At 37.5% G+C, this 72,089-nt stretch overlaps 3 protein-coding genes and 1 long non-coding RNA gene across 4 annotated transcripts; all 4 read left to right on the top strand.

Moving 5' to 3' along the window:
* Positions 1–5,148: 5,148 nt before the first annotated feature.
* On the top strand, positions 5,149–16,519 carry LOC140144520 (uncharacterized). The gene is made up of 8 exons (XM_072166345.1): positions 5,149–5,163; positions 7,163–7,274; positions 9,894–10,041; positions 10,777–10,966; positions 13,228–13,329; positions 14,531–14,737; positions 14,856–15,543; positions 16,386–16,519. Exons 1-8 carry the CDS (start codon positions 5,161–5,163, stop codon positions 16,517–16,519), a joined length of 1,584 nt encoding a protein of 527 aa, XP_072022446.1. The 5' UTR covers positions 5,149–5,160.
* A 2,448-nt stretch (positions 16,520–18,967) lies between these two features.
* Positions 18,968–20,246, top strand: LOC140144529 (uncharacterized). Its single transcript, XR_011857897.1, has 3 exons — positions 18,968–19,040; positions 19,641–19,708; positions 20,166–20,246. It is a non-coding gene; the product is annotated as an uncharacterized lncRNA (long non-coding RNA).
* A 4,383-nt stretch (positions 20,247–24,629) lies between these two features.
* LOC140144516 (uncharacterized) lies at positions 24,630–42,663 on the top strand. The gene is made up of 10 exons (XM_072166342.1): positions 24,630–26,468; positions 29,898–29,984; positions 30,901–30,988; positions 31,976–32,056; positions 33,913–34,092; positions 34,269–34,409; positions 35,543–35,667; positions 37,394–37,519; positions 39,244–39,339; positions 41,908–42,663. The coding sequence occupies exons 1-10, from the start codon at positions 24,660–24,662 to the stop codon at positions 42,661–42,663; spliced, it is 3,489 nt and encodes a 1,162-aa protein (XP_072022443.1). The 5' UTR covers positions 24,630–24,659.
* A 16-nt stretch (positions 42,664–42,679) lies between these two features.
* Positions 42,680–60,308, top strand: LOC140144517 (uncharacterized). Its single transcript, XM_072166343.1, has 9 exons — positions 42,680–43,239; positions 50,247–50,421; positions 51,046–51,138; positions 52,615–52,810; positions 53,001–53,102; positions 54,732–54,806; positions 56,800–56,880; positions 58,575–58,610; positions 59,627–60,308. Exons 1-9 carry the CDS (start codon positions 42,680–42,682, stop codon positions 59,824–59,826), a joined length of 1,518 nt encoding a protein of 505 aa, XP_072022444.1. The 3' UTR covers positions 59,827–60,308.
* Positions 60,309–72,089: the final 11,781 nt, after the last annotated feature.

The raw sequence follows: 72,089 nt of genomic DNA, 5'->3' as shown, positions 1-72,089 counted from the left end.
CAAAATATAGCTCAACATTGAAAATAGAAGCATTTTAACTGGTTCGTTTTTTGATAGTTGTGGAGCACCAAGTTCATGAAGTCATAAAAGAAATCAGGGACCACTTGTTCCCATTTTACATATCAACATTATTTCCATAATGTGTTAGCAACACATATCCAAAATGTTAACGAAATCCGTTGATAGTAAGCTTTCCAAAATGAAGTGAATTTAAAACATCAGTGATGTACCACCTTTTGGCTTATATCATTAGAAGCATGTACGCTTCATTGATACTGATGCCACCAATTGAACGAGAAGATTTGCCCCTTCATTTTGCATACCACTTTGTCCAATTTCTTTTTCACATTTCTTCACAAAATGCAAAAAAATTCAAAAAAAAAATGCAATGGGTGTAGTACCCCCTTAAAACAGAGAAGATGCAAAATGTATGAGGTCATTAAGTGACCATTTGTCACCCAATATTGAGTTTTGCCCTCCTAAGTTCAAACTATTTTTGGCAATAAAAACAAGGAATATTATCAACAAACAGTTTGAAATGCATCCATATATAGCTATAGGGGAGATTGGGGTTAGTTGGAACGCGGGGTAAGTTGAAACATTGTATTTTTTTCTGACACAAAAAATTAATTTGGTAAAATACTGGCACCTAGTAATAGGTATTAGTAATGGTCATCCACCAAATTAGCAACAGCACTGATGCCCCACCAGTGTTGGCTTGGGAAAGGAATATCTGTTTTTTGACTTACTGACTAATTTTTATACCCCTCAGAAAAGATGCGTTATCTCCATGTTGTTTGAAGATTCAGGGGATTATTTTTTGAGTATCATAAGCACTAGTAGTAAGTCCCAGAATAATGCTAAATAAAAGTTTTATTGTATTTCTTATTTTGTGTAATGAACTTTGAAATGTAAAAATAGGCATCGGGGTTAGTTGAAACTTTTGAGGTGGGGTTAGTTGACACGTGAAAATCGCATAGAAAAATATGGTTAAAAATTTGACTTTTTAAAAATTTGTAACATGTTTACCATTTCTTCAATATTGCTTTAATATGGTTAAAAAGCAATAATACAAGCAAAAAGTGCACACAGAAAGTACATTTTATAATATTTTAGGCTTCTCATATTTTGGTCCATGGTGACACTTGTCACCTTGTGTCCAAAGTATTGACCCGCACTGACACATATTTATTTATTCATTTTTTCACACTGATTGTATGTTAAAGGGTGCCTTCAAGGGAAGTATAACCCTAACAACACAATAATAATTATTTTGAAATTTTACAAGCCGTGTTTCAACTAACCCCACCGTATGTTTCAACTTACCCCAGGGGTGGGGTTAGTTGAAACACTTTTTTTCATATTTTTTGGATTATATGAATAATCATAAGCAGGTCCAGTAAAGTTTAAGGCTGTATTTGTAGCATGTATATGTTTATACTGATATGGTTAGTGTTTCTTGAAAGTAATCGGTTTGCGTTAAAAAGACGATTTTGTGAAAAATGTTTCATATAACCCCAATCTCCCCTACCCTCAAAGTATATTCCTCATGATGCTTGAAGCAAGATGGCTGTGAGGTCAAGTTTTTCCTAAGTAGACATGGTCTTGATCCCAGTCCAAGGTCCATTAATTAGTGAATTGAGTGCTACAACAAAACTGCAAGTAAATATTTAACTATTTCTTAATGAATGAATGAATGAATGGTCATAAATTTAATCATAAATCCTACCCAGATCATTAACCAGGTTCCATAAAAACTGTCCATCAACAGGTGTGACTTGCGTTCAGTGATGTTGGCCATTAACCTGAATATACTGCGGCTACATTGTACACTCATAAAAATGTTCCAAATTTGGTTGATAATTTGCTTTACCCTGATATGTATTCTTTACTTTGTTTTCCAGATTCCGAAATTCCATCCTTTTTTGTAATTGTAACATATCTAGGTAAGTATGCTGTAGGCCTACTATTTTGTCCCATGTCTTCTGGGATCTGCTGCTTTTTGTCTGAAAATGAAATGTGATAAAAAGGGAAACATTTTATCTTAAAATTGAAAAATAACTGAAAATGGATAATTCCGAATGTGGTTAAATTTATTAGTGTTACAATGTTCTACCTCACTCTAGGACTTGACACCAGCTACAATGTAGATCAATGTGTAAACAGATATCTTGAAACCCATGTTGACTTGTTTGGAGTATCTTAACCTGTGGACGTGTGATATTAGAACTTAATGAAACTGCAGTGGGTAGGGTGGACTATTACAACTCATGCAAATTACTGTCAAATATAATGCAAGTAGTAAGTATGAGGATTCTGTAACCGGAAGTGACATCAAGACTCGAGAAGTGACGTTATCGAGCAGGATGTGACCTTTGACCCTGAAGTGATATCATCAAGCCTGGAGTGACGTCATCTGACCCGGAAACATGAAATGACGTCATCATGCGTCGTACACACGTCGTCATGCATCATACTTCGCATTTGCCAGACATTTCCCAGGAAATTCCGTCGTACTGTATATTTGTCAGAGTCTGTTACGTCATTCCTTGTTCGTATTTATCTCGGCAAATTAACCACGCCTATAGCATGACGTCCCCCCTCATGAATATTCATTTATGTGAATTAGCCACGCCCCTACAAGAATTAGCCCCTACCAGAATCCTCGCCCTTATTTGTGACATCATCGTTTTTGGGATAAAACATCACTTCTGGAGCGCCATGCATACGTCGATTCCCACACAATGACGTCATTTCCTGTCGGAAGTGATCAAGTGATCCCAGTTGACCTTTGACCGACGTCATCGTTTTTGGGTTAAAACATAATTTTCGGGTCAGATGATGTCGCTCTAGGCTCTGACGTCACTACCGGGTCATGTTCAAATCTCTATGTCTAGTGTAAACCTACTACATGTAGATGTAGAAGGATACAAATTAATTACACTTCCTATAATTTGAGATTCAGAAGTGGCTCATACATGTAACCTGCATCTTTTCTCTTTTTCCCTGAACCTTTCATTTCAGGATATTTGTTTTCTTCTACAAGCCAAGCCATTTATATAATTTTGTCTCTCTTGGTTATTATTATTTTCTTATTTTTCAAAAACAAATTTCATGCAAAGATGCCAAGTACACCAATAGAGTATTTTTGGAGACGTTTAGAAATAAGTTGCTTTCTCTTTTTGTTTTTTTATTTGCTTGTTCTTACTATTATTTTTGTGTTCTACTGCTGCAAGTGTACCTGATGGATAGTGTTATGTGAGTTGGATTATTAATTGGTGCTTTAAGATGGTACTCGTACACCCCTTAATAAATTTGTGACTAATTTTGCATTTTTCTGAAAAAATGGATAGCGTTATGTGAGTTGGATTATTAATTGGTGCTTTAAGGTGGTACTCTACACCCCTTGATAAATCTGTGACTAATTTTGCATTTCTCAAAAAATAACTACACACTGGTAACAAAAGTTAGGTATATTATAGGGGCAAGGAATCCAGTTACTACAATGGAATTTGGTTGGTTAGGGCCAGAGTACCATTAAAGATCCTCACAAGTCTAATTTAATTTGAACATTTAGTTTTAAGGTAGCAGGTCAAAATCAGGTCCAGAATATGTATCCGCTCTGGTACAACATTTGCATGCAAAATTCCAGGTCAATTGGAGACTTATTGGCCAACTTTTATGGTGTCCTCAATTGGTTAGGGCCAGAGTACCATTACAGATCCTCACAAGTCTTATTTAATTTGAACATTTAGTTTTAAGGTAGCAGGTCAAAATCAGGTCCAGAATATGTATCCGCTCTGGTACAACATTTGCATAAAAAATTGCAGGTCAATTTTGGACTTAATGGCCAACTTTTATGGGGTCCTCAGTTGAATAGGGCCAGAGTACCATTAAAGATCCTCACAAGTCTAATTTAATTTGAACATTTAGTTTTAAGGTAGCAGGTCAAAATCAGGTCCAGAATATATGTATCAGCTCTGGTACAACATTTGCATAAAAAATTGCAGGTCAATTGGGAACTTATTGGCCAACTTTTATGGGGTCCTCAGTTGGTTAGGGCCAGAGTACCATTAAAGATCCTCACAAGTCTAATTTAATTTGAACATTTAGTTTTAGGTAGCAGGTCAGATGGGGACATTGGGACAAATTTGGTGAGATTCCCAGTTGTTCAGGTCCAGAATATGTATCAGCTCTTGTACAACATTTGCATAAATATTGCAGATCAATTGGGGACTTATTGGCCAACTTTTATGGGGTCCTCGGTTGGTAAGGGCCAGAGTACCATATTAAAGATCCTCACTAGTCCAATTTAATTTGTGTTTAGTTTAAAAGTGAAGGTCATCCTGTGTATCGACTCTTTTACAACATTTGAATTTGCAGGCCAGGTCAAATAGGGACTTATTAGCAAACATTGATCAGGTCCTCAGTTTGCTAGGGCCAGACAACCATTACGGATCCTCATGAATTCATGAGTCTAATTTTATGTGCATTTTGTTTTAAGTGAACAGGTGAAATGGGGACATATGGACAAATTTGGTGACCTAAGCTTCCCAGTTGATCAGGTCCAGGAATCATTATAATTATGTATCAGCTCTTGTACAACATTTAATTGTGATTACAAATTTGCAGCTCAAATGGGGACTTATTGGCCAACTTTGATCAGGTCCTCAGTTGGTTAGGTAGAGGACCAGGAAGCATCCTCAAGTGTACCGTGTATGTTTGAGTTCAGTTATATTTTCCTGTTATGCAACTACCACAGACATTTCTCTGGTAAATCGTCCGTGTAAAGCTTCGTGTTAGTAAACACGATACTTGTTCCGACAGGCGCTAACACAAAGCTACCTCAGAGGTAGCTTTGTGTTAGCTTAACACAAACTTACCTATAAACACGGCTAATACATAAATGTATGTGTTACCGCATCTTTGAAGTGAGGTGTTTGACAAAATACATTCAAAATGCCTGACCATAGTGTTCGGGAGACTGGAGTGTGTCTTAAGTGCTAACTTTTCTTTGATGTTCTTTTAAGTTCTTTTATACCAAATGAAAGGAATGGAAAAGGTATTCTATAAAAATCACCACACATGTTATTGTTATTTAATTGAATCCAAGGTAATGTATATTTTCTATTTTCTTGTTGCAGATACTTGTCCGAAATCATGGTAAGTTTGTTTTTGTATACATGTATCATCATTTGTCCGAATTACCCTATTGAAAAATAGTTTGTAGGGACATGCTATAACTCATGGTAAATGCAATGTACAACCATGGGGTTAGAGATCGATACTTTAAGGCAGCATGTACAAATGTATGATAAATGGGTTTTTTACTCTGCATGTTTTGAATTTTAAGGCCAAAAGTGATTTCCGCAAAATTTGTCATTGCATATATCATTCTAGACCATGAAAATATTTTTGAATTACACTTGTAATGCTCTACCCTATTGGTCATTCAGTCGCAAAAACTGATTAGCATGGGCTTAAGTATGAAGGTTTAATAACAACTAAGGGGTGGTGCAATAATTATGTGTACCCCAGGGGTGAATTCTCAAAATGGTCTGCCAAAAATCGCACCCCCCCTTTGGCCGTGCAAAAACCTTTGCTCCCCCCCCTTTGACGTGCCAAAAATCTTTGCCCCCCCTTACACAGCAAGATTTTGGGGAACCCGAATTTAAAACCTCAAATTGTCTTAACATATAATGCGAGCGAAGCGAGCAGGAAATTTTGCATATTTGAACATGTTAAGTAACGTTTTCCCACGCCTTTTAGGGCGTAATATAGAAACAGTGCCCAAAATATCTGTGCCAAAAATTGCTTGCCCCCCCTTCGACCTGCCAAAAATCGCTTGACCCCCCCCCCTTTCGACCTGCCAAAAATGCTTGCCCCCCCTTTGGCCTGCCAAAAATCTTTGCCCCCCTATAATTCACCCCGGGTACACATAATTATTGCACCACCCGTAAGTGTACATGTATTCCTTTTGTATAGAATGCATACCATGCGCTTCAAACATCTGCTTTATTAGTTTAGGTACTGAACTGCTTAGAGCATTTCATGACTGACCAACATTTTTAATGCTTTTCACTTTGTAATTCAAGAACCAAATGACTTGCAATTTACGTATACATTTTGTAACTGTAATATTTCGATTTGTTGTCACCCGCTTTAACTCTCTCAGAGAAAGTTTCACTGGAACTTATTACTGTTAGACTTTGTTATATACTTTGGGTAGTGTGTTACCTTAAGCTTTCAGTTTATTTGATAAACTTAATCTACTGACAGGTGATGAAACATTCATTGCCATTTTGATCTCCTGAGCTCTGTACGGTACTTAAGTTACATGCAGGGTTGTAACTAGACTGAATTTAGTGCGGGCTAAATTTCCCTCATGGGTCACTTTCCAGCTGTTTTTTAGGGTAAAAAGTACAATTTCTCTACTTTAGTGCCGGTTGGCAAGTCCTCATATTCCCTTGAGTGCCGGTTGGTCTGCCTGAGTGCTGGTTACTACCGACCGGCACCGACCAGTGTAGTGACAACCCTGGTTACATGGACATTGTATTTCTGAGAAATTGCCCTCAAAAAGCCGATTTATGATTCAATTCCACTAAAGTTCTGCTGTCCCATCACTTATGATAGTACCACTTACCAGTACGGACCGATTGGTGTATTCACCAGTCAGTGAATACACCAGTGCAATCAAAATTTTGCTTCAGCACACAAAATTCACGAATGCTAATGAAAGCACACAAAAAGGATTGTCCTAGGTATACTTATAATATATACATGTATGCTAACATTTTACAGTTGCAAAAACAATTCTACCATTGCTTTTTTCTGCTTTGCTTTTTTCTGCTTCATAAATGTGAAGCTATTATTAATTGCCAAAATGACTGGCATCAAAGACTAATCTCATCCAAAATCTAATTTCTAGCATATGAAACATCATTTTCAAAGTAAAAAAAGGAAAAAAACTATGAATTTAAACAGTAAAATGGCTTATTTCAAATTTTAAAATGAAACTTGTTTACTCAACATCAGTGTATTCATCGATCCAATCTGCCTGTACTGTTACTAAATACTATACCTGTTGGTCTGTGTTCAAACATAACAAAATTACTCATTGAATTAATTCCTCATCAAATCATTGACTTGCATGTTAATACAGGAACAATCAAGATCAAGAAAACGGATATCCCCAGAGCAAGTGGCAAGGAAGTGGTGTCAATTATCACAGGATCAGCCAGGGTTTGAGGAAAAATACATCAACCAATACATTGGTATGTAGTGTTTCTCATTGTTTGGTACCACTTAGAGTCAATTGTTAGGTACTTAGGACTGAGTAGAATGCATGTTGCCAAAAGTTAACATGCATTGCACACAAAAAAACATTTACCCCTCTTCTGGTGAAATGCCAATAATTAATGCTTAAAATGTGTGTCTAAACAGTTAAAAAACCATGCATTTAAGACAAGGACATAACAAAGACCAAATATGGGATTATTGTACTCCTTCTTGCAACATGTTTTATGTCTAATGTCTATAGCAAAAAACAAAAAAGACAACACTTTTTAGGTCATACTGACTGACCCCATTATATTTTTTGGATCAGCGTGGATAAAGTTGGGTGTTTGAAATGACCTGAAACAACTATGACCTAAATATGACCCTCTATGCTATAGCCCACCTGAAAGTATTACGAATATAAGGTTAACAAGGATAATTCAGCTTAGGGCCCATACCTAAGAAAAGCTAGGCGGTAGGCTGGCAAAGCAGCTTTTTGCAGCATGTCCATATAATGTTAACCCCATTTTGACCCCCAAAGTGCACATAATTTGTGACCCGGCAGCACAAATGAGCCGTAAATTCCCTAAATTGTATTCTGAGTTATGGTGTAAAATGTGTACGAAGGTCATATTAATCGGTAACTTAAGCTGGCCCGACATCCGTCTCATTTCGATAGTCAAAAACTAATCAATAATTCTATTGTTGAAGTGGATAATAAGCTTGTACCTTAGATGGCTATAGAACTTTTAATAGCTCATCTGGTCTTTGTTTGCTTATATTGCTGAATCCTGTTCAAGTGGTGGGTTACCAGGCATATTGTATTTTGTACAGGTATGCATAACCAACAATTAACAATGAGAGAACTTTCTTAAACCTCGTTGACTTGGGGATGATTTGAAATGACCGCCAATTATGACTGTTTGATATTTATTGCCAACAATGTGGAAAAAGAGACACATGTAAAAACGTAAAAAGCTATAATTTTGTTGAAGGAGTTAAGTTTAACAAACCATAACCCCGCTTCTGGATATCGTTTGAAGTCAAATGATATACCATTTTTAAGTTTATGATGTTTATTTTTAAACACGAAATAAAACAAAATTGACCGGAGGAGGAATTTACGGCTCATTCGCCGTGGACGGTCACATTTGCAATTTTTGTTAGATTTGATCATAGGGAAAGGCTAACTTTCAGACCCTTTTGTTCTTCCAGCGTTTTCCTCCATATGTATCGTGTTTGTATATTTTTTGATGTAATGTAATGATTTTATGGAAATAAAATATGAAATTTAACAATGAAAATGAACACACTCAACGGAAGATATTTATATAGTTTGTGAATATTTGCTATTTAAAAAAATATATATTATTGGGGCTGCAAAAAGTGCACATAAGGGGGTCAAGTCAATAAGCTGCTATATGTTAGTTGGTAGTGTCTAGTTCTATAAGGGGGTTAAGTCACTTTGGCTGCCATGTATCAGTATATTATCAAATAAAAATGTTAGATCAATACAAAAAAAACCCTGTATAATCGCAATGTGTTTCGACATCATGAACTATATACCGGTAACAAATGTCTTTGCATTATTTTTCTCTCGGCTAGTTTGCACTCCCTTTGCACTCAGATGTTCCCGAGTCTTCAATTATGTGTATACGAAAGTAACACATGGCAGCCCAATAATGACTTAACCCCCTTATAGAACCAGACACTTCATTTATAAACTGACACAGCAGCCTCTTGGCCTCCTTATAGCATGAGCCCTTCAATTGGCTCACCACTTTGGAAAATTGGTCCAACAGAGATTGTGAAAATTTGTATAAAAAAAATGTGCCTTTTCTTGTTAATTCAACCAATTTTCAGCTTAAATCAATGATTTTGGCACAAGAGCTTCCACAGTTTGTACTTGATTTTGGTAGAATTGGTGCAAGCAAGCTCAAAAACCTTCAAGGGATATACAGCACATGGGTATACACATTAGCGAGTCCTGCGGGCCAGCCTTTTTGACACCCCAACCCCGTAAGACCCCTGCCCAATTTGCTTTTCCCTGGACCGGACCGACCCAATCCCAATATAGGTCCCGCTCCCGAACCGGACCGATGTGATACATCATCAACCCGGCCGGATTTTAGCATTTCAGCTATATTTATGCAATATACCAAGTTGCAGACGATGAAAGAAGCAAAATATCAAAGGTTCCTTGCAACAATTATGCAAATTGCTAGCAGAACAAGCAAATTTTAAAAACAACAAAGGATGTCAAAATTTCTAGTGTATGCCCTTAAATTTAAGACAATAACAACTTAAACCTGACCCGAAACAATTTGCCCCGCCCCTCCCCTTCCTGACCCAAAACAATACGTCCTGCCCTGACCCAAAACAATACGTCCTGCCCTGACCCAACCCCGAATTATTGCTAAAAATGTGACCCAACCCTGTTCGCGGCCGTTTGGTCCAGTCCGGGAAAATCGGGGCACCCCACACATCAAATAGTACGGTATACAAAGGACAAAAGAGAATGAAATGTCATTACCTAAATAACCAGTGTCTGCTCTGGCCCAATCCACCTAAAGATTTTTAATTTAATTAGGATTCATGTGTTGTCTTCTGCACAGGTTATGGTCTCTTCGCAACCAGAAATTTCTCGAAAGGCGATTTCTTATTGGAATATAGAGGAGTACATAGACCTGATACCGCTGCTGAAACAGATGATGTTGATAACACTTATGTGTTTGAGTACAGACACAATGGAGAAGATATGCTGTAAGTTTTTAAACTAATTTATTTAAAGTAATTTTTTTTATTTTATTATAGCCAGATGTTGATTCAACTTAATTCCAGTATTGGGAGCTGCCAAAAAGCCAATTTCAACAATGGTTTGCATTGAAATGTGTAGGCAAATATGGATTGAATACAAATGAATTTAATGAGTTATGACTGTCCACTTTTGAATAAAAAACAAATTGAATGTTGTTTTGCAATGCAATGAGTTGCAGTTAAAAATCACCAGTGAAGTGGCATTCTGCATCCTCACAATTTTTATTGATTGGAAAAACATCACAAATTCATTTGCATATAGTGCATTATAATAACTATTGGTTAATTACTGGTTCAAGTTTGGTTCAAGCAACTGTTTGAATAATGGTATGCCTAAGTTTTGTGTTGCGATTGATGCGGTCAAGACCAGGTTAGCGTAAGTCAGTTGACCAGCAATAACACCTTTTGTAATGCGTACTTCGCCAACAAATAGCAAGAAATACTAAGGCAGACTTGCAAGACTGTGTTTATTTTGACAGAACAACACTGTGCGGAGTTATTTTAACATGATAACCTATAATGATCCAGTGTTTTTACACAGTTTAAGTTTAGTTAACTTACAAATGCTACATGTGATCAATGTTCTAAATATAAGAGCATGTTAATCTGTGAATACCCCTTTAACTGATTTTAAGAAAATATATGAAAATTTTCTGTCTTTCCTTATGTTTTTGTGAAAAGGATTGACGCCACAGATCCTAACTCGTGTCTGGCACGATACATAAACGACAGCCACAAATACAATAACGCCATAATGAAAAAGAAAACCTTCTCTGGAAATATACACCTCTGCTTGTACGCATTATGTGATATCAAAATTGGAGTAGAAATCAGGTATGACTATGGGATCCCAGATTTGCCATGGCGACAGGTATGTACCATATTTCTCTCTAATTTGTATCTGTGATTCTTGGACTGATGTATGAAGACTTAAAATGAATGTCTCGTACAAGTGAAACTGTAGTATCTACAAATACCTAAAGTACTACCGTATCACTTGGATGCCACACATTCCCATACCATCAGTTTACTCCACCGAGAGATTATGTTAATAAACAAATTAGTGTGTTTGAGACCCCAATTTTGCTCCTCTCCAGCAGACCCATTTTCACTCCCAAATGACAAAAATGTGTAAAACTCTTTGCTAGATTCAGTTCAGTTCAGCCTCAGTAACAGCAGCTATAGGCCCTTCCCATCCATGGTGCACCTGCTTTGCTTTCCATTTTCTGTAATAACAGATAATCGCAGCGTGAATTACTCAATCTATATACAAATGTTGCATTTCAGCGTATGAATCATGCTTATAGTATTTTGTAAGTTTGTTGACACCCAATATCATTCGATTGGGTGCTTTTTTATCACATTCTTTAAGGGGGTACTACACCCATGAGGTAAATTTGTGTCTATTTTTGCATTTTTCTCAAAAACTAATAACACAGCGGTAACAAAAGTTATGTATATTATAGGGGCAAGGAATCCAATTACTACACTGGAATTTCAGTGACCCAAGACAAGCGGTTTGTTATTTATGGTCAGAAATAAGGTACCGTTACGATGTACCTCGTTTCCCATCATATATGCTGAACCGCTTGTCTTGAGTCACTGAAATTTCAGTGAAGTAATTGGATTCCTTGCCCCAATAATATACATAACTTTTGTTACCAGTGTGTAATTATTTTTGAGAAAAATGCAAAAATAGTCACAAATTTACCTCATGGGTGTAGCACCCCCTTAAAGCTGTTGAGCACTAAGAATATAAAATGAGTAGACAGAGTACAAAAATAATGCTACCCTCTACCATCTGACATAGACTGCAGTCACTGCACCCCTTATTGAGAGAGCCAGGATTTGTCAACTAAAATTCATAGGCATACACTCCGCTTGTCTGATGAAGAACCTGTTAAAGAGTTTGCACTGCATGTACCAACTCGATGGCAGCAACAGGCACTGTTTTTTCAAATATGTCCATATAATATGTGACCAGCTCTAACAAAACCCGGAACAAGTCACCAGGCATGTTTTTGAGTTATAGGCCTTTAAAGATGACATTCCCATAAAAATATCAAATTTTGGAATTCTTATTTTCATGGTTTTTGACCTTGAGACTGAGTGGACTTTCAAGTCCGTGAAAGTACTTATTAAAAAGAGGTTTATTTAATCAATAATTGACAGTTGAACTATGATAATTAGCCAATATCTCAGAATACCAGTCAGCAAAAATATCAAGGTATCAGTTACAAAATTATCCATATGTCTTTTATTAAAGCCCTATTTTAAGAATATGCATGAAAATTTCTTAGAGATCGATTACATAATATGGTAGGTTATGTTGTTTTGCACACATTTCCTATGGGTGCTCTGCACCTTGGTAGCTCAAAGTCCAATGGGCCCTGTGCTCAATGGGCTTCTGATCTGCTGTTAGCTGCATTATGGCTAAAATTCAGTACTCAAATAAAGATATACAGGGTTTTGCCGCTCCTACATGTTTCCCATTATCTACAAAAGATCCTCATGAAAACAGCATCAAAATGTGATTTAAAGCTATTTAAAAACCCTGAATTGGAAAAGTTTGTATATTTTTGTAGAAATATCCTTAGAAATGGGCAACCCTTTCTGATAAAGTGACCCTTATAAATACAGATGGGTATGGGTTTTGATTATCTTGCAGGACACTATCTAAATCAAATTTGAGTGTCCTCTGCCTCGCCCCTGAAATTCAGTTCATTAGGCAAATCTTCAGTTCCCTAAGACCTCCATTTTGGGTTCCTTCAGTTTGTTAATCCATGATTTTGACGCTTTGTGCCACACATTCATACCAACGTGAATGTTGAGTTCCACTTCAGGCCCATGTTCTGGTGTTGTTTACTCAGGTGTAAAAATTGAACCAGCTTGAAATTCCATTGCACAAGGAACTAACTGCTTAATTGTCTTGGCTACCAGTATAATAATGGGGAAGCTGGTCCTGGCTGTAAATTTCAGTTGCAATTCTGCCAGGTTTCAAACTTTGGTTACAGTTTTCTTTAGGTGATTGAATGCTTAACATATTTGGAGATTCATAAATAATATTGGGATATATAATGTTAATTCTTATGTCTGATGGGTTGTATTTTTCCTTTCTTTAATTGCAACCAGGTTGTAGCATGTCATCCTACTTCTGAGCTACTGCGGCTAGGGATCGGGACTATTCCACAAGAGGATTTAAATCATGGAGTATATTTTCTTCAAAAAGTCCAGGTAATTTCAGAATTATGTTATTCAAGAAATAAAACCCTGCCAATCAACTTAATACCAAAATATGAGGAATATTCTGCAAAATGTGTTTGTTACAAAAATCTTGTATATGTGTCGACTCGATCGTTATTATGTTTTGACCCATTTCATATTTCTATTGTTGAGCAGGGATGTCAGTTTTCAGGCAATTGCCTGATTTCAGGCCTTTTGCTACTCCAAATTTCCGCATTTTATTTATTTTCAGCCTGTTTTGAGGCTTTATAGCCCAAGTTTACGCGCTTTTTCAGGCTTTTCCTGCCAAGTCACTTCAGGCCACTTTCATCCCTGGTTGAGATCTTCACTTTAAAAATATTAACTAATATCATTACCCTGACCTGCTTAGCATGTTTCCATTGTTGACTGAAAATATTTGCACTCCTTTTCCTTTCGCTAGAATGGAAGAACCCAAAATAGCTTTATTACCCATATAATAAAAAGTAGTACAGGCCTATATGACCTCAGGTCACAAACCATGACCCTTGAACTGATAACACGTAGGTTCTATGAGTTCTGTGTCTTGCCAAATACAAGAAAAGTGATAGTGTTTTCATATTGACTGGGAAGTACCGTAGACCTTTTCCAGATAGTTTGGATAATTTTTTGTAGTGATTTTTATGACAAGTTGGATTCTAGTGTCCATGTTTCCCGGGCCAATAACCTAGCTTGGTTTCCTTACAATTGAAACAAGGTTAAAGTAAAGAATTCAAATTTGAGACTCAATGATTAATATAAGACTTTTTCACTTCTCAGTGAATGTTGACTCCCTCTCCGTGGCCGCCCCACAGCATAATAATTTGTATGTTCTTATGCAGGGCCAAAACAAAGTGGGAAGAATGAAGGGTCATGGTTCTTGATCTACTTCTTATTATAGGGTAATAAAGGTATTTTGGGACCTTCTATTCTTGTGAAAGGAATGCAAATGTTTTCAGTCAACATATTGGAAAGGTAAGCAGGCTTCAGTTCATGATCTAACAAACATCACATGTAGTTAGGACTTGGTTAATCATTTACCAGTCTGTCCATCAACAGTTTTTGTCCATTCATCAACAAAAGCACCTTGTGAAACATTTTAAATTCTTGGGTAATTTACTTCATAGAAAGGGAGCATTTTTTGCACATCAGGTAACCTGTTAAAATGTCTCAATTCCTTTATTTTCTTACAAAGCTCCGATATCATGACCAACCAGAAATCTACCAGAAGTTTGTTCAGATCCTGTATGCCTATCAGGAGGAACAACACAATGCAAAGAAATCTGTGGACACATCAATGCCAGTGCAATCCATGACCCAGCTGTGCGAGCAAGTGACTGATTTGTTCAAGAACCAGGAAGACCTCTTGGAGGGGTTTAATGAGTTTTTGTCCCTTAGCACTGTAAGTCTGTGGCAGTTGAGTAATGAAGCTAAAATGATAATTTAAATTCAATTGACAAAGAAAAAAAAACCACATAAGCTCTCTCTATTTAGGTTTTTCCCTTTTATCTTATATATAGGTGCAAAGTTTCTCAAGAAATGGTGCTCCTGGAGATATGGAGAGTGCATCATGTGAGGTTACCTTTGAAGACAATGTCCCTGGAGATGCCCAAGGTGTTTCAAAAGACCAAGGTGTGCAAAGTTTCTCAGGAAATGGTGCCCCTAGAGATATGGAGAGTGCATCATGTGAGGTTACCTCTGAAGACAATGTCCCTGGAGATGCCCAAGGTGCTTCAAAAGACCAAGGTGTGCAAAGTTTCTCAAGAAATGGTGCCCCTGGAGATATGGAGAGTGCATCATGTGTGGTTACCTTTGAAGACAATGTCCCTGGAGATGCCCAAGGTGCTTCAAAAGACCAAGGTGTGCAAAGTTTCTCAAGAAATGGTGCCCTTGGAGATATGGAGAGTGCATCATGTGAGGTTACCTCTGAAGACAATGTCCCTGGAGATGCCCAAGGTGCTTCAAAAGACCAAGGTGACGGTGTGCAAAGTTTCTCAAGAAATGGGGCCCCTAGAGATATGGAGAGTGCATCATGTGTGGTTACCTCTGAAGACAATGTCCTTGGAGATGCCCAAGGTGCTTCAAAAGACCAAGATGTGCAAAGTTTCTCAAGAAATGGTGCCCTTGGAGATATGAAGAGTGCATCATGTGAGGTTACCTCTGAAGACAATGTCCCTGGAGATGCCCAAGGTGCTTCAAAAGACCAAGGTGACGGTGTGCAAAGTTTCTCAACAAATATAGTTGATATAGCTACTGAAACATGTTAAAAAACAAGTATGCTAGAATCACAAAATGCTCCTTTAATTGTTAAATTAAGTAATGAAGATAAACCTGGATGAAAGCAGTAGAGGATAGGTGGCAGTGGAGTATATTATATGTTTGAATTTTAAGCTTTTAACCATGCATGTTTAGCAATTTCTCTGGAGCAAGCTAGCTATGGATCGATGGTAGCCTGGTACTGCTTGCTACCTGCAGTATATAATGTTGCAAGCACATGTGCGCGCAGGGGCACACTGCACCTTCATTCTATTACAACATGGTGCATTCTCTTTGTCTTGAATAATAATTTTTTAAAGTTCTTTAATCTTAATTTAACAATCTTCACAAGTAACTTTCTCTATTTATATTCAAATGTACAAATCATTGATTGTGCTTTAAAGGTGGATGACCTGATCCACAGCCTCATCTCCCCCACCTTTTTCCATCAAAGTTGAGATTTTGATATATCAGAAGAATTAAGCCCCTAATTTTCTCATTACCTCTGTAAACATTTGTAGGACTGTACGTTTCGGATGTTTCATTAGAGGCTATGAGAAAAAAGTAGTGATTTAGCCAAAAATTAGGTTACCAAATTCAAGTTTGTGTTTATATGTTGTATGGTTTATATGTTATATATTTCTTAACAACTGGTTCTCTTAATATAAGTTGCAAGGTTTCAATTTCCCGCCAAAATATAAGTGTAAACTAATATGACAGCAAAATTAATTTGTACTCTTCTGAGAGACAGTGTAACAGAAAAGATTGAATTAATATGTCTCTCATTGTTATAGGTGCTGGTGACAAGATGGATCAAGTAACTCGACGTTCTATACGCCAAAAGTTGAAGGCACGTATATATGCTTCTATCTATAGACATAGAGAAACCAATTTTCTTTCTGAAGGAAAGAGTAATATTTCATTTTAAACACAAACTCATTTCCAAAGTCATTGTTTACTGTACCATGTGTGCATGACCTTTGTATGCCTTGTTACCTCAGAGAACAGATTTTTAAGTGTATTTGGAATTGCCTCATCCATAATAGGCCTATGTATTATGTAATGTTCACAACGTACTGATTAGCCATATGAACAGTTAAGCTGAATTGAATACTAGTGACAATTTTGTTTTGACCAAGAACTATATATATAGCAACCAAGGCTGAATATCATTAGGCAATCAAGTTTACCTGAGGTTCCACCGGTGTTATAGTCCTCTAAAAAGTAGACCCACAGACAGATCTCTGTATGTATTGTTTTGTCCCTAATGTATTCTAGGATTGGTTTAACAACACTATGACTTGACAGTTGAATGAACTTAGTTAATCTGTCTAATTAATATTTCTATATCCATACATGGTGGTCTATTAAAGACACTAGCAATGATTTGAAAATCAGAAAATATGAAGAATCATCAAAAATCTGGGTTTTTCCTTTCATTTTTGTAAAGGTCCTCATGTAGGTGTACTAATTTACTCTGCAAGTGATAGGTTTAATTAATTACATGTCAAATTATATTTTTTTGGAGCAATAACCTGTCTGATTAATAAATGTCAGAGCAAAAACCTGTTGGATTAATAAACTTTGGAATATCGAACTGTCCCCAGAAATTCAGTCATACAAAAATTCCTAAAAAGTCAAAGTATGGTGTAATTTTATTTTGAACATGCATATTATTCTAAGTTGAAAGATTTCATGCATGCTGTAGCATTTTCAAATTATGTTTTTATTTGTTCATTTTATTTACAAATGTTTTTTTATAATTAACAACATTCTACGGAAAGTTTTTTTTTAATTTTTTTTTTATTTCAAGACATATCAAGGCATTAACAGCTGTTATCGTTGCAATAAAGCTGACGGTTTGGCGCCTAGTTAGCTATTAACCTCCTTTTTGAAGCTGTTCCTTTTCGCAATTCCAGGAATGTGAGGCGGGAGTGCATTCCATGTGCGGGTTGTAGATGGAATGAAAGACCGCTCATGACTAACAAGGTTAGATCTTGGAATTTGAACTGCAAGGTCGTGAGATCTAACTGAGCGGCTAAGGCGAGGTCAGTCTGGAGCTGGTCCGAAGTAGTTGGCATAGTAATTCAGGGCATTCCATAGAAAATTCGATGGAACATAGTGGTGGCACCTACTGTTCTCACGGTGAGCCAAAGGCTGAATTTGAAGAGAGGAAAGTTCTTCTCCAGGGAGATCGATGATGCGAGCAGCACGCCTCTGGACTGCATCTAGTTTTGACAGTGATGTAGGAGTTTGAGAATGAAACATTGAGGCATTATGAAAATGCTGTTGCTGCTGCTGCTGTGACGGATGGACTTGATATTGTTGAGGGGCTCTTGGGTCAAAGTAGGCACCTTGTGATATCGGCCTTTGACGTGGTGAATACTCTGGCCCATTCCACCTCTGTACAGGGTAATCCCCAACATTGGTATACCAGTCCATTTGAGTCCTTTGCCCCGAATGTGGAGGGGTATATGTACGGCTACGATCATGAGGCGGAGGGGTACTTCTACCACCATGATTGCTTCTTTCTGCACGATACCTAGAGTCAGGGGACATGTGTCTATATCTTCTATCTACTGGTTCAGGACCAGGTGTTGGAGTCAAACTAAAATCTGTTGGAAAGTCATCATCGATACTGAAGGCACCACTAGGCTGGGACTGGGAGTGGGATGGTGATGAAAACTGAGGCCTCGGCATATCTCTTGTGGGCGTAGACGAGGGCGTCCTATTTGGTGTACCACTAGACGATGCACTATTTGTTCCATTATTTAATTGTTCGTCTTGATTTGAACCACTTGACGGCCTACTGGATGGCCGGCTTGGTGGTCTGTCCATAGTCACACGTAATTGAGATAAAAAATCCGGAGGTACAATAACTGTGCTCCATATGTGACAACCAATATGGCCGCCGCCCCATAGCGTTAACACACGGGTCATAAAGAGTCCAGATTCCCCTTTTAAATTTCCTTGGCAGGAACTTATTTATTTAGCCTTGAACAAATGCATAAAGATTGCATAGTACACTGTACAAAATGTATATGGGGTTAAACTCTGTAGAAGTAATTCATCAGGACATATGTTTTTTTTCGCCATGCATACGATCAACTAATTGCATTCTAGTCTTATTTCAGAACCAATGCAAAAACAAATCACCAGCAAAATTGTGCAGTTTTGAGCATTTGAAATAGTATTTTTTCTAATAGTATTCAAAATTCATCAGTTTGTTAATTTTGCTGTTTGAAGCTTAAAAGCATTTGAATGTCAATAAACATGACGTTTCTGATATTTCAAAGTATATTATAGTGCGGTGCATCGAGAGAGTATACTCTCACATGACATTAACTTATATGTAACTTTTCTACTGTTTTGATGCAGAGTGGAGAAGATGATACAAACCAACTTGCATCATCAACTGGGCATATGCCCTTGCAGCTCCCAGATCAAAGGTGAGATCATGTATATCATTTTTCTACTAACTTCCCTGATTAAAACCCTTTATAATTGTGTGGTTCTTTTAAAATTTCACTTCACTCCTTTTGCATGATTTAGATGACTGTCAAAGCATATTGGTCAATTCAAGCTTTTCACCTCGGATCGCTCTCTGTATAAAACGAGACCTGTGTTTTCTTGCATGTAATTTGTTAGTGGTACATTAAGAGACAAATATGCACAAAATTATAAGGTACTTTTAAGTTAAAACAAGTGAAAGACATTTACATGTAAGAGCAGTAGTGCAGTTAGGTTTACAATATTGGAGGGCGATGTTTGAAGTGACCCAACAAAAGCTGACAAAACCTGACAGATTGAGACTTATTATCCAACAAATTCACAATTATTGGTGGGGGAGTTCCCCGTTTCCCCTCTGACTGCGTCTATGCAGCTAGGTTGGATGAGCTTTCAACAGGACTGTTTTTTCTTGATTAGGGTAGCATCAGTTTGCCGCCATCGTTTTGTGTCACAAATGTCCACTGATTTTAAATTATTAGTACATATGTCTCCAAATGTTTTCATTTTTTCCCCACATATTTCTGAAATCATGCCAGCAGTACTGGATCATATTCAAGTGAGAGTGGGTATGCTAGTGACATGACTGCATCTGTTAGTAGTTATACGGGTGAGTAAAAGCTGTACAACGGTATGATTTAACTGCAGTGTAACCAATTCATCTACCAGAAAATCAGTTAATCTTCTCACATTGCTGTTTGGTATTTGTATTTGTAGAATATGTAATGCTAAAGTTTGGATTAAGTTTTGATTGCATGGACTTTTATTTAGAGCTATATGTAATTCAATAAATACTTTTGGTGAATAAGTTGACAAATTATGAATATTTGTGAATAGTTACATGCATGTTCATGAGAGAGGAATATAAACATGATGAAAGTTAATAAACAAAGTAATTAAATTACACCCACAACTTTTACAAATAATACACAGTCAAATATAGAAGAAAGAAATTTGATGTTCATAACTCCACGGCATATCACTTACTTGATTTGAATACACTGCAAAATGCAAATTTCTTATCTTGATACATATCTATTCTGTATAACATCTTTGATTTAAAACAGGGGAAACTCTTCCTGAGAAGGTGGATATGGTGATACTACAAGCCCTATATGTTGCTTTAGGACAATCACTGTTTGATAAAGTAAGTAAAAGCAATTAAAATATCAGAACTAAATAAATACATCAAAACATACCCAGGGTGCATTGACGCGTGCTTGATGGTTGCGAAAATGCCGTAGGTCACACACAGGGGTCGTTGTACAGAGTCATTGTACGCTGATAATGACCGCGCATGAAGCATTACTTATGAAGCTATTTGCTAAAAGAATATCAATCTTTTAACATTTAACAGGAGCATGACAAAGCAATATCAATAATGGACAATATTGTATGTTCCGTGGCTCCAAGTGCAATGATTCAAAGTATTGAATTTATGGAAACCATGAAGAAGGTAAGAGAGTACTATCAGTAAAATAGGTCCACTGCAATATATGAATTGATGACTGCAAATTAATGTACATGTATGTACATATTATGCATCCAAATTTTACTTTCAGTGGTATGAGGTATAAACCATACTATACCCATCTTTCCCTAATGAATTTTTCATGTCAAAAGAAACTTAAAGGAGCATTTCGTAATCCACAGCCTCGTCCCCCACTTTTATCAAAAAAAGTTCAGATTTTTACACCACAAGAAGTGTCTGGCTACACTATGTCTGTATGCAAAATATTTCTTGCAGATCATAATTCAGTTGCATGGTAAAAATATTGACAGATTTGTAATTACCTTTCTGTTGACAGACAGGTAATTGCAACACTGGCCTATGGAGCATTGTAATACAAATAATTATGAATAACTAGCAAACGAAAAAAATCTAAATCAACTGGAATTTTGGGCATAGGCTTTAAATTTGTTCGTGGATATCTACTGAAAAATGTTATAAAAAGAGTATGCTAGAATCACAAAATACTCCTTTAATCACACCTGGTAAATATTGTCACTTTGGCACCAAATGAAAAATAATTTCCAATTTACATGAATCAGTATTCGGTACTAATCGATAGGGAACAGATGTTCCTAACGTGAAACACGGAGTAACACGAAAATGCAGTAGTGAACTACATTTTGTTATAGGACAGTATATATATTTAGCATTTAGTGGGCATGTTGCCTTATATACAAAATCATAGCTCTAATTTTTAAATAAGACTGTTGCGATCACATACTTGTATTAGAATCAGCAAGCTGTATGTGGAATAAATTGGGATCTCCCAACTAAGAAATACACTTAAGAAGCAGAAGGGGGAAATAAACAATATTGAATATATTAAGTTTTTCATTGATTTTAGCGTAATGCTAAAATGATAAGACCTACCTCTGAGCCTTCTGATGTACGTTTTTTTGTAAGGAGTTAACTCTCATGAAAGATATTGAGAAATAAAAATAATGGATACTATTCCAATGTGGCTCCTTCAAGTAGACTGATATGATTTTGGAGAGATATCACACTTTTGCAAAATATTTTTACTTCAGCTCATCTACAAAATATGAACTTTGCCATTAATTGATTATTTGGTTATCGGTGCAGTCTCTGAAGTTTTTCTATTTGTTATTCATTATGACCAAATTCACCCATGAAAGGATGAAAAGGATATAAAGTTTTTAGAAGCAATTAAAAGATTAATGTGCTATGTATTTTTGTGGTAATAAAACAAACTCGAGGCCTGGTTTTTTTTTTCATATCATAATTAACTTAAACCTTTAATTCACCAACATGATAAGACAAATTAGCTTTCACTGATATCAAAATATTGAATAATTGAACTGTTTCTTTGCAGCTGTCATGTGGATATATCGTTGCAGATGTACAACAAAAAGCGAAATCAATTTATGATGCAGTAATTGCAAGTACAATCCAGGTAGGTATATTGATTGTTCTGAAAGTCTACAAGTGTGGAAATGTAGGTCTGCCTTTACCGAAACCATTGAAAGCGAGGACAACTGAAAGTTTCCCACATTAAAAGTGAGGACATTTTGACATAAATGAAGACAAAATCACAGTCCTCACTTTGTGATATAGGTGCATTAGATGTAAACACTCTTCCTGTAGGGCTCTAGGGGAGGTATGGGCTATGAGCTATTTCCTCCCTTTGCTTAATTGTGCTAGCCCTATACATATCATCACTTTAAATGTGACAGTGGCCAAGTTTAATGTAATTTCATTGAATGCTGGGATAGACACACTTGAACACGCTGATATATCATGCGTGCCGTGGGGGGCTTTGAAGCGGGCCCCGGTCAAAATCGGGGAGGGCCAAAAGCGAAGGGGCGGAAAGAGAAGAAGGGCGAAAGGAGGGCGGCAATTGACGAATAAGCGTTAAAATAGACAATGTAGTGCGTAACAGTGATCGTGCGCCTTGAAACCCTTTTTTTTTTTTTGCTTGTCAGTTTTTCAAAAAACCGTAAAAAAATTTGGGGGCTACCTTTTGACATTGCTGAAGAGGGGCGGCATCTTGAGCTGTTTTTTCCGCCCCCTGGCTGGGCGCGGCCAGGGCACACGCATGGATATACACAGTGTCCTCTTTTGAATGTCCGGACTTGTAGGGGTGAATGTCTGTGTGTCTTGTTTTGGGTCGTCCGTTGAATCAGAAAAGACCTTATATGGCAGCCTGATTTGGTGTGTGTTTTGTCAGTAAGTCAGTGTGTCAAACATTTAGTATACACTTTTAGTATGCAAACATTTTGTATTGATACTTTCAGTCCACTCTAACTTGCAGTTCATAAGACAGATTTTGATGAAAATTGGTGAGGGAGAGTGCATGTATCTACGTTCCACAGACTTGAAAAGAGTTTCGGCTGAAGATATGCTAATTAAGCACCTCATTTGCATAATTAATGGATGTCTCTTTAACATTTCACTATACCCCTTTTGGTTGACACTTTTTCAGTCTGCTCTACTCTAACCTTCAAAAATCCAGAATTATTATTTTAATAATGTCCATGTATCAATATTGACCATGTAGTTTATGATATAAGGTCAGGAGAGCTATTTTAAGAATGTCTTTTATGTACAAAAGTATAAAGTTGGAAAACCTCTAAATAGGTTGGAGAATATATTTACATTTTTCTGAATGAAAGATGATTGTCAAAAAGCCATAGAGCATTAATGGCTCATAATCCTGCAAGCCAAAAACCAAAAAACTCCATTGGACGACCTATTTGGGACAGCTGTTCCTATTTTGTAAATTTAGGTTAAACAAATTTACCGTCGGACAAGTTTGAAACTGTCAAGCTTTTGTCAGGTAAAGTTCTGACCAATAGCTTGCTTGCTTGCTTAAGGGAGATACCCAATAAGAAATTGGGAAGAAATTAAAATATAAGAAAATAAAATAATATCATAGCAACAATCTGTGGACCCAAAGCTATTGTTTGACCAAAATAGGACATTCCGTTCCAAGATATGGTCAATCAAAGTTAGGCATACAGTTACCTCAATGTCTACAGAACCATGAAGTTGGATTTTGTTGTTCGTTTTTCAAATTTGAATTATGACGCAAAATAAAAATAACTATGATGCAACCGTTTCAAAAATCCGGCTTCATGGTTTCGTAGATAATGATTTGCTTATAACTTGACTGTACGATACAGACTGTATGAAAATGTTTGTGCTTCATCAGTTTTGATGCTTACTTTGGTTTTTCATGGCGGGGAGTGATAAGCCCGGGGTGAAAAGTGCGTAACACAATCAGGGTATCAAAAACAAGAAAATAAGATATATCAAAATAGACTTCAGAATGTTGACCATCTCTATACCTGTTCAGTGCAAAAATACACCCGATTACTATACCTTGCTTGTATCAAATATCCAACCCATCTCTTTACCATTTGTACTAAAATGGCGACCTGTCATTATAGACTTTTCATAATAGTCATCAATATACCAAATAGGTCATCAATATACCAAATAGGGCCTAAGTTAAAACAATCCATTGGTATACCAATAACAAGATTAAAATGCACCGTACCCGTATACCATTTTTAGGGAAAACACCCCCCCCCCCCGGAATAAGGGCCCTTTTCACAATACGCAACGTCAGTCAATGAAGTGTGTAATTAGCATGGTCTTTTCATGGTTGGGTTTGATATGGGCGTAACATGTTTGGGGTATAGAAACCACCAGGGAATATGTGCTTAGAATACAGTAAACTTACTCAATTGCATGGGTACTTGATTTTGCGAATTTCAAATTGTCCATGTTTTAGCATCCACTTAATTTTTAAAATCTGGACATTTTACTGTTAGTTTTCATGCAAAGTGTAAAATTTCCCGGGTATTTAATTTTGCGAATCCACACCCCTTGCAAAATATGCGATAGGTTTACAGTATTTTTTCAGATGAAAAAACCTTGTTTAGGGTACTTTTCAAAAGTGGCTGAGTGTGCATGATATACAATACAAGTGGCCCCCTGGGGAGAAAACTACAATTCGTGTGTGTCTTTTCAACCACAGGTTCAGGATGCAGCCCTGATACAACAAGGCAGCCATCAGGATGGAATGGCCCTGGTACAAGCCAACTGTCAGGATGGAGAACCCTCGGTACAACAAGGCAACCATCAAGATGAAGAAGCCCTGGTACAAGAGGGCAACCATCCGGATGAAGCAACATTAATACAACAAGGCAACCATCAGGATAAAGCAGCCCCGGTACAACAAGGCAACCATCAGGATGAAGCAGTCCTGGTTCCATCTCTGGTACAACAAGGTAACCATCAAGATGAATCAGCCCTGGTACAACAAGAAAACCGTCAGAATGAAGCAGCCCCAATTCAACAAGGCAACCATCAGGATGAAGCAGCCCCATTACAGCAAGGCAACCATCAGGATGAAGCAGTCCCGGTACAACAAGGCAACCATCAGGATGAAGCAGTCCTGGTTCCATCTCCGGTACAACGAGGCAACCGTCAGGAGGAAGCAGCCCTGGTACAACAAGACAACTGTCAGAATGAAGCAGCCCTGTTACAACAAGGCAACCATCAAGATGGAACATCCCTGGTACAACAAGACAACCATCAGGATGAAGCAGCCCCAGTACATAAAGGCAACCATCAGGATGAAGCAGCCCTGGTACAAGAGGGCAACCATCAGGATGAAGCAGCCCAGTTACAACAAGGCAACCATCAGGAGGAAGCAGCCCTGGTACAACAAGACAACTGTCAGAGTGAAGCAGCCCTGTTACAACAAGGCAATCGTCAAGATGGAACATCCCTGGTACAACAAGACAACCATCAGGATGAAGCAGCCCTGGTACAAGAGGGCAATCTTCAGGATGAAGCAGTCCTGGTACAGGAGGGCAGCCATCAGGATGGAGTAGGCCCGGTACAACAAGGCAACCATGAGGATGAAGCCGCCCTGGTACAACAAGGCAACCATGATGATGAAGCAGCCCTGGTACAACAAGGCAACCATCAGGATGAAGCAGCCCTGATACAACGAGGCAACCATCAGGATGAATCAGCCCTGGTACAACAAGAAAACCGTCAGAATGAAGCAGCCCCAATTCAACAAGGCAACCATCAGGATGAAGCAGCCCCATTACAGCAAGGCAACCATCAGGATGAAGCAGTCCCGGTACAACAAGGCAACCATCAGGATGAAGCAGTCCTGGTTCCATCTCCGGTACAACGAGGCAACCGTCAGGAGGAAGCAGCCCTGGTACAACAAGACAACTGTCAGAATGAAGCAGCCCTGTTACAACAAGGCAACCATCAAGATGGAACATCCCTGGTACAACAAGACAACCATCAGGATGAAGCAGCCCCAGTACATAAAGGCAACCATCAGGATGAAGCAGCCCTGGTACAAGAGGGCAACCATCAGGATGAAGCAGCCCAGTTACAACAAGGCAACCGTCAGGATGAAGCAGTCCTGGTTCCATCTCTGGTACAACGAGGCAACCATCAGGAGGAAGCAGCCCTGGTACAACAAGACAACTGTCAGAATGAAGCAGCCCTGTTACAACAAGGCAATCGTCAAGATGGAACATCCCTGGTACAAGACAACCATCAGGATGAAGCAGCCCTGGTACAAGAGGGCAATCTTCAGGATGAAGCAGTCCTGGTACAGGAGGGCAGCCATCAGGATGGAGTAGGCCCGGTACAACAAGGCAACCATGAGGATGAAGCCGCCCTGGTACAACGAGGCAACCATGATGATGAAGCAGCCCTGGTACAACAAGGCAACCATCAGGATGAAGCAGCCCTGATACAACGAGGCAACCATCAGGATGAAGCAGCCCTGGTACAACAAGGCAACCATCAGGATGAAGCAGCCCTGGTACAACAAGGCAACAAATTCACAGAAAAGGTAGACACTCTATAATAAATACTATAGGGTGTGTCGAAAAACACACCCTAAAACAACCTTTTTTTCTAGGATCGACTTGAGAGTTGTGGAAAAAAATTGTGGATATGTACTACTAACATCCTACAATATCAGTAAGATCGGAGCATGTTTCACCAATATCAGAAACATAGTCACTCAGCTGCCATCATAGATATTGTTAGACATTTTGAATAGATGGATTGGATCCTCTAGGACACCATCAGGTAGTAAATAGCCTCAAATTGGTTTCCATTACCTGATTGCAACAGGGAATTGTGAAGGCAAATATCTATACATTAGAAATGCTAAATTAAGGGGTAGGGGTAGTACTATGCCAGTTTTCAAAATTTCAAATTTGACAGTTTTTATCTTTTTGAATAGAAATTAATTGCAGCAATATATAAAATGAATTATATTTTATTTTCAGGCTGTTTTATCTGCACCAGATGTCAATAGTTACATGGTCTTGAAAAACTCCCCAAAATTAGTTGTCACGTGACAGTTCAACCTCTGCTCGGGACAGCTTATATCTCATTTGTTTGCTGTATTGCTGCAGTTAATAGCTATGCAATAAAACCAAAGCTGTGAAAATTGTCCAGGAAAAAATGACAAAATGCTTCACGCTACCCCTACATGTATACCCCCTAATTTAGCCACTCTAATACCATACAAATTTACTGATAAATACCTTTCAGTAGCAAAATATTTGTAACCAGTTTAAGACTTCTTACTACTTAGTGATGTTCTAGAACATCCAGATAAACTAACCGATGTGTTAAACATTACATGTCAGCTGAATTTTTATGATGTTGCTCCTACGTATACTGATTTCTGTATGTAGGGTTCTTTGGTAAAAATGGGCTTATAATTGGGGATTTTGTGAAATCTACTGCCTGGGTGAAACATGCTCGGATCTTAATGATATTTTAGGATGTAAGTAGTATATACCCACATACATTTTTCCAGAAGTCTCAGTCGATCCGAGAAAAAACATGTTTTTCGACACATCCTAGTAAATAGTTGAAAGTTGGTTGCTTCAAAACATGTAATTTAGCCTCTTTTTCCCAATAATGAGCATCTCGACACACTAAGGTAGCACATAATGTGCAATATATATGCACATTGCAAGCATTATATATACTGCGCTAATAATTTTAATTATTAAAATAAGCAAGTTGGATGTTCAGCAGGACAGCAATATTTGTTGGCTGGGATGCAAACTTGGGACCACTGGCAAGCTGTATGGAGTTTTGCCTGTGACTAAATATAAATAAATATAGGACTCTCCCAAAATCATTGCAGGATGAAAAAGACTAAATCACTACAAGCCATCAATTTATGAACAAAAAGTGAATGTTCGTATCAAAATACAATTTATTTCAAAAACACTACAATTCAAATCTGCACAAAATGCAAATAGAAGAGTAATTTAAAAACATTTAATGTCTTTTTTTGCCCTCAACAGCCTTGCTCAGTACCCTCTGAAGTACATTCAAGCTTCAAGGCATGGGACCTAGTGGCTTGGTTTTCTCAGTTGGCTGTGAGGATTAATCTAGATCATAATAAAGTGTTTTCCCCAATGCTCTATTATGAAAACTTGATTTTCAGGCAAACAACAACATCTTAAGCTTAATGATTTCAGTTGGTGATTAGTATGGTGGTAAGCACTTTATTCATGCAAAAATCAGGATTTCTAGGAAAATTGAGGGTGCAAGTTTCAGCAAATCTCTGCATGCCACTTTAAAACATCTGTGGTATAGGGCGGGTGTGTTTGTAGGTTTTGGGCTTATATAAATGTGTGTCTTGTAAGTGTGTGTTAATTTAAAGTACAATCATGTATTATAAGGTAAAGGAGAAATATATGTGGTTGTGGGGACTCAGTGTTTTACAGCAGGGACGGATTTAAGCAGTGGCCCGGTGGCCCGGGGCCAGTGGATTTTGCGTCGGGCCAGTAAACTTCCAACAATGCTGGCCGGTGGGCCACTAGATTTTGAGCCTGATATAACACATTTGAGACAAGATATAATCAGTGATGGACATATTTACAGTTTCTGCTCCGCCTGTCACCTGTAATTTATATCTTGATTTAATGATTTTTCGTATATATTTATATTCTTATTCTTACATTGCTTGGAAATATACGGCCGCTTTTTACGGCTAGCGGCCTACGTACTACTTCCAAGCTCTTTCGTGCTATATCTGATGAATATAGTGATGATGATACTGCATATATTTGAACCTTTGTGAACATTTATAACTAAAAAAGGCAGGACTACTGACTGAACTTGTGTATACTCTCTACATTCAGTACAAAAGAAATTAAAATGCTTGACTTAAAGGGCTCGGAGAGCGACATTTCCACATATTTTTTGTGGGACCTGAGAGCACATCAGACTTATCAAATTGCATTTTGAAAACGCCGAATGTCCTTCTAATATCAAATAATTTTGAATTTTTGAAATAATTCGCGATATACACATTTTATGACAAATGATTAAAAATTGATATAGATTTTTTCCCCATGCAAAACACCAACAAAAATATTAGGGTTTTTTTTTTTGCAGTAGAACATTATTGAAAAAGCTGGGCCAGTAAATTTACAGGGCCACTAGATTTGCAATTTCACTGGCCCGGGGGGCCAGCAGAAAACTAAAACCTAAGTCTGCCCCTGTTTTACAGTATTTGCATAATGTGTATATTGTGGGACCTCTTTGAGTATGTGTTAGAGGATTTGAATGTAAACATGGTTATGGGGAGGGGTGGGATGGGGTGTGTGTGGGGGGTGTTTCTGTTCTACAGGTCACTTTGATCACTTACAGTACATGCAGTTTAATGGGTGTCTTCTAACCTTTCCTTCCCTCCTTTGAGGTTAATCATGGGGATGATGATGTTATCACCACAATGACCTTTTAAATGTTTCTTAATTAAACGCTACACGGAGCGAAGCATGCACATTCACTAATACTGGCTCATTAAAAGCTCAGTTCCAATCAGCTCAAGAAGCGAACCCTTCTGATTCAATTCATTAGGTTCATTGATGGACAGTCCCCAGATATCTCTTGGTGGGACTTCAGTTTCCCTCACCACTGAGGGACATACTTGGGACAATGGATGTGTTGCTAACTTGTAAGTTGGGCAGTGCAACACCAGTTTCTCGAGTTCAAGGCCAGATTGGGGATTGCAAGATCATGGTTCAGCCAGATGACAAGTAGGGAAACCAAGATTTGCCAGCCTGTGTGTGCACACCCTGCAATTCCAATGTCAGCTTCAATATCCTTATACCTAGATAGTATATAGACCCGTAACTCTTTTTGGAAGTGTCCACACGTTTTTACTTCAAATTTTTGGCATGTATTTTAGCATTATGATGCTTTAAATTAATGAATTTCAATTTGTATTGCATGATTTTAGCATGAAGAAAAAGCTGCAGATGGTGTAGATGAGAAGAGCTCTAGTTGCTTTGAATTCATAGTTACTGGACTTGATAAGGCTGAGAAGGTAAGGAGAAGATGATGTGTCAACATAGCATGATAAAATACATAGTTTCAATTAACTTAGACATGAGGTTATGAGAGTATTATAATATCTTTATATATAAAGGAACTGAGAAAGTCATGAAAGAAAAGTTTCAAATCAACTTGGCACCAAACGGGATTGATAGTTTCAAACTTCAAAAGTTACAATTTCAAGGTCAGTTCTAATCAATTTTGACCAATTAAATGGTCTACGGCGGAGGCAAAGTGGAACCAGCAAGCAAAACACAATATCACAGTGGAATCATCCATTATCATCATAAGAAATATATACCTGTAGATTGCACGTGCAATTCGATTATCCTTACTAGAATTTGCGAAATTTTGTATGTGGGTTTGTATGTTAATAAAAGGCTCTCTCAGTTTTGATGGAAATATCGTCACATTCACACTGGAGATAGAAGAAAACACGGGCCAGGTTATAAATTATATTCGGGCGCAATTGGTAAAGTATTTGGCTCCAAAAATTGTCAAAAACGGTGTGTTATCATGGATTGCTAATGAAAATAAACAAACTGGCCTGCAGCTTGATCGCGTATTGTGATGAGCATGTATAATGAGTGGAGCATGTTGACCCGACTTGAAGGTATAGTGTACTTTGGTACATGAACACCCAAGTCATGGGAACAGCCAATACCTGTTTCGTGTTCATGCTTGGAACAGCAAAAATCTCAGAAGAATATTAACTCAGACTGAAATGAATGCCTTCCATAATAAACACCCCTTACATGTACAGTATAAAGCATGTTATGTGCCTTTTGCTCCCCCTTTTTTACTCCCCCCTCCTTGAGTTAATTATTTTGAGAACACCCCGACACAGATATCATGGATGCAAGAAATACATGTATTAATAAATCTTGCATATTTTTACCTTGTTTCAGAGGAAGGTATATGAACTTACAAACAAGACAGGTTGTCAAGTTACGCAAACATTCCAACAATCTACAACACATGTGATAGTCAAAACGGGTGAGTTCTTTGGATCAGTATAAGTTTCAGACCCAAATGTAAATCTGTGAATGTTAACTCTCATTTTGCTGCCACTTTTCCACAAATATAAATTTAAAAGATAACCCTTACACGACTAGACCATACAAAACCATTCAGTGATTCAGGAGAAAATGAGGAGAAATAAAACTAAGTCCCATGACATCACGGCTGTAGGCCTCTAATACTCATGGAATCGCTGTGATTCCGGCACCTTCCTCCGTGGCTTGCATCACCAAGCATGTGGTTGGCACCCAAGAGGTCCCGGGCTCAAGACCCAGTTGAGTAATGTGACTTTCTTCTTTCCCTTCCTTCTTCCTTAACGCCTTCCTTCCGCGGCACAAAATGGAGTAGTGGGAGTTAGGGTTAGTTAAGCACTTTTTTTTGCGTGTATATAGGCCTCTTAATTAATATCCATAACAAAGAAATTGTAGATTAAACTCACCTTCCCACACATAACTACATTGAAAGCTTAATGTGTTCACTAAAAGTGAACAAAAGTGCCCTGATTTATGTGCAGTATTAAAATAAAGATTGTATACAGACATGTTACATGCATCGCTGGTGCCAGAAATGTCCTGTATTGGCAAAATTGTCTTGTTTTTAATCCTCATACTGAATGGAGAATTAAGTAAACTATTCTTTAACCGAAATAACTATTTAGGTTCAATTTAGGACAATCAATATGAAATAAATACAATTACAACAGGGGACTCAAGGATGCACATGAAGTGAAGTGGATGGTTGTCCAGGTTATTTTGGAGTGGTTTGTCTGGGTGTCATTGTATTTTGAGTTTGTTTTGAAGTGGTGTTGTCCACAGTTTTCCTTATATTTTGAAGAGAAACACTATAATTCTTTATTCATAATGTAACTTAAATTTAAGACATTTAAATTGTCAAATCAAGAGAATGTTTCCTACAACGCAATGTTTTGTTGTCATAAGTTTATTGTTCTTGCTTTTTATACAGATGAAAATCTGGTATGCACTGGGAGGACATTTAAATATTTCCAAGGAATAGCAAGGGGAGTGTGGCTTGTGAGCTTTTCTTGTACGTGGTTTGTAAAATTAATTAAGTGTTATACATTATAATAGTGACATTTTACAAAACTAACTAAACAAGTGAGTAAATAGAGAAAATGTATATAACATTTTTAGGTATCAAAAGCAGAATATACAAATGAAACCAGGTAATAATAAATGCAGAGCATTTTGCAGCACTTATGGCACCCTACAAATTGACAAGAAGTAAAATACACTTGGCACAAAAAGAAACTCGGCACTTTTTAAAACCAATGTTGTTCAAAATACCGATAACTGTGAGTAATTCTGAGATACGCAGTTTGTTGCGGGGCCTTGCCCTTTTATTTGACACCCCTTGTGTAAAAATCGAGCAGGAAATGACCAATATTCAGGGACCGAAACACGCAAAACCCGTGAATCAGAAATGGCACTTTTGAAGAATTCTAATGGGCACTGCACTGTACCAAGACTAACACGTGGTCAATAATCAATAATGCAGGCATTCATTCAGTCACTGTGGACTCCACTTTGAATTACGACACAGGAGGTTTTTTACATCATGTGAGATTTGACTGTTTTTCTCTCTAAGCACAGGAAACATAAAAATGCAATAAATAACAATTTTTTTATTCATATTGGTTAAATTAATTGATATTATCAATAAGTTAAAATAAATTCTAAAACTTTTCTTGGTTAGAACGTGTCAATGGAGATGTAGTCATCAATTTTCTCGTTGTTTTACGCCTGCGTTTTACTACCAAAGTTACGACAATTCCCCTATCATGTCGTTCTAAGGAAGGCATTTAGTACTTCTTGTCCAATGCAAGACTGATTTAATTTTGAACTTACCGCTTATTCTAGTCGAATTATTGCCTTTCTTTACAATATAGCGCTCCGGGATAGCGCTATTGTTATTCAGATTATCGCGATCAATACGAACACTGTCAGTTTACACTTCAAAGAGTGCATCGTTATAAATCCCGTATTGCGCTGTGTTTTTCGGAGTAAAGTGCCCATTGAACATAAGTGTCATTTCTGATTCACGTCTTGTGCGTGTTTCGGTCCCAAGATCTTAGTCATTTCTTGCTCGATTTTTACGCACGAGGTGTGAAATAAAAGGGCAAGGCCCTCGCAACAAAATGCGTATCTCAGAAGTACTCACAATTATCGGTTTTTTGAACGACGCTGCTTTTAAAAAGTGCCGAGTTTCTTTTTGTGCCAAGTGTACTATAGCCAAAATGGCTGTATTCTAGTATACAATAAACTGAGAAGTTGCAATTAGATTCAACAGACCTGGTTCAAATTTGAGCTACTTCCTAGTGCACAGCAGAAGGAAGTAGACCCAATCATTTAGCACCAAGGGGTTGTTGTTTTCAACACTTCAATGAATTAGCAATCCCAGCCCTCATTTTGTCTTGTTTACTTTTGTCTTATTTACTGCAAGAAAACATTACAACAGCATTTTGATGTACTTTCCCCATGACCACAGATCACAGTCTGTAAACTTACATTAAAAAGTCTGAAGACACATTGGGTCATGATACAGGGAAGTAGTAAAAGGTTGTGGTAGTTAGTATAATAGCCAATTAAATCTTGTATGTATAATCACTGTTACCTTAACCCTAACAGGATAGAAGCCTTATAAATGCAGCATTTCTTGAATTTCCAAAATGATACAATCAGATTAGAGGCTGAATTACCGCTGCTAAAGTAATTAATATACTTTAGAGTATTACTGAGCAATTGATAGTATTCAAATTAAACCTGACAGGGTTACAGCAACTTAGCAAGTGACAATATAAAGTTAGCAACTCATATACAATTGTTACTGGTTCTGTATTAATGCAACAATTTTGTTTTGAAATATTCTCCTTTTTAATAAAGGGATTGAAGCTTGTTTATTGGCTGGTCAACTACTATTAGAGGATGGCTATGAGGTGCAGGGTGATATTGACTTTGGTAAATCCCATGGTGGACCAGAGCGAGCAAGAAGTGGGAATGTGCTAACATTGCTGTCCAACTATGAATTAACCCATTTAAAACCTTTCAAGTATTATACAGAAGGTAAGTGTATTAAATTGTTGTTGATGTTTGCTGCATGGTAAAGTAAAAATGCAAACTCATGGTTAAATATTAAATTTAGGAATTTTTATAGTGCATGGAATTGATATTGCTGTTCACTCTGTGTAAGTGATATGTAGTCACAAAACTAATGGAGATATATGTTTTCTCTCTCGCAGCTGAGTTAGAATCAATGATATTTGACTGTGGAGGAAAGTATGTCTCAAAGCCGGAATTATTTAATGGCCAAAACACCAACTTGACTCAATACATACTGCATGATCATACAGAGAACCCCTTATCACAGGAGGAATATGATGGTAAGTTTGTTTTCAACATCAACATGTGCCATCCTAAATAGTTATAATTGAACCAACACAAAGGACAAAGTCCTTGGAGGGGGAGAGGGTGTGGGATGGGTACTCATATATGAAAGTGCAGTGTGCAAGTGCTACCAGGCACCTCAAACCCCTTGGTATGGTTGACTTAAGATGGAGCACGTCCAGAAGTATTTGAGACAGGCTACCGCTCAAGAAAGAGAATGTTTACCATTTCCGTCAATGCTCAGGGACCAGTTGCCATGCATTGACACAATGCCTAAACAAGCTACAATCACTACCACATATGACACTACTTCAGCTTTGCCAAAAGGCTTAAGTATATCCAGTCAACAGCTCCAGGATGGTCTCAAATTCAGCTGTACCATGATGATGCCGCACCTCACAGAGCTCACCTAACTCAGACTGATCTTTAAGAAAATGGTATCCATTTGATGGAATGTCTATACCATGCTGACCTGACCTAGCTCCATGTGCAAATTCTATGTATTTTCTAGACTCTGATATCAGCTTGCTGGAAATCTTTTTCAAAGCTGTACCTTCAGAGGTGCATGCCTGCCATATCTATTTCAGAGTACTGTCAAAGCTTTGATAAGTGGAGGATGAGGATGCAATGGTACTGGAAAGTAAACAAAAAGAAACAAAAAAGCTGCTTTGATAGAATTAATTTAACTATAAGTTTGAAACCGATCTTTGGAAATTATGAACCAAGTGACAACTTTTTGATCTGCCCTCCTACAGAATGGGCATCTGTTCCAGTGTATTGTGATGTAGCTACGCAACATTTAATTCCATGAAGCAGGCAAAAGGAAAGTCATTATTTTGTTGTGATCTGACTAACTGTTCAAACCTGCCAAATATTTTTCCTGCAAAGACAAAAACTTCACAAGAACCAGTTCCACCAAGAACAGTTCTTTGACAAAAATTGCTGAACCTTATATTGGGGAAAACTTCATGCTTTCACAACGTATGCTCCTGAAATGTCTTGTTTCATTTTATATTTATGATACAAGGAAAATAGCATTTTTAAGAAAATAATTAAGTAGAACAATGATTAAGGACAAAGAACATTTTCCCTCACCTTCCCTATTCCAATTTTTCCCATCATTTTACAGAGTTGCACAAGAAATTTGGGCAAAAAGTGGTGAAAAGGGAGTGGCTGTTTGATTCAATATCCACATGCACTATTCAACCAATCAGCAGCTACCAGCTCTACTCTACTATGAATAAAGATGCCACAGTAAGTTGAAGCAAGTTTGTTGCTCCAGTCAGTGTATTGAGTCATCTCTGTATCATTAACATGTATTAGCTACAATTTGTTTGTGTGGAAGTTTTTTAGTTTGTGAAACAAAAGTGGAACAATATTAAAGGAAATGGAAAACACTATTACTGTGGTTTCAATTAACTTAGACACAAGGTTTTGAGAGAATATCTCTTTAAACATAAAGGAAATGAAAAAGTCATGAAATGAAGTTCCAAATCAACCCGATACCGAACAGGATTTATAGTCTTAAAATTTCAAAAGTTACAATTTAAAGGTCAAATCTTTTCAATTTTGATCAATTACTGGGTCTATGGCAGAGGTAAATTGGAACCACCTAGCAGAACACATCGTCATAGTGGAATCATCCATTATCTTCACCAGGAATACCTACCTGTAGATCGCGTGTGCAATTCCTATCAATTACTTGTATACTTATTAAAACCACACCGATGGAACTACATTCATTTGCATTGCATCATTTAATGGCCAGCCCTCTTGGTCTAAATAAATCGATCCAAAACATCTTAAAAGTTTTAGGTTCCATATGTTAATTCAGAAGATATTCTTTCAAAACCTTGTGTCTAAGTTAATTGAAACCACAGTAGTGTTGTTTGGTGTACAATCATGGTGTCAGCATTGAGCTATCATATTATAGTTCCATGGTGTCAGGTATCCTTATGCACCAGATATATTATTAATTTTATACTCATACTCTGGATACAAAATGAATTTAAAGTTAGTTTGTTAAGTGCTATTTATCATGAACTTTTGAAATCTTATATAATTTCATAAGGTAAATATATGTGTAAATTAAAATAAGTGTTTCCTAATTGTCCAGATTTTTTACAAATTTGGGGAGGGAGGCCCATTTTTATTTTTGTATTTTGTTTGTTTAATTGGTTTTTTAAAATTATTTTGGTGGTGTTTGTTTATTTTTAATTTTTATTTTTTTCATAATTTCATTTTTAATTTTGAGTGTTAAATGGTAATTGCAAGGGTTTTATTGATAAAGATAAAATTGAGGAGGCCCTTTTGTTATTTCCTCATAACCCTACCTTTTAGCTTGAAGAAAGTGTGTTTAATGCATTTATTTATAAGTGACATATTAACACTTTTGAATGCCTCTTTTTTCACAACAATTTCAAAACAAATGGAGCAACATTAAAGAAATAGCAAAAATATTTTGAAAGTCTCAGAAAATCAGGGAGGGCGGGGAAAAGAAACACAAAATTTTTGTTACTTGGCTTAATGCAGAAATGTATGATGGGAAAATCCCTCTGGGTGCTGTCATTTTTTATGAAAAAGTAACCCACATCTTCGTATTTAAGGGCTTTGAACTTACAATGGCAAACAGGATTGTAAAAGCATTGCTCTACCAAAAATGAGTTTCCAACATTTAATATAATCTTGAAACTGCATTTAATCATTTTATGAAGTTAATGCAAACGAAAAAACATATTTTCTATACCATGTTGGTGGCACACCACAAAAGGCCTTCCCACGTAACTTACATGTGTACTGTAAAAAAAACAAAAAAACAGTTTGGTGAATGGTATTTTTGGTTAAAGATGAGAGTCAGATGAAGGCATCCTCTTCAGAAAAAACTAATGGAGTCTACTATAAAATAATAGGCTCACACTCTCTAGTTAGAGTAATATAAAACCACAAAAGGAGTCATCTGTTGTTCTCAATTACTGTACAGGATACTGATGATGATGGAAACAGTTCACCTACATTCATATGTGGTAACAGGGATAGTAGAGAGAAGAAAAGAACACCACACACACAAAGAAAAAGAAGACAAGAAGGAAATTCTGCTGATAGAAGGGTATGTATAAATGCCAGTGAAGTACTCTGTTAGAAACAGGGTTATAGAAGATCATGAGGATATTGGTGATCAATGTATTCAGTAATGTCAGTGGAGTGCTTTGAGGAATTGGGGAAATCGTTTGTGAGGACAACATGTATAGATGTCAGTTGAGAGCACTCTTTTAATCAGGGATATATACATGATTGTGAGGACATTGATTATGATATTACCCCTGTGTGTGAAGAAGTATGTATGATGAACTAAGTTTGAGTATGTATTTACTACATCTTTAACCTATCTGTAGCCATAATATGCGATGATTTGATGAAATAGATTTTGAGATATAAAAGGAAATGAAAACACTACTTTCACCATGTTTACGCGACTGCCATAGCAATGGATGTCATCACTCATCATGCTATTGTGTTCGTACCAGCTTTTTTGGGACACACGGCACAGTTGCCGATTGCCATTTTGATGAAAATATTTGACGTGCTCCCACAAAATGAGCGTAAAGTCTCCAGTATGTGTATAGAGATATAACCTGTTAAACATGGCTAAAAACAATAGAAAACAAAGAAAAATCTGCAGTAGTTTTTAACAAGTTCACATGCATGCATTGCTACAGTAAATTCAAAACTTAGGCACAAACTGGGCTGAAGCGCAGTTGTCTGGAGTGTCCCAGTGATTCTCACAGTAAAAGTATAGGAGTGTCACGAGCCTGGCCACAGCAAAACCCAGTATCTCAGAACTCGCATGATGTGTGTGACCACACAATTTACCATATATAATGTTCCCACAACCATATACCCCACTCCATCGGTAGAGCCTCAGCAAAATGTTTTGTCGGGTGCATCACATACCGGCGTATCTCTCAAAAAATCTAGAAAAACACAATCGAAAATCCTTTTAACTTCATGGGCATCAAGCCACTTGATAGTGTTAGAAATATTCCTTTTAAAGAAGCAAGAGAAAACCTAACATATTTTGTTATTAATCGTATGAGATAGATGATTCTAAAACTCTGTAGTCTAAAAATTAAAATGTTAAACATCATGTTAAAGGTTGCAAGAGATGATGTCCCCAAAATGAATGGTTTATCCAGTACCTTCAAACTCTCATATTGATGTCCACACATTTTGGCATATATACATGTATATCGCCAACTTTCCACAAATGAATATGTACTGTATTTGTTCCAATAGCTTTCAAACATAGGTATAACCTTCACATTATGATAGAATAAAGATCAAATTTTAACAAAGTGGAAACTATGACACTGAGTCAATTTAAAGCACAAATCTGCAAAATTGCCTTATGTGGAACAGCTTCTTATGTTTTTCTTATTAAAGATTGTATTTTTCATGAAATTTTTTGTAATATTTGATTTGTAAACATATCATGTAATATTACCTGTAATAATTATGTAATATAATTGTATGCAAATGTATGAGGGCCTGCATGGAAAGCAGTGCTTGTCACTGAAATGGTATACCCTCAATAAAGAAAGCTCAAACAAACAAACAGTCCCTTGACCTCTAAATCTGTCAAAGTAGTGACATATATAGTATGTGGACATAATTTGTGTGGACATCCATTATGACAGTTTGAACAAGATTTATTACAAAGCAAGAACTTTTGAAAGTTTTGTATTTATGCCAGACTCTATAGATTGTGGAGCATATCGATGCATACTTTGCAATGTGATCAAGTGATGTAAAAAAAACACCTTTTTTTTTCAGGAATCTGTGTCCAGATCTGTCGCACAGAGAGGGCGGAAAAGGACAAAAAGTGAAAGTAAAAGTGGAAGTAGAGACTCTAATTCTGTGGATAGAAGGGTATGTATTTGATTCAAGTGTCTATAAAATAGTAGGGCATTCTAGGTGACAATTTTCCACCAACAATTGCTGTAGTTTCCAAAAAATCAGTGAATATTACTCCTTTATTAAGATTGTATTGATTTACTGCAGATTCCATCAATGAAACTGTTTCTATTTATTGCATACTTTGCAATGTGATTAAGTGATTTCCAAAAAACCCCCATTTTTTCAGGAATCTGTGTCCATTTAGACCATCATATTTGATAGGGGAGGGGGTAGCAAGTCCCAATGATGTCCCCACAATACACAGTCCTGCTATCTTTGCAGACTTATGAAAGTACATGTGACCCGAGCATGTGTGTTGCCTGCTAGGGTGCATCAAGCACCCCCTATATCAACTATTTTTTTCACTCCTAGTCTTAAAGTGTGCCATTTGTCAAAAAATAACCTCCACAAAATTAAAATTCATCCGGTAGTCGGCAAATGGGTCCACCCCGAGCTTAAGGTTAGGGCCCAATATCCAAAGAAAATAATTATGGCAATTACAAATAAGGCAGCTATTTCATTTTCCATTACTTACTACACATTATAATGGCTGCATATAAATGTTTGCATTACATGTACATTGTACACTAATAGCTGTAAGGTACCATCTACTAGTTCCAAAACATTAAAAATACAAGACGGGTTTTTGGTGGCTATATATTCTTTAAAATGAATAGCTGCCATATGTACCAAACTGGTTAATTACATTGATATACTGCTGTTTTGGCATGATTACCTTTTAACATGATGTTTGACAAATTTGAAGCATGAAGACTTTGTCTTTGGAAACATGAGCAGTGCAAAAAATAGTATTTACCTTACCATTGCTAAAAGTAACTTAGTCACTATGTGAAAAGTATCCATTCCATTTGTCTCAAGAAGTAGCCAGCATGTTTGCAGCTAGCCAAAAGTTGGAGCTGGCTAAAATGCTACAAATTTTAATCAGATTACTTCATTTTCCTCCCAAAAAGCTGTAAAATACTACCAAAATAAACATTTAAGCAATTTTGTACTAGTCAGGAAACCTCAAAATTGGGCTGAGTGCTAGCTATTTTACCTGAGTGCCGGATACTCCTGGCCAGTGCTGACCAGCATAGCTACAACCCTGGTAGCCAGTTGTGAATACTGTTCTGTTATTCAGTTTACGCTTTTGCAGATTTGGCATCCTTTTTCTATCCTGCTCCACAACCTGTAGGACATTTTGAATGTTTCTTCAGGGCTGTGATTGACTGTTAGAAAAAAAAAATCCAGAAACGCTAATAAAAAATCCTGAAAATCCTCAATTTCCTATATTTTTGTACAGGGGAGGAAAGGAAAACAAATCCAGAAATCTGGATAAATCTTGACAAATCACAGCCCTGGTTTCTTAGTGTGGGCTGCTGCCATACCACGTTCTACCAAATCATTCACCACATTAACTGGGTTTTCACTGGAATGTAATATATAGATTACAATTTTAAAAGATTAATATAGTCTATAATGGCTAAAGCATTTCACAAGCAGTAGTGGTGTCTATGATGTAGTGTATAACCGATCGACTAAATATCTGTGATACCGATAACAGATTACTAAATTCTAAAATCGGCAACAAGTTTCCGATTTTCTTCCATGCATTTTTACTGCATGATTAGCTGTTTTAAGTGCCAGAAAGTGCTGTGTTTTTGTCTTTCTATCGGTATGGAAGGCGCCATATTTGTTTTCTGGGTGGTTCTGTATTCACAACATGCACCATTAGTATCGTCATGTACGATGTGTAATGTAAAAGCGACGGGTATCAGCGTGTATCTGAGAATTTGTTTTGCGCCATCTCTTGGTTAGGAATTTTTTCTGACGGTAAATTTGGTGACCGAGAGCTGCAAACAGGATTTGAGAATCATCAGGAAGACAATAGTTGTAACATAAGGCAAAAAAAAAAAAAGGTTTGTCTCAGGAGCTTTTGGCAACAAAGATATGTGCTGTGCTTTTTTTAAGCTATGTCCTATGCGGTCTTTGTTTTTTTTAAATAATAATTTGCACAACAAATACAAATATGTGCCACTTCTTTAACATATTTCACAGTAAAAAGAACCAAACAACAAAGTTCACGTGGGTAAATTGTTCGTAGATGGAAGATTAATTCTGCCTAAAAGTAAACATTTCATGATTAGCAAAAACATGGTTCCATTTGAACGAACTAGTATGCCGAATTCTGCAATCTGCATAGCCACATAGCGCGTAGCGCTATATATCTCATTTTAAAAGCAGTGCGTGCGAGCTCCTGAGACAAACCTTTTTTTTTTTGGCCTAACTGCTAAATTTTGCACCAATCTGAAATCGGTAAATTGTGGTTATTTTGCTGGTACCGATCAGATACAGATAATTAAGCCTATAATCGGCCCGATTATGAAAATGCAGATCTTATCCGTTATACACTACTATGATGCTGTTTTGCTGTACATAATTAAAATTGACATTGTCATCATATGCTAGCCCCTGCATCTACCCAGTCTTATCTGACATGCATTATTCATATGTTATCAAATATCTGTGTATTCATTCCAGCAGCACAAAGCAGTCCATGTTGAGGTTGATCAGGATCTGTATCCAGAAATTAAATTGCCACCATATCAGAAGAAAGACGGTGGGGAGCGTCGATACGATAGCATACAATCATGTTTGTATTGCGCCAGAGAATACTGTGGTAAAATGAAAAGACACCTAGCAATGCAGCATAGTGAAATTCCTGAAGTAGCCCAGGCATTAGCAAAAAAAAACAAAGAACAGGAGCTAGAGTTTGAAAGGTTACGACGGTTAGGGAACTATCATCACAACTTGCGTGTCTACGACAGAAAAGAAGGCACTCTTATAGTGTTACGAAGGTCAGTTTTGGCAAAGAAGGCAGAGGAATACCTTCCCTGTTTTCATTGCTGTGGGTTTGTAGCAGAAGCGGGTCTTTGGCACCATGTAAAAACATGCCAGTATAGGCCTCTTGTCAATCAGCTAGAAGATGAAGAAAACACTTTTTCGATAATATCAAGATGTCGCATGTTACTAGATGGAAGCCGCACCTTATACAAAGTGGATCACTCCAATTATAAGAATTTGAAGGAAAAAGTAGTTAGCAAGATGAAAGATGTGGGTGACGGTGTATTAAGTATTATACATGATGATGACCTAATCCTGAATTTTGGCGCAGTCAGGTTGGATCGGTCCGGAGAAAGAAGACGTTACCATATCGCAGCCCAAATGAAACAGCTGGGGCGCTTAGTGAACAAGGTACATGAGCTACAAGGAGAACGAGTAAGTAAGTCTGATTGAGTGTATCAAACCGCAGATGTTTGATGTAATCGTCAAAGCTACGAAGAGCCTGTCGGGCAAAGTGAAACAGAAAACCAAGAACGGCATCCAAATGTCAAAATCACCATCATATGGACTGCAAGTAGGCCATTCTATCAGAAAATGTGTGATGTTAAAGATTGGAAGAGCGATCAGGCTTAGAGATAAGGAAATGAAGTTAGAAGCACAAGAGTTTGATCTCTTGTATTCGAATGAGTGGACGGACAAAGTGTCCTCACCAGCTCTCCAAACACTCCTGGAACGCAAGTACTACAAGGAAGAAGAGATCCCAGATTCATCGGATCTTGCCAAACTGAATGCATATTCAAGTCAGAAGGTGACGGAAGGGATAAAGTGCCTACATGAGGAGCCCAATCAAAATAACTGGACTAATTTGTCAAAGGCATTGTTTGTTGCTTGTACAGTTTTCAATCACAGGAGATCAGGCGAGGTAGCGGAGATGCCAATAGCTTCATTCACCAAGCGACCAGCAAGGGGAAAGGTGAATGGAGAGATACTGAATAGTTTGACCAGTCTGGAAAGAAAATTGTTACAAAGGTAATACCTTAACAAGGTCAATTGATTTTTTGTTAAATTTTATTTTAAACACCTGTGCTGCTTGTGTAACAGGCTTAACCCTTTGAATGAAGCAGGTGATTGCCAGCACTGAACTATGCAGATGGTATTTTGGCAGGTAACAAGGACTCCAATCATTTCCTTATTAACTGGATGAACATTTTGCATTGGCTACAGTTAATCTATTTGTGGGAGTCTTGGAAAGGAGGTTATATGACATTTTTTGCATATTTCAAAATTTTGTGAAATTTGACATGCTTTACATTTTGGAAAATCAATTTTAAGATGAAATCTTGTGTTGGAATATACTGCACCAGGCAGGCCACAGGCCTATATTTTACAAGGACAGATCCAGCATCTGAAATTATCAGGGACTGGAAAAATTAGGACGAATTACTGGGTATAGGTTAAAATTGTCAAAAATGAGCTGCTTTTGCATAATTTTGGCAGATTACCAGGGGGCCTATGCCTCCAAAGCATCCCTCAAAATCTGTGCCTGTTTTACATTCTTCATAAACACACACTGTGTGAATTTTAAATGCTAATGAGATCCTACCATGTGATATTAAAAATGATTGTATCTGTTAGTTTACTTTACCAAATGTGTGAAATAAATTTTGCAAGTGGTTTGCTAAAATAATCACTTTTGATGTTGTTGCTACTCTCCTGCCCACACAATCAAGGAATTGAATTTGTTTACATGTAAAGCCAGGGTTCCAAGCCGTCCTTGAAGTTCTTGGAAGTCCTTGAATTTGAAAATTGATTTTCAAGGCCTTGAAAGTCCTGGAATTTTGCAAAAGGTCAGTGAAATTTAAGTCCTTGAAAATTGCAAGTTCATATATGATGGCAAGTTACAAAAAAAATTGTGGCAATTTTTGGTGATCATATGACTACATTTTCAGCATAAGAAAACCATTGTGATTTAACTGAGGAAAATGCAGGACTTAAAGGTACTAGCCGAGATTACACACTACAAATTTCACTCTTTTTCCTGACCTACCAATATTTTTGCATTTTTGGATAGTGTTCACATGTACAACCTTACCCACAAAACAACTTCTGCAGAAATTGTACATTTATGGCAAAAGAGCCCCTCCTTTCTGTTTGCAATTAATTTTTGGCCGGGGAAAAATAAATTCAGACACACGAACAATTAATTCAGACAGTTTTCTAGAGTAAATCATTGAAATTTTAGCTTTTCAGAAACCTTCAATGTATAGTTCACAATTTGTGATGGCTGAGTTATGTCGTCTTCAATATAACATTAATTTAGGGAGTTTCATTTCATTATTGCACGTTAAGACAATTAAAAACACTGTTATAGCGCCACCAAATTGAAAATCTGACTTTTCATTACAATTCAAGTAATTTTTTTCTGGGATTTTGTCACTTATTTTTCAATTACATGTCTTCTTACTCATTTCTGCAAAGTTTTAATCAGGTTTTCTGAGCATGTTGAATCTCGGCCAGTCCCTTTAACAAAAATGTTACTGTTTTTTTAGTATAACAAACCGATCAAATTTGTGGTACATACGAGGGCGTTCAATAAGTTCGTAGAACGAAGTATATGTGAAAGTACCAGATGTTTTATTCATATCTCATTTTTAAGCATGGTCCATCAGAACATCCATGCTCTTGGTTTTAATTTTTTGTATGCTTCCAAAACCAGAAGAAATTAAGTCATCCAAAGAGTCCTTTGGTAACTCTCCAGTGGACTCCTTCAGACTTTCGCCATCATGACACTGGAAACTATGAAGGTGGCCCGTCTGATTTTAATACCGTTTCTCACCACAAGGTAAAGGCCTATAATGTGGGATATGTGGCTACATCAGGAAAAGCCACAGTAGTCAATGGCAGCTTGAGACAGAAAGTGCTTCTGCAAAAAAGGCATTCCTATGGTGATTCCAAATTTCAGTCATGAACATTTCTCTGCTTTTCCACATGTTACCTTCAGTCGATTTTGCTGTAAATTTGATAGTTTATGCACCCGTTATTGTGCATCTCAACAACATAATAATCCCTTACCAGAACTTCCCCTGAATTCTAAAAAAATAATACAAATGACTCTCGTATGGTGGTTAATTACAAAGCAACCCCGGAGAATCAAGTCCGTCCTGTATCAAAAGTTGACTTTCGCTGAGAGGTAAAATGGCTGTTGTGAATCAGCATCTCATCACCTATAACCAGTCTGGTGCAAATCTCAGACAGGTTCTGTTTGTACATTCTAGAAGCATATAACATGATAACATCTTCTGATGCCCATTTTGTCCACAAAGTTTCCAGGACTCCCAATTTCAAGGCACCCTAGACACTCACAATGTTAGTTATTTCAATGAAAACAAACCCACTGGAAATTTTACACCCTCAAGCTATTTTCTACACCATTATATGGTAAACATTTAGAAGGAAGTTGCATCTTCTACCTGTTAAACACCCTCAGGTGACTTTAGCCACTCTCCAAGATCTTGTATCAGATTCATGGGATTCCTGTCCATGGTGGAATTCAGAAGATCACTTAACCACCACTCGTTATTAGAGTGCTTCACTACCATTCATAGCAATCGTACAATGATAGCTTTCTGAAATGTTTTTATCTTTTGTGATGATGAAATAAATTGAGGCCTACAATCCAGATTTGGACATATCCTTGGTTTTAACGAGGTAGGGTTCCTCAGATAGGTGTCCAGCAGATACGAAACGGACCAGGAAGCCACTCTTTTAGATAGAATGTTTTAAAAGAATTATCTTTCAAATGAGACCAAACTTGTGTGTCTGTGATTTATGTATATATCCCGTTCTACGAACTTATTGAACGACCCTCGTATATGAGCCTGCAATAATTGAATGCAGTTTAAACTTCCAAAGATTTCTATGCTACCCAAGGTAATTACTGACTTAGAGAATAAAAGATGAGATATGTTGTTTTGCCTATCTGCCTATGTTATTTTGCCCAATATTTTCATCGTAGTGGATACCGGCTATGCCGGCATCCACTACTCAAAATATCGGGTGCCCATCCATTATGAAACCATCTTAGATAGGCAAAACAACATATCTCATCTTTTATTCTCATTCTTATTTAGAATTTTGTTATTTTCGGGTTTTATCGGTGAGATTTATTTACCCAAAATCATTGTTACATCATTGCATTTGTCTCATTTGAATAATTACACCCCTCTTGAACAAAAATGTTTCAATCCGTGAAGGACAAAAAGTTTGTAACGCTGCTCATAGCACGTTTGCGTGTACACCACGCACGCGTGATGCAGTGTTAACGTGCCACGCAGATGCAGAACGCAATGATGCACATTAAAAATCTGTGGCGCTTATCATATTTCTCGTAGCACTGCCATATTTGGGTGCAATATATTGTCCTGTAATAGATGGACGTGTCTCTGTGCAAAACCAATCAGATTTCTTCTTGACATGCTAAGCCACACCCACTGAATAAGGATGCATGATCTTTTAGACCAAAAAAATTGTGGAATTCTGTAGCTTCACTAGACCACTACTGATCAAAATGTTCTAAATTTCCATGTTTCAACCCCTTACCTTAAAAATCACCATTATGTGTATCGAAACAGGTATGTTCTTCACTGAATAATCAATCAGTAATCAATCTATAGCTTTTATGTCTCTAATAATTGTATGATATATGATAGGAGCACAGTGGCCTAGCGGAACGGCACTGACTCATAATCGGAAGGTTGCGGGTTCGAGTCCCGACGACGCCGTCGTGTTGTGCTATTGAGTAAGGCACTTTATCTCGATTACTCCTCTCCACCCAGGTGTTTAAATAGGTACCGCATTCTTAAATTCTGGGAAGGTAACAGACTCGCTGTAGAGGAGGTGTAGCAATCCCCTATAGCAATATTAGGCCTACATGGAGGAGTCTGGCCCAATCGCCAATGAAAGAGAGATGGGCACTCTGATCACTGTTTATACAGGATCGCCTCCTTTACCTTTACCTTTTGTATGATATAATACAATAATGGTTGTCTCTTGTCTCAAACTATAAAAACACACAAAGGTTTTCAGAAGACTGAACTGAAAGTGCCTACCTAATCAATCCTCAATTCACTCTCATCGCTGCTACTGCTGTCAATGGAACCTAACTGTTTTGTGTGTCTTTGCGACTACAGTTTGCAGGCAAACCTCTGCATGCACGTTTAATATAACATGGGTCGGACGTTTGGCACATAAGCAGTTGATGGTGCACTGCTTAGTACAACCACATGATAGTTTGCTGGCGGTACTATCTGGCCAAGCACTAGCCACAATCTGCGTCATTCTCATGAGAGCTTCAACTTCCATACTCTTACCAGGAACTTGACTCTTAGGCTTCTTGCCTTTCTTGTTCAGGTATGGAATGTGTTCAGTTTTACGACAGGCTTCTTAGTTTTGTTACTTTGTGTTGTTTCTTGCAGGGCCTTTACACCTATATCCTTCACGGTGGTCAGATAAGATTTTACTTCGTTGTTGGCAATCTGTCTGTAAGCAATGTTGATTAGATTGCTGCTGGCTACTGGAAATGGGTTGTTGTCATTATTCTCTGTATTATTCAGGATCAGACCATTATGCTTACTGATACATGCCTTGCCAGATTTATGGTGAGGATTTTGTGTTTCAGGGTTCAAATCCAACATAGATTTTAACTGGAATGATGCAGCAGCTGTTAGAGACTTTGTGTAGACCCGATTCATTCATTGTTATGCCATCAAGACCACTGGACTCTTTAGTATCTGTATTATATGTTTGTTCCAGTAGCATGTCTGGAGAAACAGCATTGTGACTGCCTGCAGATCGCATACCATCTACATCTGTGGGGCTGTAGCTACCGACGCAGGCGTCCATTACTGCTACAGCAACAACTACCAATAAAGTTCCCCTGTACAAATGAGTTATAGATGGTAGGTGCTACAGATTCTAGCTGTTTCATCTCTGACAAGTATTTAGGGAGAGATTGTTTGACATATTTGTAATGACCTGCAGCGGTTAGGTATGGTAGCATATTTGCAGTCTCACTTAGATGACCAAACCAGTTCCTTCTCGTTCATGGCACAGGAACTTCAGAAGAATATCACACATCTCCATAAATGTCATCCAGAGCTTTGCCGTAATTGGTTTGTCAGAGAGGTAGTCTTGGAATTCTTCCATGTGTTGGCAGAGTATCTCAATCTTGGAGTGAGATTTACTGATTGCTTCTAATAGTTCAGCTCTGTGCAGGTTGTACTCGAGCAGTACTATCTGCAAAATCATTGAAATGTCAACAGCCTAAGGATCTTTTGGATTCAGGTCCTTTAATGATTTATCACTGCGAATAGTAGACATTTCCATGCCAGGGTTCTCATGCCTCTCTGGGTAATGTTTTGTGCTACTTTCACCATTACTGTGATTCAATGCTTCTGCTCCAATGAGATCTGCTTCTGATGATAAGCCTTGTGAATGATCCGCAGGTCTTGATGCTGCTGCTGATTGTGGTCTTGGGTCAACTGATTTAAGGCTCTGAAACCCTAATGGTTGGTCCATATCTTCAACATGGGATATGTCTGCATGGTGAAGTGAATCATCTGCTGGATTTAGACTTGAATCTAAGAGACCACACACAGAGATATTCAAATTGACTTGTCCTCCTTTCCCTGCAGATCGCATACCATCTACATCTGTGGGGCTGTAGCTACAGACGCAGGCGTCCATTACTGCTACAGCAACAACTACCAATAAAGTTCCCTGTACAAATGAGTTATAGATGGTAGGTGCTACAGATTCTAGCTGTTTCATCTCTGACAAGTATTTAGGGAGAGATTGTTTGACATATTTGTAATGACCTGCAGCGGTTAGGTATGGTAGCATATATTTGCAGTCTCACTTAGATGACCAAACCAGTTCCTTCTCGCTCATGGCACAGGAACTTCAGAAGAATATCACACATCTCCATAAATGTCATCCAGAGCTTTGCCGTAATTGGTTTGTCAGAGAGGTAGTCTTGGAATTCTTCCATGTGTTGGCAGAGTATCTCAATCTTGGAGTGAGATTTACTGATTGCTTCTAATAGTTCAGCTCTGTGCAGGTTGTACTCGAGCAGTACTATCTGCAAAATCATTGAAATGTCATCAGCCTAATCAACAATTGCTCCTTTCAATACACCAATCTTCAAATGCATTGTAGAAGAAGCGCCGCATCGCTTCATTCAAAATCTGCACAGCTTGAAGCGTTTGGTAATAGTCAGCTTTATCACCAAACATCTTTCTGGCTGTTCCTTTTTGACACAGCCCACTAGTTGTCAGAATATCTTCACCACCACTGTCTCTCATAACTTTGCAAATTGCTTTAAAGAAGTTATATACCAGGTGGTATCCTCCAATAAGTAGAATAACCTTTAAAACATATGATCTTGATTCTTGTCTACGATTGCTCTGGCAAGTTCAAATGTTATTAATATTATAGAGTATTAACAATATTTAGGGACATTAACATTAACAACATGAGGGCATTACAGATAAGGTATAAACTAATTTACCACAGATAAATAGGCTATAGAGCTTAATACCATTTTGATAGTAAGTCATTCAGTAACTGTGATGAACTTGCCTGTTTTGATACCCTACTCCTTAACTTTAACCCACATTTTCAACTACAAATACACACTGGTTTACATTTTTCAAATTATCTTCTTTCAGGAAGGTTGTATGACAAAATAAATGTCATATACAATGATCCAGACAAAATTTCCTTTAATTTGAGTCCAATGTCGATATAGTTTGAACAAAAATTAACAAACATCGAGGCCCCCTTCTATGACCCCCGTAAAATAAAAAGTTACCTATATTTTTTTGGTTGTGCACCTGGAGGGTGTTGAGGGACCCAACTGGTCATCCCCATACCCAACAACCTTTTATAACTCACGAATTGAGGTACCCCCTAAAAAGAGGGCTCAGGTCCCTAGGTATATATTTATTATTTATGTTGGTTAATTTTCCATTTTGAAGATTTGATGTTCTGCAACTACGGGGCAAGCAAAACAGGAAGGTGCCCCTTCTACTGAAAAATGAGTGGGTGAAAGCAATGGAACTCTTGACACAAAGAAGAAATGACTGTGGCATAAAGACTGCAAACATCTACTTCTTTGCCGGAGGGGGTAAAGGGCCTATAAATGGCTGGCAGGTTAGTAAGTAAATGTTTGTGCCAGGTGCTTCATCAAATATTGTGGGAGCCACCTGTCCAAAAAGCCTCTTAAAATGATTGTGTCTACACAGTACAGTGAGCCCAAGAAAGGCTGAGAAGTGTTTTTTGTTTTTGTTTTGTTTTTGTTTGGTTTGGTTTTTTTTTGGGTTTTTTTTTGCTGCGAGTCCGAATTTTGGAAATGTGAATGAATTTAGATGTTGAGTTTATAGGAAAGTACTCAAATTTAGCATTTAACTGCCATTCCCTGATTTTTGACTTCTTGCGAATTAGATTCGACCAGCCACATAGCCACAATAGTTTTAGAGGTGTGTTTTGTCAATTTCAGGGTGCTGGTTCCACATTTTGTAGTTGTATTGACATAGAAATTGTAACGAAGTGCTGAAATTCTATGTTAAAGGCAGTGTCAGCAAAAAATGTGTGCACGTTTAGACAAAATCGCGTAGAAAACCAATATGTGGGTCTCATAGACCGACCCCCTTGGCCACTAAAGTGTTTTAAGGTTATTGCCATAAGCTTGTGTCAAATGGTCAATAGTACATTGCTCTGACTGAGTTATAAGTTGCTTTGTTCATTACCTACATGTATGACATTTTTCCTTTACAGATCCTTCACGATTTTGCTACAAGTGCCAATTGCCAGAATCCAAAACTGATATCAACAACACGAATAAGGAAATATTGTGCCACAGTGATACAGGTATGTTTTTTTATGCCTCCACCATAGTGGTGGAAGGCATACTGTTTTTGCAACGTCCTTCCGTCAGTCCGTCCTTCCGTCCGTCCGGATGCTGTATCTCTGGAACTGATGGACGGATTAACTTCAAACCTTCGGCAATAGGTAGGCCATTGTCAAAAACTCAGGCTACTTTTTTTGGGGTCTAATTTGCATAGGTCATCCGAGGTCAAAGGTCATTTGAGGTCAAGTTGTAAAATAGGCTGAAAATGTAAAATTGGCCCATTTGAAAAGCTGAAGTCCAATTGGAACCAAACGTGGGTTATTGATGTAACATGGTAACCTTCATATGTTAATGAGGTTAAAGGTCATCTGAGGTCAAGTTGTAAAATGGGCTGAACATGTAAAATTGGCCCAAATTAGAGGTCGCTCTCAAGGTGGAGGCATCCTGGTCGACGCCTTGCGTCGAAAACCGTTTTTGTTCTGTTTTTTGTTTGTTTGTTTGAAAGATGCCATTTTTTTTTTACAAAAGGCCACCTATAATAGCTGGTGATCGATGAAGGTAGATTCATTGTCTCATTGCCCATCTGACCACACCACTGGAAGTCCAACTTAGATGTTATTATATAATATTCGTTGTTGTAGAGCAACATCAAAATCAATCATTGCCAGGTCAACTGGTTCAAGCTATTTAAACTATTCTGAATTATGATCACAATACAAGCTCAATGGGTTGCTAACAAATTGCAAACTCTGCTACTGGCTTATTTTGCTAATGCATATATAGGGGTGCATCCCACCTGAATCCTGTTCCTTTTTATTGCCTCTCATACCCTATTACAGTACCGTAAAGTGAGGCTATACTTCGGACACGTTTTGGCACGTTTGATTTTTTTTTCTCAGATGTGATGACTGGTGCTTTCTTTCTGCAAGCTGCACTTTTTGTTAGCACCTTTTAGCCCCTCTATGATGAATTTTTATCGATGTAACAAAACATTGCTATCATATTATTTTTATTGATCGAAAACTCTGGCAAAATAATGTATGAGTGTGGCATGGGGGTGCGGGTGGTTGGGAGGGGTGTGGGTGCAGGGTGGTGGTGTTTGGTGGGGTGGGGTGTTTAAAGTCTTTCTGAAGGTCATAGAGACTTAAGATTTCATATTTGGTCATATTTGTTTCCAAATTTTTCAGTGTTTCTAAAATAACTCCCTACACTACAAATTTTCTGAAGGACTTGTTCAATCACAGGAAATTGATTTTCAATATTAAGAAAAGTAACACATTGATACTTTAGATAGGTGCAAAATGCAAATTGTGTACTTAATTAAACATTGCTTAATATTGTAATTCTTGAAAATATAAATCAGTCTTTTTGACATACACATAATTATCTTCAATAATAACAACAAAAGCAGGTGGCTGTTTAATAATGCGCCAATGTGCTAATTGAAATTTAGGCGACTTATCTTGTAAACGTAAATTTACAATTTACAATTGCAGCTGCTGGGATTAACTCTGGGGGAAACAGAGTGGTTGGCAAACCATTTAGGCCATGATATCAACATACACCGTGATGTGTATCGCCTTCATGAGAGTAGCATTGAAGTTTCCAAGATCTCACGGCTCTTGCTTGCTATTGAATCTGGAGAAGTGGCAAAGTATAAAGGACGGGAATTAAAAGACATTGGTGTATCTGGTAAGTTAACTATGCAAATTTATACTTGTCACAATCTTTTGTTGCAAAAATTGCCACTGTAACATAACAATATGATTACAATGGATAATACTATTCAGTAAGAAAGCATACTGTGATTAAGAAAATGTTGATATTAGAAGCATGATAAAATCAGGTACCCCAGCAGTATGCTTATTTTAATGTGTTTCAGAAATTCCAATTGAAGAGGACTCAGGGGATGAAGAAGAAGAGGAAAACGCACAAGCTGAGAACAGCATAGACAATGAGGCGGCTGGAACAGACACTGCTAAAGGTATTCATGATAATACCAAATCCATAATACCATTTGCCATTATTTTACAGATTGCTCACAATTTTTCCAGTTTCCTTAGATATCCCACTGTCTTGAGTTACATTCACTGACCATTTAGCCCTCAACATTTTTGAATTACCTTAATAGTATGTATGTTTATATGACTGTATGTTTTAACCCCTTCGCTCTTAATAAGTCAAGTTATTTATATAAACACAGCCAAAAAAGAAAGTCTCCATTAGTTCCATCCCCATTTAATCAGAGTCTGATGAGTTTATGGCAAAATAATTTATATAATAGTTTTCTATACACTTTCCCTCAAACGTTGATACCAAATTTGATATAAAAAATTTAATCATCATGAGCATAGGAGCCGTTGTTTGGAAATTCGTGCAATTTAAAAATGACAAATTACTTAATTGACCACGCAAAATCCAATGCATGGTATCAGCTTATTATGTGGCCTGAAGCAACCCGTACATGAATCATTGCACACTTGCCTGCGCACAATTGAAAGAGCGGGTTATTTGATTTGCATTTTGACATGCATGGGTAAACCTTTAACCTGCCGCCTATTCAGGCGGCGTAATTCTTGGTACTCACGCTAGCTCTGCTACGTACTACAATTCCCTATGTCATTTTTAAAATTGCGAATTTCCAAACAACGGTTTCTATGCTCACGATGATTAAACTTTTGATATCAAATTTGGTATCAACATTTGAAGGAAAGTGTATAGAAAATTATTATATAAATTATTTTGCCATAAACTCATCAGACTCTGATTAAATGGGGATGGAACTACTGGAGACTTTCTTTTTTGGCTGTGTTTAGTTTATTGTTACCTGTAAACTCAATTCCAAAGCAGAGGTCATTTTTAATGGTGACAAAAAATGTGCAAAATATTGTGTTGATCAATAACTCAAGAACCACTTGGCCTACTAAAATATTAATGCCATTTTTGAGTTTCTCGGACAATTTGCTTCAAGATGCTTATATTATTTTTCAAAAAAGTGTTGATGATTTTGCAATAGCACACAAAACATGCTCAATTTTGGTTTGAGGTACAGTTCCCCCTTAAACGGATATCTTAAAATCCCACAGATGGCAGCCTTGATCCAGACTCTTAACCTATATCCATTAAAATCCCAAAAGGGGTTTTGTTTGTCTTAATAAGTTTAATATTGCATATGGTGTTTAAAGATTTTTAGCGATGAGTTAAAAGCAATAAAATAGTGAGGCTTGTACAAACAATTAAATTAGCATTTTTCAGGACACCTTGGTCACAGAACTGTATGGTTACCCTTGCAACAACTTTCTGTGAAGAAAACTAGAATTAGAATTGACATTTAAAATCAGAAGTCCAAGTGCATTATTGTATTTATTCCTGATAGGTGTAGCTGTACCAGATCCAGTCAGTGTTCTGCATCTGCTTCATTGTCCAGATTGGTTGTGCAGCTTGTTAATTGCAATGATAAAAACACACACACACCCACCCACCCACATACGTCACCCACCCCTTGTATATTACACCATTGTCTTTATGTGTACAATATGTTTTATATCCTTTTTGACAGCGTTATGGGGACCTTGAAATATTGTGCGACTTTAAGATTTCTTTCTTATTTCAGTTTCATCTGTTTCGTCTGACTCAGAAGTTGTGAGGCAGAGGCCTAGAAAGAAAAAGTGCCGAAAGATTGATGATGGTAATTATTTATTATTATTAATCACATTTTATAATTATTTTGTAATTATTAGCCTACCTGCATACTGCAGAGGTAGGCTTTAATATATTATGGCATGAGATTTTGGAGCTATAAGCTGTGTGTGGCAGAAGGATAAGCACTACTGATTTTTAATATGAGTGCAAGGTATTGCAGCCCTACAGTAGAGTCACACAACCTAGGCTATGGCCAATGTTATTGTGGTAACATAAATGGTTTAGCAGCCGACGAAATCATATGACTAGTCGGCTGATTGTAGACTAGGTCAAGGGTCAAATGCTTTTGCCAAACATGTCTGCCATCGAGTGAAGGATAAATTAAAGATGTAACTTTGCAGTATCAGTTGTGTGACTTTTGCATGCTTGCCATCTTGTCTCTGTTTATGATAGTTATAATTCACAGTTTGTGTAGCTGCTGTGGTGATGAGTGAATATGTCCCTGTGTGGCCCAAATTGTGTCTTTAGGTGCAGTTTTTACCAATATTCTCCATGCATGGGATTTTTCTTCTGGTTGTATTTAAAGGTTAATGTAACACTGAATTTTTGTTCAATTTAGTTTTTCTTAAAATGCGATTATTTTCAGGAAGTCATGAATTTTGTGTGTCCATGTACAGTGATTCCGGTAGTGATTTGGCTAATGAATTAATCACTGATGTGTGGATCAGTGGTAGTGATACAGCATCTCCAAGGTCTTAGCATTGGTATACATGTGCAGTAATGAAAATATTATGTTCTAAACCCAGTGAAAAGGAAACAAATAAATTTATGATTCTGGATCGTTAAATTCGATTAAAACTTTTCTGTCAAGTCCTTCTTATCTAAGGTCCATGATCTAACCAAGGCCAAGGAGGTACAATGCATGTAGTGTAGCCATATAAGTAGGGAAGTATTTTTCTCCCGCAGGGAGTTTGTTCTTATTTTGACCAATAACTCTGTAACAATAACAAATGTGATACCTGCACAGCATATTGTCATAGTTTGTTGAATTCATGTCTGTGAAAGAAATAGTTCCAAGATAATCACCTTACTCCTTATCCAATCAAGGACAGTGTCAGTTTTAACAGTGTATTTCATTGGTTAAGTCCACACTACATCACAGTCCACAAGCCAAAGTTTTAAAAGTCAGTTTATAATACTAATTCTTGCAATTTGACCCTGAGTTAGGTGGTACTAATTATAGTACAATTATTCAAAATCATTAAAATATTTTTACATTGTAAACTATACAACAGTGATCCCTATGAATTGTTATACAGTTTTCTATGGTCATTTATTGCAGTAAAACCGGGGCAGGGGACACTCCCATATGAGAGCAAGTGTCATTTGCCTGTATGTTGAGATACAATATTGTATGAAACTACTCTATTTTAAATGCGACAAATTGCGACAAAAAGTAATCAATTTATCAGCAAAGCAACACACCGGAACGCAAACGTGGTGTACTGTGAATTTTATTTTGACTTTGCCTTCTGACAAAACTAAATTCCACCCAGGCCTGTTCTGAATTTTCACCCGACCTATAGGGTTCGATTTACCCAGTGTCACATTGCAAAATGCAACACACTTTGCTCGGTTTGCTATTCACTCTCAAAATTATGTAGCAGTTTTATCCAATACATTTCAATGTAAAAGTGTGCCATTTTTAGCAAAAAAGTTGGAACTTGGCAACAAATTTGCTACACACACATTATTCCAAAAATCGATCCCTGCTGACCTAGTGTATTTTATTTGTTTTCTATAAGTAGGAGTGGGCTATAATTTCTTTATGCGTGTTTCAAATGAGTGTGTGGTAAAAAAATAAATTTTCACAGCCTGTTGTCCAGGCAATGCTGTAAACAAATCGCACCACACTCACAGTCATTGGACACTACTTTACATTATTCAAAATTATCCAGTCATCTTATCAATTCTTCAGCTGTTTTCCAGTTATGGAGACCTTGAAATTATTGTGACTTTAAGCTTCCTTATTATTTCAGATTCATCTGATTCGTCCGACTCAGAAGAAGTTTTGAGGCAGAGACCAAGAAAGAAAAAGCGCAAGCGCCGTAAGATTAATGGTAATTATTTGTTAATCACATTTTATTATATTATTATTTGTTTTTTAAATTGATTTGATTATTTATCTATTTTCTTTTTTGTCTCGCCTGAACTTTGTTCAGAAAGAGACTTAGTAATCACTTTTCTGTCCGTCCGTCAGTCCGTCCGTCAGACCGTCCGTCCGCAGTCATATCTCATGATCCACAAGGCCTATGGTGGCGAAACTTGGTGGATGGAAGCATATCCAGCTCTGCTATGCGCAGATGGGATTTTCGATGAAAAAGATGCAAATTAAAGTACCTAATTTGCATAATTTATGCGTAAATCATCAAAAATGAATAGCAAAGCTTGTGGACGAATTATCTCGAGTTCTATGGGGCGCATGGTAATCCAACGTGGTGGGAGGAAGGATACCCATCTTCTTCTCACCTGATTAGATTTGGGGTTGAAACTATGCAAATTAAGTAGGTAGTTTGCATAAATAATTTGCATAATTTGTACCAAAATCCTGGAAAATTAGGTCAAATTTGTAAAGATTGTTGGTTTTTCATGAAACGTGGTTGCATATAATGACTTGGTGGGAGGGGGTTGCCCATAAATATTTTTGTTATTTGTTTGTTTAAATATGTTAAGGGTACATGGTTCGCCTTAAGGGTGCATGGTGCATTTTTTTTTTTTTTTTGGTGCATGGTACAACTCAAGGGTGCATGCATGTTTGAATAACAGGCCTAATTGGGGGTAGGGTAGGGTAGTGGGGGTAGGGTAGGGTAGTGGGGTAGGGTAGTGGGCTGGGGTAGGGTAAGGTAGTGGGGGTAAGGTAGTGTGGGGTAGGGTAGTGGAGGTAGGGTAGTGCCAATTGGTATTATTTTTAAATTGTTTGGGTCAAAAATTGCTTTGGGGTCTAAATTTAAAAAAATATAATCGCGAAAGCAGGCGAGAATTTGTGGTTCGAGAACCGCCTTGTTTTTCTATGCGTGTTTCACACGAGTGTGTGGTAAAAAATAAATTTTTGCGGCCTGTTGTCCAGGCAATGCTGTAAACAAATCGCACCACACTCACAGTCATTAGATACTACTTTACATACATTGTATTTTGTCAAAATTATCCGGTCATCTTATCAATTCTTCATACACTCTGCGTAAAGTTTAGCTCACTTCATGCATACATTATCCAATCAGAACTAAATTTAGTCAAAATACACGTAAGAATAATGCATGCATTAATGTTTAGTATAATGCACTCGGAACACTTCACATGCAATCACGCAGTGTATTACGCGCGAGTAAGAGTGCGTAACTCGATGCTTCGCTATGCAAGCGTCGCGTAGGGTTGATCAATTTGTATGATGGGTCATATAATGCTTCTTATTTTTATAGGAATACACTTATTTTTCATCCAATTTTCAATGACTTTTCAAAACATGATTTTAGGTTGTGTAATTTTCGAAAATTTTATACAATTATTGTTGTGAATGAATTATATTAATAGCTGCGTCTAACTTGTCGCTCGAAAAATTGTACCACAATTAATGCACTTGTGCTGATGTTGGAGTTGTCCAACTCACTGGCCTGCGGCTGTGAGCGCAGACAACACCAACATCAGCACGCGTACATTAATATGGTCCAATTTCACTCGCGTCAAGTAAGACGCAGTTATTAATCTATAATTCAGCTTGAGATTATTGTGTGACTTTAAGCTTCCTTTCTTATTTCAGATTCGTCTGACTCAGAAGAGCACTTCAAGATTGATGGTAATTATTTGTTAAGCACATTTTTAAAAAAATATTTATTTATTGTGTTATTTTTTTTTTTCTGACCTACAAAACAATATCACTGCCTGCTTGTGTACATGGGCAAAGCCTGCACTCTAGCAGTTTCAGGCATGATTGATACCTGTTATCAGCTCAGTGATAGACACTGTTTATGGTCCCCCATTCAAATCCCAGTGGTTCAAGGACCCCATTGTCAATTCAATTAGTATTTGTTTCCAAAAAAAATGTTCTGCTATCAAAAAAGTAATGTAAGCCTTTGACATCGAAATATTAATGTAAGACTTTGACCCTGTATACACTATCACAAATCGCTCAATCTGCAAAGGTAAATGAAAATTAATAATTGAAGTATATTGCGTATGCTCATCCCTTAATCAGACAAAGGTATTGTTTAATTTAACAATTAAGCAAAGCAGCTAAGTCAAATTATGTGATTGCTTATTTCGATCAAGCAATTTAGTAATTATTTTATCAATTCTTAAGCTGTTTTCCTATGTTGAATCATAATGGAGGTTCAAGTTGATGATCAAGGGGAAAACATGGACTGAGAAGGGAGTGCATATCAATCATTTTGGCCAATTGAGTTGGGTGAAATAGTTTGGTCTCAAATCCTAGGATCTTGTTTGGGTTTCATTGTCACTTAGTATCGTATTACAATTTACAAACTTGCATATATATCCCTTAACAGTTAAGTGCATAAGGTATTTTTTACTCCCGTTTGTGCAGAAGGGGAGTACCAGAGAAATTCACTTAAATCAGACTTTCTCAATGTACTTTTTAAATTTCATCATTCAATATATCTCCCAAACCGAAGTATGAATGTTCACAAGTTTACATTCTCTTAAAGCTGCTTAAATCATTATATTTAAAAATCCACACACAAATTTTTTGGGTTTTCATAATGGACTCCAGCCAATGTCAGTATGAACAATTTCTTAGAGCTTATTTTGGTTATTTAGACCGCTTTTCAAAATTAATAACATGTTTGATTTCAGATGGAAACAGAAAGAAACCTAAACGCCGTTGGACAGAGGAAGAATTAAGCATCTTTGACAGCATTGTTGGGCCATGCATCAAGAAAAAAACTATGCCTACAAGGCACATGTTGGACAGAGTTGCAGAGAAGATCGCGCATTCAAGGACAATTGCCCAAATAAGGACACGGGCACACAATGTGATAAAGGGCAAGCAATGATTTTGGATTTTTTAACAGGGCACCCTCTCATTTTGTTCCTTTTAATGAAAAACGTAAACAACAAAAATTTATACCAACTTTCATCTTTTTAAAGAACTTTAGAGGTTATGCCCGACTTTGAACTTTTGTACAAAATGTTTATGGTGATGTTTGCCTTTTTATTAAACATTACTTTGGAAATATATGTTCTGGTGTAAATTGCAGAAACTCGCATATAAGGTGTCCATGTATGATATACAACCAGTGGCGAAGAAAAAATGGGGTAATGTTTTGTAAAATCACCATGACATTGAATTTACTGATGTTAGGACACATTTGGTTATTTGACATGGAATGGCTCTATAGTGTAAGATAAAACCACTCACCAGTTCAATGTTGATGGAATCATTTGAATCAGGCAGAAAGATATTTTTGAAGTACTGCCCTGGGGGGCAGTCATGTATACAATGGTGTTCCCATGCTTGACCAAAATTTTTTCCAGACAACCCTAACTGAGTTCTTCTCAGTAAGCAGATTTTTCCCCCTAAACAAGTTTTTACTGTTCTTCCTTTAAAAATACCCCATAAACAAGTTTTTACTGTTCTTCCTTTCAAAATACCCCCTAAACAAGTTTTTGTCTTACAAATACGACCCATAAACAAATGTTGCCAAAATTTTAATGATAGACTTGTAAAAATACAAAGACAGAATTACTATGTTCAATACTAACCATTTTGAAATGCCAACCCGGCAACATATTAAATTTGAAACGTGGTCCATGTTAAAATTCAGCAAGGCAACGAAAAAAGTGGACCCTGTTTTACAGGCCCGACTGACCAGATTTTTTAAAATTGGGAGAAAATTTTTTTCCTGTACATATGAATATCGACCCAAATTTTGAACATTTCACAAGCAAATTTTTTTCTCCAATTAAAAAAAAATAAGTGGAATATTGATAGTTTATAGTGATTTTTAGTGTCAATTTTCACTCCAAGACAAAAGGACCACCAACCGACCCTACTTGAAAGGTCCGTTCATTTCGTATAACATTTTTTTTTTTTGTCGCCTAGCAAATAAGAATTGAGATCCCGATCTTTCCATCCAGAAAAATCCTAGCAAAAAATCAGTGCTCTCCCACTCTGAATCAAGTGTCAACTCAACCACTGTCACCATGGGCCACGAGTGAATGTGAATGGACTTCATGCAGAATTGAGAAGAGTTTAATGTAATTAGTTTAATGCAACTTGAATAGGGTGATCTTTGTGTAAAGATACTGAAGGGATAGAGGAGATGTAAAGGTCAATGTCAATAGGTGTCAAAGGTCATTTAGGGGTTCATACTGCCATTGTTTTTTTTTTATATCCGGCTTCGTGTTAATGTAAAATGATACCTATTTTGGAAAATCAGGAATAATCATAACCCCAAAATAATAGACTGCTGGCACCGGGAGCTTTACCCAAGCAGGGCAAGTTCGGATGTTTTTATAAGGCTTTGTCTCCAAATTGTATTCCTAGTAACCCTACACCCTTGGTTGTCATTACATTTATATGCCTGATACGAGACAAAATTAAGTGTAGTAAACATAACTGCTCATCCAAAACAATGGATGAATCGATGTTTACTTAAAGCATTGACAAACATGACGTGTAAAAAATCTAATCTTTGTAAGGTTTCAATTATCCAACTTCCATGTTTCGTTGATAACAACAACCATTTCATTGTGAATAATGTGTAAGAATGTCATTGAACTGGTGTATGCAACAAATTTGATGGGGCACTGTAAGTCTGTCAAATTTTCAGGCTTTCTACCTTAGTGACAGGTAAGGTTGACCAGGAGTATAGGAGAACCAAGGTAACATGAGGCATATCTCTCCAGGACCCGAGCAAGTGAGAATTTAGCAGTGACAAATGCATTAATATGTGCAGTTATTTCAATTAATTTATTTGTTGGTGTTGCATAGTTTTGAAATTTTTCCTATTTTATAGCATTTGAAGTGTTGCACTATTGAGTAGAATTTTTAGCCCCCACAATGGGTTGCAGAGGCTGCTTGCTGTATACATTGCAATTTTTGCAGGGTTTTTTGCACCAGTTTACTACTACTATACTAGCTTCTGTGTAGTGATTAACCACCCCTACTTGTCATCTGTCTGGAGGTATAAAATAAATCATGATAAACACTTTGTTGACATATTTTATGATACCGGAAAATTAAAAACATGTGAAATGTCCCGTGCTATTAATTTCACAAAAACACATGTATTTATATAATATTGGATGGCTTTGAGTGTGCTGTGTGATACAAGAATATACCGCACAAGTCCGAAGGACGAGTAGCGGTATTTTCATGGTGAGTGCGGTATATACTTGTATCACACGAAAAAAGACATCTATTATTATTATTATTATATAATATGAAGCTTTCCTATTTCTATGTTCTTCATGCTTCAACATGTTCACCGGACATATTCATTGACGCATTAATCTTGTTCACAGTTTATGAACGCTATGCGCGGACTACGCACGTTGCGACAGTAAATTTCATAAACATATCGGGTAACGAGATTAAGCGTGCAGTAACAGAAAATACTGCACGGCAAACTGCAGTATTAGAAATACGCGGTATAGATAAAGCTTCATATTATATAATTATAGAAAATATTGCCCCATACTGTAGGTTATGGGGAAGATGATTGACAGGCAGGTGGTTTTTATTCAGTTCTATTCCTTAAACAACTGTTGTCACTGTACAGTAACTGGATGGTGACTGTACAGTCACTATCCTCTCACCTACTAGGTACCCTAGTCGCTGGCTACAAAACTGTGTATCTGTGCCGTTTTGATTCCCATACAGTCACTGTGCAGTGCAGTGACTACACAGGTGACTAGTAGTCACATAGTAGGTGACTGATAGGTGACTAATGGTGCATGTCCTGTACAGTTACTGCATGACAAGGCCAGTGTAGTCACAGTGCTGTTGAGCACCCGATGGTTCAGTCACCATGTAGTCACAGTGCAGCGCAGTGACTGTGTAGTCATTGCACAGTCAGAGGATAGACACTGCAGTCACTGAGCAGCTTAGTGACTGATGGGTGGCTGGTGCAATAGGAGTTTTGTGGTGTAGTTTAAGGTTTCATGAAAAGCCACAAGACTAGTATTAAGTTTATTGTTTGTTGGTGCCTAACGTTGCCATATATGCACTGGCCGTTTCAGATCTTTTCTGCCATGCAATGGTGGAGGACTATTGTGGTGGTGGTGGTAGTAGTAGTAGTAGTAATTTATGGGGACTTACAATTATGGGGACTTATTGTATAAAATTGTGTGGACCACTTTCCATGTAGCGTGGTTTCGTGAACAACGATATGTACCTTTTCTAGATTAAGAGTTTATGTTTTCTTGTGATATAGTAATGGGCTTTGGGGCATGGCTCAAAAGTCAAATATTTCCAGAAAAGCTTGCACGTAAATATCTTAAAATATAATGATGGATATAGGCTCATTTTCATAGCATAAATGTATCGTGGGTAAAGTTTCACTTTAGACCAAAGTTGGAGTCTTGGCACAAAGGTCAAATATGGGCAGTTTTATTCCACACTCCGTTTTGTGTCACAATTAAACATTTATCTGCAATAAATTCACAACTCAATGACAGGTGTTGCCTTTGAAAAAGTAAACAGATTTATTTTTATACTGTATAGTGGGCTATTTTCGTTAGATTAATTTTTTTTACGATTTTACCAATTCTGGACAGTTTAGTGGGCTTTTAATTCACATTTTCAAATATATGCATGTTAAGTTGTATGTGTGACAAGTATTTTTGCAGGGTATAATAATCGCGGCTGCCTGATCGATCACGGACCTAAAACCACCACGGAAATTTCCCACTATAAAGTACCTCATGTTTAGATTCCTGTCAGTTGATTTGTTAAAAGTGTGGCCATTGTTTTAGCTATTCACCACTTTACTTTTGTTTTCGACAAAATCATAATTTACATACTTTATTGTTCTGTGTCTATTATTATTGATTTGTGTACAAGTCAATGAGAGAAACAAAGAACAAGAGGGTTAAAAACTATTTTTCTTTCATATATTGATTTATATCATTATCTCTATTGATTTATATCATTATCTCACAAGGTAGTATGTATCAAACTTTATATAGGAGCAATATCACAAATTTGACCAAATCTGACCTTCCCATACATTTTTGCTCACAATGCATTTTAACACAAAGTGCCTCATTTACTGGCGTTGGGTCATATCTATTGGTTGAGACCTAAGGACCTGTAGTGATTTCAATGAAAATCAGTCCATGGCAAAAGATTTCATTTGAAATGTTCCTAATTACTGTTTTTCTGTTACTTTCACTTCAACATATGTAATCCAGTCCTAAATTGTGGACTTTAGGGGCAAAATCCCCAATCAATAAAGTGTAAAACCCTCCTATTAAAATTGTTCGGTTAGATCTGAAAGTAAATGGATGAAGTCCTGGGCCAATAGAGAAACTAATGTTTACCATCATTCCAGTTTCACATTGCAGTGCAAGGCTATTTTTTTTGCACATGCAGATTACATAGCTAACTTGAAAACATTTATTTTGCAACAGAAAGCAGTATGTAGTACAGTGAACAGTTCATAGGGGAAATCATGCAAAACCATACTGTGAAAAAAAAAATTGGCAATTGACAACGTAAACACAATTTTTAGAGTCATGGCTTAATTCAACTCATGACTTTGAAATGGCTGTTCTATTTGAAAATTATTACCCAAAATTATACAGAAAATAAATTTTGGATGCCTTGCCCCACCTTGATGCAAGAAGCTGCTTTGCATAATAAATTTTAATAATAATAATATGCATTTGCTGCGGTTTGCATTTCTCATATGTCAAGGGGCAGAGTATCGAAATTAGAATAATTTTCCCTGTCTCCTATTGTAAAATTAATTTTAAACTTCAAATATTTCATTATTGGTAGATACAGAAAACCACATTTTATCCAAATAATTAATGGTCATACTGTATTGAATGCAGATGTTTTCAGTGTATTATAACAATCAAAATAATTTTTAAATGTTCCATGGGCTAACCTTTTTCATTGAAATCACTAGAGGTTCTATCTATTAACCATGCCTGCAAAGTAGTTTTGTATAATGATACTTAAGGTGCCGCTAGGCAGTTACAGGCAGTTTTGACAGCTAAACAGCATTTACGGAACCCCAAAAGAAATTATTTTGCCAAATTTGAGTTCAATGTGTGCACATTGGTGCATTTGTTTGCAAGGGTGCATTTGTTTTCTGGATCGCAACAACTAAAGTGCCAAAACCACAGCAATTTGTGACAACGAAAGTTGACCGAACTTGCCGTCGTAACTGGAAAAGTGTATGTAAATGAGTCACGCAACTGTCATAGTGTGAAAGACAGGAGCATTTTGCACACATTGAACCAAGTTTGGCAAATTAGTTTCTATGGGGGTTCCGTAAATGCCATTTAAGTGTCGAAAATCATGAAACCGCAAAGCGTCACCTTAAATATCAGTTTGAGGAATAATAAGAGTTGGTAGAGTTGTTTAAAATGCAGTTCCATTGGTGGAGTAAAACCAGGAACTAATGCCTATCTTTCTCAAGGTGAAATGATTTTGGATTGTGTACCTGTATAAGAGAGAACTTGATTAGCCTTTTCAAAGGCTGGTGGAATCTCATGATGGTATGGGTAAATATGTAAACAGTACTCTGAAATTGCTTTATTTACCAAATTACTCAGAGTCGACTTAACCCTTTCCAGTCTGCCCACTACCCACACACCAGAAAGGTGGCCATTATGAATTCCAGATCATGATCAACCTTCATCCCAAATCTGACAGAAGTAACTTTTTCACCTTGTCGAATGCTTAGACTGAATGATATCGCCCTCAACGTTTTAAGCATTTAATTAAGGGTGGAAGACTGTAGAAATTGGCAGGAATTCCAAACTAGCATGCCTCTGGAATTCGGCATACACCAGAACCGATGGTAATTTATGCCATCTGGGATATGGCTTACGTCAGGAAAGAGTTAACAAAGGTGAAAAATAAGAGAAAATAGGGACAATCTTTGAAGAAATCTCTATTTTCTGGCTGTGTGGGTATCAGAGAAATCACTTTTTATATTAATTTTCAGTGCGTATTTGGCCTTTTTGACAGAATTTATGCACTTTTTCAGATTTTTTTTGGCAAAACTGAGTGGCATCTCTGGGGTATAGCCAAGGAAGTTAAAAAGGGGAATGCATAACTTTCATGACCCACTGTGTAACGCTATGGTACCAGCCACCATCGTGGCCATTGCGCATGGAGGGTGACTTGGTGTACCTCCGGAAGATTTCGGCTCATAGCGCGGAAGCTGCGAGTATACCGCAAAGCTGTAACTGCTGCGATATATGCGCAGGGCTCGAATTACACTCAGGCGATTGAGGTTTTTGCCTCAGTGCCCTTTGACTTGGCCTTGGTGCCCCTCAATTTCAGAGCATTCTTTAGTATGTAACACGGCCAGTGCCCTTGTGCACTGGCCTTGAAATGTGTGCCCTTCAAAATTTGTAATTCGAGCCCTGATTATGCAAGCTAAATTGGACGCACGATTGCGCGTAGTATGACACTGCTTGACGCCATTTTTGTAATGACGCGGATAACACAAAAATATCCGGAGGTACACTAAGTTTTCCTCCATGAATGATGAGCCACCATCTTAGCGCCACATTTCTCTTTTTTAAACTTCCTTGGGTATAGCACAGTTTGCCAATCCTGAATTGAAATGACAGAAGTGACCCATTGACGTGATCAAGTCTATAACAGTAACAGATAACCTTTGTTTGAAAGTATGGTTTGTAACCATGAAGTTTACTATAATAACTTCATGTTGTAACCAACTCGGTGATTAATATTAATAGTAATGTATTGATCAGTTTGTTCTTAGAAAGTTGTTTTGTTTGTTTGTTTATCCAGGTTGTTCCGTGAGGGACACATGCTAGCCCATGAATAAATCATGGACCAGACTTATGCAATGTAGAAGCGTGGATAGCCGTTGCAAAGCTAATATAGGAGTTATTCTTTGCCATAGGTAAATGCTAAGAAACTGTTTGATTTGAAGCAGACCCAGGAGTTTAACATGGCTATATTTTAGCCACATGTTGATTTTGCTGAAATTGCTGTACATTATGTTAATAAGTACAATGAACTTGTGTTTTGTTTGTTTGTTTGTCAGTAACAAGTTGGTCAAATATTGAGGGTTAGCACTTTATTGCACCCACCTCTTTAATAGTTAATGGTGCCAGTGCAAGAAACCATAGAGTATCTATTTCACTATCAAAGCTTATTGATAATGTGCATTAGTGGTAAAATGAGAACACAAAAAATAGTAGTACAATCATAATAACTTCTTGGTACAATCCACCACTTTTGTCGCATTTTGTGTCCTTCCATGACGCAAAAAAAGTTTGTCCATGAAAAATTTCATTCGCACATCTTGTAGAAAGTACATGATACTTGGAAATAGAATGGTTCTTGTTTTAAAGATGAGGATTATACATTTTATTGATGGGTGAATAGAAAATAGTAACTACACACTTAAAAATAATGATTAAAAAATGGAACTGCTCCGTCAGTTTAGTAATATTTTACTCAAACGTTGAGTAATTTTACTCAACTTAGAGTAAAATGTACCCAACTTTGTGTAAGATTTATTCAACTTTGACTGAGTAAAACAAGACTCAACTGACGGAGCGGTTCCCTTTTAAATCATCATTTTTAAGTGTGTAACATGTTCAGACAGAAAGTAGAATAGCCAATAATGGAAAACCCATATCGAGGGCTTAGTGCCAGAAAGGCCTATCTGCATCTTTTTATGAGACAATTTAAAAAATAAGTTTGCATGTGCAGATACAACTTTCTTTCTGGGAGATTTTCAACATGCTTCTCAGACCAGTGTGCTTAATATTATCAACTCCTATAGGATCCAAATTAAAGTTATTTCTAAAATTTAAGTTGCACCTTTTAGGTATTGTTTAATCATAGCTATTTATCTCACTGCTATGTATTCTAGCATTGAGGTTCTACCTCATTGGTATAGGGTGCTTTATATTTTTGAGTTGCAAAAATGTTGTACAATATATTTCTAATTTTAGTACTATATTTTCTAGAATGCTTAGGCATTTTCAGTGGATCCCAACGGTGATGATTAACTCCAACCCCTTCTCCCCATTGTGCCCAAAATGCAGATAGGCTTCTGGCACGCAGCCCTCGATATTATCGCCTGTCCATGATACAACATTCTATTACCACCAGGGGTCCTCAATCAATAGTACCACTTGTGATTATAGTTGTGATAATGGACAGTGTGTGTGCAGCTTAGTGGTGTGCTGCAAGGTCACTCATTGTTGCCATTGAGGCGCACACATGTGTCAAAAAGAGCATGTGCTATATGAAAGACAAACAACATTGTTACATTTTAAAGTTATAGAATAGAAATAAAGGGTTTGTTTCTTGAGTGTCCTTTAGGCACTCATAATGGGTTTGGCTGCACCTCTCTCATTATTATTGTTCTTATTTCTGTTTTTATTTACTTTTTTTTTTTTCTATTTACATGTGTTTCTTTCCTCAAACTCATTATTCGTGAGTAAAGGATACTAATTCACCCTTTATTTCTTACCCGGGGGGGTTCACTCGGTACAACACTTGGTACCCACTCGCATTCCGGCACCTCAAAATTGGACCCAAAATGGGTCATACCGCTAGTTCTTAGTATGTTGTAGTAGTGATTAATAGCTGTTAATGTGTTTTGTTTGAATTAAAAAGTTTCACTTAAAAACAAAAGTAATTCTTATCTTTCTCCTTTATTAAGTTTGTTGTTGCAAAACATCTTCAAGTTCAATCACTCAGTGCAAACTATAGTCTTATCTACCATTTAGTGCTGGACAGACTGCAATTCATATGCATAGCTTGATAATGGCATGTAGCTTCAATGAAAATGTTAGATAGTTTTGATCATGATTTTCAGTCTTAGAGTACATTGTTCCTGTCCACCACTTAATGTGCTGTCATTGCAATCGACCCCATCTGTTTAATATGGTTTATGATACCTGTGGCATGCACAGCTATTCCAGTTCAAGTGCTCAGTGCATGCATGAAGGAAATCTGCGACCACTAGATCTATAGGGGAAGAGAGAGAACACTCGAGAAGCATATTAATAACAGCTGACCAAAGCAAACGAGTCAAGTCGGCCCAACAACCAACTCGGACCAAACCAACTCCGCCCAAAACCAACCCGGCCCATGGCTCCCTCCCCTCTCTACCCCCTTCCTCCCTCTTTTCCCCTCCCTTTCCCTCTCTTTTCCTCTCTCCTCCTCCCCCTTCCCACTTAGGTTGTGATACTATTATAATTTCTCTAGCTGCTCCCCAATATACACTGGGTATACCAAAGTGCTGATAGATGAGCGCTGAATACGGCAGCACTCCTAATTGATGCGATTTGATTGTGATCATTTACCAGCAGTGAAATTTCCGCGCAATGATCATTTCTGGAATTGCGCTATATAAGCACCAATTATTATTATTTATTATTATTATTTGGCCGACTTGACCAGACACCATTTGTATGTGGACATTTGTCGCTCCTTTCACAGTGCTATGGGGACCGTATATATACATCGTATGGGGGAAGCAAGTTGGCACAGCGGTAACTTCCTCGCCTTGCACCACTGAGGTTCCGAGTTCGATTCCGTCGGCACCACACCGTGACTTTATGTGCACTTGGTTTCCCGATCCATACTCGCTGTCCGAGTATCGGGATTAAGTTTGGCCACCAAAAACTTGCCTCACCCTGGGTATATTTGGGAGCTGCTAGAGAAATTATAAGCACCGATTATTATTATTATTATTATAAGAAATAGTGGAAAATTAGAAAAAAAAAAATTTGTGTTGAGTTGGTATATAGCGTGGGCCGAGCTAGTTTATAACATGGGCTGAGTTGGTTTTGGGCCGAGTAGGTTTTGGGCTGACTTGACCAGACACCATTTCTATGTGGACATTTGTCGCTTTTTTACAGTGCTATGTGGACCCTGTACTGTATATATATATATATACATTGCATGGGGAAGCGAGTTGGTGCAGGGTAACTTCCTCGCCTTACACCACTGAGGTCCCAAGTTCGATTCCGAGCGGTGCCACACTGTGACCTTATGTGCATTTGGTTTCCCGATCCATAGTCGCTTCCACAGGTTTTGTCCGAGCACTTTGGTTTCCTCCTGCTTGAAAATCGGGATTAAGTTTGGCCACCAAAAACTTCCCCCACCTAGGGTATATTGGGGAGCTGCTAGAGAAATTATAATGCCAAGTATCACAACCTAAGTTATTAGTGCTGATAGATGTGCGGTGAATACGGCAGCACTTCTAATTGAAGCGATTTGATTATGATGATTTACCAGCAGCAAAATTACAGGGCAATGATCATTTCTGGAATTGCGCAATACAAGCACTGATTATTATTATTATTATTATTATAAGAAAAAGTGGAAAATTAGAAAGAAAAAAGATAATCTGGGCCGAGTTGGTATAATGCGTGGGCCGAGTTTGTATATAACATGGGCCGAGTAGGTTTTGGGTCGACTGGACAAGACAATGTTTCTATGTGGACATTTGTCGTTTTTTTCACAGTGCTATGGGGACCCTGTGTATATATATATATATATATAGTACATCGATATCGCATGTGGGAAGCGAGTTGGCGCAGCGGTAACTTCCTCGCCTTGCACCACTGAGGTTCCGGGTTCGATTCCGCGCGACGCCACACTGTGACTTTATGTGCACTTGGTTTCCCGATCCATACTCGCTGTCCGAGCACTTCGGCGCGGTTCCTCCTGCTCGAAAATCAGGATTAAGTTTGGCCACCAAAATCTTGTCCCACCCCGGGTGTATTGGGGAGCTGCTAGAGAAATTATAATGGTATTAAAGTAAAGACCTGCGGGGCAGGGTTTTTTGTACCCCGACCCGGTAATGCCCCGTTATCTTTTGCCCCGACCCGGACCGGACCGAAAAACAGTATATTGTATGGCCCCGCCCCGTCACTATTCTGCCCTGACGTACCGGCCCGGACCGGAGCAATCTATCATCAACCCCGAAATTAACGGCTCATGACAAGTTTCAGACTGCAACACACCTCTGAATACGCTGTGAAATGAAGTAATAACATAATAGAACCTGCTAATCAGGTATAATAATTGCTATACTTGCTAAGCTAGGGAATGCAATATGTTTTCCCTCAAAATTCCAAGTTTATGCCCGAAATCCTTGGAAAGAAATGTCTGTACCCGGTGAAAAAATACCCCGCCCCGACCCGCTCCGAAATCGCATTGCCCCGCGCCGCCCCGCCCCGCCCCGAAAATATTATTAAAAACGTTTCCCCTCCCCGTACCGGTCCGGGGCATTTAGGGGAAATTGGGGTGCCCCGCAGGTCTTTAATGGTAAGTATCACAACCTAAGCAGTGAACATATAGGGGTAGGCCTATTTATAAAGTCGACTTTATAAAGGTACACGTGACTACCATGCTCGCATCCATAACAGCTGGAATGTCAGGAAGTCTGGGAGGTAATCCCTTTGGGAATAAGGTATTCGTGTTGAATGGCAAGCTGATAATTCTGGCCAGTTTTAGAGCAAAACAATATTTTTTGGGGCAAGTTTGAGATGTTGTTGTAAAAGTTTCCGTCGATAAAATGTTTTTTCCGTCGATAAACATTTTTTAAATTTAGTTTTTAATAATATATTTAAAATGTACGTTCCCCCAATACATTTTTAGTAACTTTGATGCACTTATTCTTAAAATGTTCCTATTCTTTGTGTGCATAATACAGGGTCACATTTCAGGCAGCAGGTCTACAGGCTGTTATGGGAGCGCCCACTGGTCACGTGCGTCTTTATAAAGTTGACTTTATAAATACCCCTATGTTCACTGCTAAGTGCTGATAGATGTGCGCTGAACATGGGCGGACCCCCCTTTAGCGGTCACAAAAAAAAGAGAAAAGAAGGAAAGAAGATGAAGATGAGGTTTATGTCTTATAAATGTATTACTTTTTAAAAAGATTTTTTCTATTGTGAAGCTCTGCAATTATCAGTGATTATTGGTAGCATTTATTGCCGTTACCGGTAGGCCTACCATAGAAATTCGCTGCATGGCACGTTTTGGTAGCCTGATATTTGAACTCTTACAACTCCACAATCAACTACCCTCGTATTTATTGATATTTATGTCCTTTAATACCATCAT

Source organism: Amphiura filiformis, unplaced genomic scaffold (genome assembly GCF_039555335.1).
Source record: "Amphiura filiformis unplaced genomic scaffold, Afil_fr2py scaffold_61, whole genome shotgun sequence".
NCBI classification, from domain to species: Eukaryota; Metazoa; Echinodermata; class Ophiuroidea; order Amphilepidida; family Amphiuridae; genus Amphiura; species Amphiura filiformis.
Note: the sequence above shows the minus strand (reverse complement) of the source record. Positions and strands in the feature narration are given on the sequence as shown.

Bases quoted from the DNA above. Each gene is read 5' to 3' on its own strand.
- LOC140144520 (XM_072166345.1), top strand. The intron at 10,042-10,776 runs GTAAGTTTTTAA...TTTTGTGAAAAG, and splicing joins CACAATGGAGAAGATATGCT to GATTGACGCCACAGATCCTA. The intron at 13,330-14,530 runs GTAATTTCAGAA...TTTCTTACAAAG, and splicing joins ATTTTCTTCAAAAAGTCCAG to CTCCGATATCATGACCAACC.
- LOC140144516 (XM_072166342.1), top strand. From the start codon at position 24,660: ATGGCCCTGGTACAAGCCAACTGTCAGGATGGAGAACCCTCGGTACAA. The intron at 26,469-29,897 runs GTAGACACTCTA...GCATGATTTTAG, and splicing joins GCAACAAATTCACAGAAAAG to CATGAAGAAAAAGCTGCAGA. The intron at 34,410-35,542 runs GTAAGTTTGTTT...ATCATTTTACAG, and splicing joins ATCACAGGAGGAATATGATG to AGTTGCACAAGAAATTTGGG.
- LOC140144517 (XM_072166343.1), top strand. From the start codon at position 42,680: ATGTTTGATGTAATCGTCAAAGCTACGAAGAGCCTGTCGGGCAAAGTG. The intron at 53,103-54,731 runs GTATTCATGATA...TTCTTATTTCAG, and splicing joins TGGAACAGACACTGCTAAAG to TTTCATCTGTTTCGTCTGAC. The intron at 56,881-58,574 runs GTAATTATTTGT...TTCTTATTTCAG, and splicing joins CAAGCGCCGTAAGATTAATG to ATTCGTCTGACTCAGAAGAG.